At 46.3% G+C, this 71,139-nt stretch overlaps 3 protein-coding genes across 6 annotated transcripts; all 3 read right to left on the bottom strand.

Moving 5' to 3' along the window:
* Positions 1-16,634: 16,634 nt before the first annotated feature.
* Positions 16,635-20,341, bottom strand: HMGN2 (high mobility group nucleosomal binding domain 2). Its single transcript, XM_079696357.1, has 6 exons — positions 20,216-20,341; positions 19,164-19,208; positions 18,931-18,960; positions 18,515-18,565; positions 17,986-18,081; positions 16,635-17,491 (listed from the first exon to the last, which is right to left on the bottom strand). Exons 1-6 carry the CDS (start codon positions 20,228-20,230, stop codon positions 17,456-17,458), a joined length of 273 nt encoding a protein of 90 aa, XP_079552483.1. The 5' UTR covers positions 20,231-20,341; the 3' UTR covers positions 16,635-17,455.
* Positions 20,342-23,536: 3,195 nt separating this feature from the next.
* On the bottom strand, positions 23,537-49,820 carry DHDDS (dehydrodolichyl diphosphate synthase subunit; the record flags this gene model as incomplete). 4 transcript variants are annotated; one of them, XM_079696641.1, is made up of 8 exons in its annotated part: positions 23,537-23,867; positions 31,490-31,597; positions 34,148-34,262; positions 41,040-41,141; positions 41,991-42,107; positions 45,069-45,211; positions 47,593-47,709; positions 49,758-49,820. In XM_079696641.1, 8 exons carry the CDS (start codon positions 49,818-49,820, stop codon positions 23,628-23,630), a joined length of 1,005 nt encoding a protein of 334 aa, XP_079552767.1. In that variant the 3' UTR covers positions 23,537-23,627. The 4 variants fall into 4 exon arrangements, with proteins under 4 accessions (XP_079552767.1, XP_079552766.1, XP_079552768.1 ...); XM_079696640.1 differs by having other exon boundaries at positions 23,537-23,864; XM_079696642.1 differs by lacking the exon at positions 41,040-41,141 and having other exon boundaries at positions 23,537-23,864.
* A 5,588-nt stretch (positions 49,821-55,408) lies between these two features.
* On the bottom strand, positions 55,409-67,335 carry LIN28A (lin-28 homolog A; the record flags this gene model as incomplete). The annotated part of the gene is made up of 4 exons (XM_079697523.1): positions 55,409-55,625; positions 56,356-56,540; positions 66,657-66,841; positions 67,305-67,335. 4 exons carry the CDS (start codon positions 67,333-67,335, stop codon positions 55,409-55,411), a joined length of 618 nt encoding a protein of 205 aa, XP_079553649.1.
* Positions 67,336-71,139: the final 3,804 nt, after the last annotated feature.

Below are 71,139 nucleotides of genomic sequence, written 5' to 3'. Positions count from 1 at the left end.
GTCTTCACCTGCACACAGGACCTGTATCACATGACCCCTCACCCTCCAGCCTGTCTTCCATCCGTCACTCCACTCTGGCCCCTCCAGCAGTTTCTTCTTCTTTTTTTTTTTTTTTTTTTTGCGGTACGCGGGCCTCTCACTGCTGTGGCCTCTCCTGTTGCGGAGCACAGGCTCCGGACGCGCAGGCCCAGCGGCCATGGCTCACGGGCCCAGCCGCTCCGCGGCATGTGGGATCTTCCCGGACCGGGGCACAAACCCGCGTCCCCTGCATCGGCAGGCAGACTCTCAACCCCTGCGCCACCAAGGAAGCCCTCCAGCAGTTTCTTCTGCCTGACATGTCTTCTCCCCAGCCTCAGCCCCTCATCTGGCCCCTCCACACTCCCATACTGGCCTCAGGAGGCCACAGTCTGATTCTTTTTTTTTTTTTTTTGTATTAATCATGCTTTTTTATTCTATTTTAAAAATAATTTTTATTGGAGTATAGTTAACTTACAATGTTGTGTTAGTTTGAGGTGTACAGCAAAGTGAGTCAGTTATCCATATACATATCTCCTCTTTTTTAGATTCTTTTCCCATATAGGTCATTACAGAGTACTGAGTAGAGTTCCCTGTGCCATACAGTAGTAGGTCCTTATTAGTTATCTATTTTATATATAGTAGTGTGTATATGTCCATCACAATCTTTCAGTTTATCCCTCCCCCACCCACAGTCTGAGTCTTAAACCACATTCTTTTTCTGCAGGCCTCTTACAACAGTTTGCAATTGTGTGGCCATTGAGGGGCTTCTGGATTTAACATCAGATACCCCCATAGAATATGAGCGTTGTGAGGGATGGAACCTGGCTGTTTTATTTGCCATTGTATCCCTAGCACCTGGGACCAAGCCTAGCCTGCAGAAGGGGGCTTGATAAAATTTTTTAAATGATTTATTTTTATTGAGATATAATCAACATATAACCTTGTATTAGTTTTATTTGATTCAATATTTACATATATTGGCAAATCATTACCACAATACGTTTAGTTAACATCTATCAGCACACAGTTACAATGATTTTTTTTCCCTGCGATGGACTTTTACCATCTACCCTCTCGGTAACTTTCAAATATATAATACAGTATTGTTACCTATAGTCATTTACTGTACTAATAATTGTTGAAGGAACCAAATGAAAGTAGGTGTCATCTCGCCGAGATGGTGGGATGGAGAAGAGTTTGAAGGGGAGACCACGGAGGAGGTATGGCAGTGACTTGGGAAGGAGAGGGCACAGCCAGAGCACAGGCAAGGGGCAGAAGTCCTGAGAGAGGAAGTGACAGGTCTCAGTACCTGCTGGGCTCCAGTTGAGTGAAACCAGCCCTGAGCCTTTGTTTGATGTTGGGCCTGGGCCTGCCCCTTGGGCTCTGCAGACTCAGGTGCATGTGAATGTCTGTAATTCCAGGATTGGTGAGATAAGCTATGAACTATGCTGGTGAGGGCATCAGGGAAGGCTTCCTGGAGGAGGATGCCCTGGAGATGGACTTTGAAAGCTGAGGGAGACATGGCCAGGAGGAGGGGAGTGATTCAAAGGTCTCTAAGGTTCTGAGCCTGGCTGAATGGCTGAAGAGTGGGGCCACAGCCAGAGGCAAGGGACTTGGGCTTTAGATACACTGATCAGTGACCAGGATCTTGCAGGATGGCTAGGGACCCGTGAGGGGGCCCAGGGTGAGGGGCGGAGTACGGCATGCGTCTCAGGCTCACTCCTGCCTCTGCAGAGCCCTCACCCAGCCCTGCCATCCCACCACTGCACACCCTAGCCTAGGTTCCAGGCCACTGAGACCAGGCTGTCCTGGCCCCATGCCCCATCTCACTCCCTGCCTTCATGCAGCCTCTCCCCAGCCGAGCCTGCCCTCCTTTTCCACTCAGGAACCTCTTTTCCTCCCTTCGGCTCCCCCAGGAAGTCCTCTAGGATTTTCTGTGCTGCGTACTTGGCTCTGGACGCTCAGGCTCAGCGGCCATGGCTCACGGGCCCAGCCGCTCCGCGGCATGTGGGATCTTCCCAGACCGGGGCACAAACCCGTGTCCCCTGCATCGGCAGGCGGACTCTCAACCACTGCACCACCAGGGAAGCCCCCTGTGCTGGGTACTTTGACAGACCTCTCCTTTACCACCTTATGTTTTGTCGTGTACCCCATATTTTAAAGATGGGAAACTGAGGCTCACAGAGGCAAAGTGCCCACAGTCATGATCAGGGAATTAAATCTGGGTCTGCCGACTCAAGCCCACTCTCCTCACTGCACCCCAAAGGCCGAGCAGGCAGGCAGAGAGCCTGGGGGATCAAGGCTGCTTCTCTTAGCCGAAGCTCTCTTCTGGGTGCCCTGGGGTTGGTCATATTGTACTAACAGGAGAGATGCAATAGAGCACAGTGGTTAGAAGCATAGATCTAAGAGTGCTTGGGTTCAAGTCAGCTCTGCTGCCTCCTCCTATACCTCAATTTTCACTTCTGCAAAATGGGATGATAATAGTACTTACCTTATAGGGTTATTGTGCGATTAAATAATGCACATAGAAAACACTGTTACTGTTATTATATATATATCTCACATCTTTATCCATTCATCTTTCGAGGGACATTTAGGTTGTTGCCATGGTTTCCATGGTTGAAACCAGCCATGGTTTCTTGGCTATTGTGAATACTGCTGCTATGAGCATAGGGGTGCATGTATCTTTTTGAATTATAGTTTTGTCTGGATATATGTCCAGGAGTGGGATTGCTGGATCAATCCAGCAACTCTGGCAACTCTATTTTCATTTTTTTGAGGAACCTCCATACTGTTTTCCAAAGTGGCAGCACCAACTTACATTCCCACCAACAGTGTATGAGGGTTCCCTTTTCTTCGCACCCTCTCCAGGATTTGTTATTTGTAGATTTTTAATGATGGCCATTCTGACCAGTGGGAGGTGATACCTCACTGTAGTTTTGATTTGCATTTCTCTGATAATTAGTGATGTTGAGCATTTTTCTGAACATGTCCCTCATTGTCTCATCTCTGGCCTTGCTTATGATCTCAGACCTGAAGCTTGTCTCTTTTCAACATCTTATATTTGCCCTCACCCACCGTTTACTTGTTCGCATAACATTTATTGTTTCGGTCCTGTATACAGGACAGTAGAGGCCTGGTTGGATACATTATAATACATTAATACTGTATAATACTGGATATCCATGGTTGCACAGCAGTTTCAAAATTAACCTCAATGGACTCAGAATGCTTGAATTCAAATCCCAGCTCAACCATTCATTAGCTTTGTGACTTTGGGGAAATTATTTAACTTTTCTGTGCCTCAGCTTCCTCATCTATAAAATGGGCTAACTATAGTATCTGCCTGGTATAGTTATTGTAAATAATTTGCAATCTAGAATGGAAGCTCTGTAAGGGCAGGATTTTGGTCTGTTTTATTCATTGCTGTATCCTCAGTGCCTAGCCTAGTGCTGGTACAAAGAAGCTATTCAATAAATATCTGTTGAACAAATCTGTGGAATAATGAAGTAATGTATATAAAGGAGCACTGTCCAACTAAAATATAATAAAACCCACATACATAATTTTAAGATTTCTAGTAGCCATGTTTAAAAAGTCAAAAGAAACAGGTAGAATTAATTTTAATAATATATATTTGAACATAATACTGTATATCCAAAATATCATTGTAACATGAGATCAATATAAAAATTATCAATGAGATATTTTCCATTCTTTTTCTCCTACTAAGTCTTTGAAATCTGGTATTTTACACCTATAGCACATTTGAGCTATACAACAATATCTCAAGCAATGTAATAAAGTAAAACATAGTCCTACCAAAAAATAAAGTTGTATTTAGCAAACAAATATTTTTAAATTTAATTAAAATTAAATAAAAATTTAAACTTAGTTCCTCAGTAGCACCAGCCACATTTCAAGAGCTGAGTAGCCACATGTGGCTAGTGGCTATCAGGTTGGGACAGCAAAGATATAAAGTGCCCAGCACAAGCTAAGTTCTTAAGAAGTTCAGCCATTACTACTGGTGATCTGGAAGATGTCTGTGCTTTAGGTTGAGTGAAACCAGCCAGTCACTGACCACTGGGTACAACATGACTTCACTTGTGCAAACAAACAAAAAAAAACCCACCTCCAAGCTATTTATATATGTTAAATATGTAACCCAGATGTAAGCAGAAGCCTCCTTATGAGAGCTCCAATCCCAGTCCATGAGAGCAGCAGGAAAAAATGAAACGTACAACCACAGATACCTGCTGAGGAGGGTGGGCCCAGGACAATGGAAGGCCTTTGTCTTGGCTCCACGAGGAGCTGGGGAGCTGAACTGCTTGGGTAAGGGAAGGAGGAGAACTTGAATTTCCCGAGTCAGGGAAGGATGGGCAAGGGGCAAGATGGTGGGACGTATGGGGCAAAGGACCAGGCAGTGGGTATTTCTTATCGGCAGGGGTGGCTGAAAGGAATTTGAATCCATCACAGAGATGATGCTTAAAATTGGTTGCTGCATGGGGTACAATGTGAACCCTTCAAGGAACCCCCGGACCCTTTGTGAAGTCTAGTTGGCTGACTGACCAATGTCCTGGGTGCATGAGTTTCAGGGTAGAATCCAGAAAGGGGTTGAGCTTCTCACCTGGGTCAAAGAAAAGAGACGGCGAGGGTAGAACCAAGGGCTGGAGACGGAGGAGACTGGAGACTGGACGCATTTGGGCCCACCTCTTTCCCCCCATGCCTTTCTTGGGGCTCAAGGGGCCCACACCAACATGGTCGTGGCTGCCTCTGGGAGGACAGTGGGTTTGGGGAGGTGACGGGGATTTTCACGGTTCCTCTATGTTTCTAATCCTTGAATTGTTTCAAAGAATATTTTTATAGTGAGCAGGCAATACATTTATGTTTAGAAGACAAAGAAAACACTCCCCTCACACCTCTCTCCCAGCCCATTCAAGGAATACACAGGCTGTGTGGAAAATTTAGAACATATGGGCAGGCAGGTAAGAATAAGAAACAAAAGTCATTGTTGACTCCACTGCCCAGCAGTGTGACCACTGTGTCCTCAACTGCTAAAACTCTCTGGGGAAGCATCCAGCCTCTGGCTGGTCCCCTGCCACACAGGCCCTGTCAGGGCCCCACCATATCCCCCAGCTCCAGAGCAGCCAAAGGTCAGAGTACCCAAAAAGGTTCCTTTTGGGCCCAGGGACTGAGAGGGATCTGGGCCCCTGTGCTGGGAGTGGAAATGGGGCCCTTGCTTTGGCATGGCGCCTGCTGGGCTCAACTGGGGCTATGCCAGGAGCATGGGAGCAGTGCCCACCTGTGGCACCACGGACACTGCCTTCTCCCAGCACAGAGGTCAGGAGTTTGGACAACTTACTAACTGCTCTGGGCTTCAGTGTTCTTTTTTTTTTTTTTTTTTTTTTTTTTGCGGTACGCGGGTCTCTCACTGTTGTGGCCTCTCCCGTTGCGGAGCACAGGCTCCGGACGCACAGGCCCAGCGGCCATGGCTCATGGGCCCAGCCGCTCCGCGGCACGTGGGATCTTCCCGGACCAGGGCACGAACCCGCGTCCCTTGCATTGGCAGGGGGACTCTCAACCACTGCACCACCAGGGAAGCCCCAGTGTTCTTTTTTGTAAAATACTGTTGTGAGGGTTTGCGATAATGTATGTCGTACATTTAGCATAAAGTGATCTTAGTAAGAATAAAAACATTCCAGAAACTAGTCTTTGCTCAGCTAAACCTCCAGCCCTCGTAAAGGAACTGAGAGGGGGTAAAGTTTTTTTCTGTTAAACATAGTGGGTAAGAGATGGGGTCCCAAGGGCCAGTTTTGTCTGATAGCAGCAGGAGACAGAGTTACTGGAGACCCCGTGTGAGGTGGTGGCACCAGCAGGGAAGCTGGATACATTCAGAGGTTCAGTGGTAGAAAAATGGTAGGTGGTGGGGTGGGAGTTGGCAGCTTTAAGGGCTGGGGCATATCATGCGGACTAGACCAGTGAAGGCAGGTGTAGATTCTGGTCTTCACTCTGCCATCAGTGTGGCCCAGGGAGAGCTCCCAGGGACTCAGAATAGTGTGGAGGTTTCTAATGCAGCCTTCTGGCTCAGACCACCCAAGTTCAAGTCAGATTTAGTCATTTGCCAATTATGCAATTTTGGGCAAGTTACTTAACTTTCCTGTGGCTCAATTCTCCCATCCGTAAAATGGGAACAATGATGTTACTAGGTTGTAAGAATTAAATAATTCAAATAAAGAATTTGGAAGAGTATCAGGCTTATAGAGGCCTCAGTAAGGATGCAGAGTTGTTGCTATTTCCTGTATGTGTCATTAAGAGTGGAAGGCGATCCTTGGGGTTCTTTCTGATTCTTTCAAGCGTTTGACCCAGATTTCTTAGAAGGTGATTTAAGATCCGTCCCTCCTGTTCAGTTCTACCTGTAGCCCTGAAGAAGCTAAAGTTTTTGAATAACTGAGAAAAACATTCTCTACTCCCTGCATTTTTGTGGGAAAACGAAGAGGACGTTTCTGCTGTGGGCAGTCAATAATGCTTCAGCCTTCCCGTCTAGAGCTCAGTCCAGGCTGACAGTTTACATTCACATTTCCAAGCTCAACTCGCTCATTCACACTGCAGATTAAATGTTGTCTGAGCCAGTTTGCAGGACAGAGCCATGGTTTGGGATACAGGGGCTCTGGAGCCAGATGGGCCTGTGCTGGACTCCTGGCTGTGCCACTATAGCACGCATGACCTCCTAAGGCCTCAACTTCTCCGAGACCCAGTTTCTTCACCTGTAAAGTCGAGAAATTAATTCCCACTTCTCATTAATGTGAGGATAAAATGAAACAATATATGGAATCAGGGCTGTTTTCAGCTGCAAGTAACAGATTACCTGACAAAAATGAAGGCGTCTCATTATCTCACATAAGTATCTGGAGTTTAGTAGTTCTAAAATGAGCTCACCAGCTCAGTGCTGTCCCAGGCTGTCTGCTCTGTCATCCCCTGTGTATTGGCAACATTTGGCTTTATGGTCACAAACTAGTTGTTGCAACTCCAAGATTCACATTGTCATAGGCCACCACCCAAGCAGGGAGTAAGCAGGGGGAAGACAGCAACAAGTTTTTCTCCTTTAGAAACTTTCTTCCTCAAACTTTAGTGGACACGAGAATCACCTGAAGAGATTTTTATTTATTTATTATTTTTTGCGGTACGCAGGCCTCTCACTGTTGTGGCTTCTCCCGTTGTGGAGCACAGGCTCCGGACGCGCAGGCCCAGCGGCCATGGCTCACGGGCCTAGCCGCTCTGCGGCATGTGGGATCTTCCCGGACCAGGGCACAAACCCGTATCCCCTGCATCGGCAGGTGGACTCTCAACCACTGCGCCACCAGGGAAGCCCTGAAGAGATTTTTAAATCACAGAGTCCTGAGCCCCTTCTCCAGCAACCTGAGTCTGTGGGTCTGGGGTAGGACTCCAGACCTGCACTGCTCACAAGTTCACAGGTATTCTGAGGCACTGCCCCAGAGAGTGTTAATAGTGGCTTGGACTGGGGTTGTGTCTTACCCTGGCGTTAACCTTCTTCCTTGAGAAAGAAAAGGTTGAGGAAAGGATTAAAGTGCTGATCCTTTACTTGGGAGATGCAAGCCCGGTGACGAGGGTGAGGAAAAGGAAAGATGCAGAGCCATGAAATAGGATGCATTACACACTGGCTACTGCTTCCCAACAAGCTGCAGAGACACAGCAGGCCATTCAGAGGGTGTATCTGCTTGGCACAAGAGCCTTTCCTGAAGAGCTGAAAGGAGGAAACTTGGAGGCAGACAGGTGTTTACCAGCCCAGTTCCCTCTCCTTTCATCGCCTGTTTGCTATCTTTCAACTTCTGCCTCTGGGGAGCTAATGACTCCACAGTTCTGAACCAAATCAACCAGCCACTTGGCTGCCTTTTAGGAAGCCAGATCCCATGGCCCAGGAGTGGTCTTTCATCCAAGTCTGCAAGTGGAGGGCTGGCTTGGTGCAGGTGGGATCCAAATGAGAGCTGAAGAGGCAGCTGCGGAACCTCATAGAGTCTGCGTCCACTGTAGGTAGGATGATGCAAACTGGTTGGGTCCAAAACAGATTTTAAAAATTGAGCCAATAGAATTTATCAATGGATTGATCATGAATGGACTGATGGACTGGGAGAGAGAAATTAAGGTTTTGGTGGATGACTGTGCCACTTACTTAGATGGGGAAAGCTTGAGGGAAATATCGTTAGGAAAATTAATAAATTTTTGTTAGATTGGTGAAGTCTATTAAAGTGGTCTAAGTCTGGATCTGAGGGGAGAGGTTCTGTCTGGAGATAAGAATTTGAGTCACTGCCATGTAGATGGTACTTAAAATCAGAACACTGGTTGTGGACACCTAAGAAAAGAGGTTGGTTGAGAGGAAAAAGGAGATAAGGGAGAATTTTTGACTCTGGCAAGATGTACACCACTGTGGCCTGTTGGGCAAGTGGGGGAGAGGCAAAAGCCTCCTTACTGGAGTGGGTTGATGAGAGACTGCGGGGAGAGAAAGTGGTGATGGAGAGAAAGCGGTGATGGAGAAAACAAGACAACTTCCTTGAGTAGTTTTGCTGTAAAGGGGAGCAGAAAAATGGGGTGGTGGCTCAAGAGGGCCAAGGGAAGATGCTTTTGAGGTTTGGTGTATTTGTCCACAGGAATGATCCAGTAGAGAAATGGATAAGGCAAGAGAGAAAGGGGACACCTGCATGGGTTTAGTCTTAGAGGAGCTGAGAGGGATGGATCTGGATGACAAGTTGAAGGCTTGGACTTAGAGAGGTCTACCCCCATAAGAGGAGGGGATGCAGGTGGTAGGGGAGGAGGTGGGAAGATGAGGGGGCTCCTCTTGACTGCATCTTCCATGACTATGAAGCTTGAGAGGAAGTCACCGATGAGGATGGAGATGGGGTGTTGCAGAGGGGAGATGAGGTAAAGGTGTGGAACAGGTTATCTGACAGAGGAAAGGTGAATCTTTTAGGGAAATGTAACAGGGGGGTTTGGCAGTGTTTGGGGCCCATTTGAAATGTGGTCTTAACTGTGAAGTGAGTCCAACTGCACAGTAGTGGGTGTTTTCTGCAACGTTCAGCTGTCTGCATGCACATACTGGCTAAGTGCTGGGTGAGAGTGATGGAGGTGGGGGAAGGGAGCCGAGTGTGGCTTCAGTGCTGGACAATGCAACCTAAGTTGGGTGAGAAGGGAAATGAAGACATTAAGAGAGGAGGTGGCTGGTGGAGAAAAAGTGAAAAAAAGTCAATGAATTGGGAGTTTGGGTTGGAAGAGACTAAGTTTATTATATAAAAGCACCAATATAAAGTTACATTGAGCAAAAACACACACCTTTCTCAACAACAAAACCAAACAGCTAAAAAAAAAAAAAAAACTAAAAGAGAAAAAATATATACTACATAAGAACTATATACAAAAAACTTGAAATACATGTAAATATAACATAAAACAATATGATGAATGCTGCTGTAAAAGGAGTGAGGCATCAGTCACACATCTCCAGATTATATTAAGTGAATAAGCAAGGTGGAGAAATGTATGCTATCTTTATATAAGAAAGGGGGAATATAACATTATTTATGTTAGAGGGCATAAGGCAGAGAATGATAAAGGAACAGAAACTAGGCTTCTCTGAATACATCTTGTTTTGTAGATTAGACCTGGAACCATATAATTACTTTACATAAGCAAAATTAAACTAGGGAATTCCCTGGCAGTCCAGTGGTTAGGACTCCATGCTTCCACTGCAGGGGGCATGGGTTCAATCCCTAGTCAAGAAACTAAGATCCTGTAAGCCATACGGTGTAGGAAAAAAAAAAAAATTAAACTAAGAAATTCTTAAAGAATGGAAAAATTAAACAGGTTAATAATATAAATGTGTATCCAGTTAGGAGCAAGCCACACAGAGAGGAAGTATACTAAGTAAATTTAAAACCAATTGCAATATGAGACCCTGTTTGGATTCTCAAACAAATAAATTACTTTAAAAAAAAAGGGCTTCCCTGGTGGCACAGTGGTTGAGAATCCGCCTGCCAATGCAGGGGATACGGGTTTGATCCCTGGTCCAGGAAGATCCCACATGCCACGGAGCAACTAAACCCGTGCACCACTACTGAGAGTGTGCTCTAGAGCCCGAGCCACAACTACTGAGCCCACGTGCCACAACTACTGAAGCCCACGCACCTAGAGCCCACGCTCCACAATAAGAGAAGCCACTGCAATGAGAAGCCCACCCACTGCAACAGAGTAGCCCCTGCTCGCCGCAACAAAGACCCAACACAGCCAAAAATAAATAAATTTATTTTAAAAAAACACTTAGAAATTTGAGAACTTGAGTATTTCATAATATTAAGGAATTAATGTTTTTGATATGCTACTGGTATAGTGAGTATTTTAAAAAAGTCCATATCCTTTAAAGATATATACTGAAGTATTTATGGATGAAACATGATGTCACGTTATGGTAAGAGGAGTAAGCAGACAGTGGTATTAAATAAAAGACTGGCCACGAGTTGATAATTACTGAAGCTATGTGATAGGTACATGGGGGTTTGTTACATTTTCTACTTTTGCACATATTTAACATTTTCCATGACAAAAAAATGAAAAAAATTTTTCCCAAAGTTCACCATGATTTAGGCACTCACTGGAAATGAGTGATAATGGGGAGGGAGGTGGTCATCTGGGCTCACTTTCAGGATGATTGCTTGAGGGATGGAATGCTTTTACCAGATGTGGGACCAGCAGGGGAGGTCAGTTTGTGAACAAAATGAGTTCCATTTTGGTCACGCTGAATTTGGGGTCCTGTGGTATGTTTAGGTGGGACTGCACAGGAAGTTGGTGGAAATACTAAACTCAAGAGAGATGTGGGGGCTTCCCTGGTGGCACAGTGGTTAAGAATCCACCTGCCGGGACAGTTTTTCGAGGCGGGATATCGCTGTGTTCCCCTTTGCCTGGCAAAGCAGGAAAGCTATCCTTTTCTACTTCGCCCAAAACTCTGTCTCTTAGATTCAGTTTGACACAGTTGTACAGAGGCTGAGCTTTTGGCATCAGGACTCCTGCAGGTAAAGACAGTCCAGTTTTGAGGGCCATGGCTAGTGAGGGGCAGGGGTCGTTAAAGAAATACTGACTCCTATCTTGTTCCGTGCTTTACCCCACCTAAAAAGAAAAAAAAATCATCCCTCTGATAAATGCTTATTGAGGGCCTACTCTGGTCTGGGATGCAGGAGGTGGGGGGCTGGGGGGGTCAGGCAGGTCAACAAATGACGCATTCTTATGACAAAAAGATGCAGTCGGGGGTGGGGCTGGGGGAACTGTGGCACATGACAGGCAAGCCCCATCTAAAGGCATCCACTAGTACAAAACGTGTTAAACACGTCCCCTCTGTGTTTTAAACCCCAAGAGTGAATGACTTCTCCCTTTTGGGAGTTTACCATCTAGTGGGGAAAATCAGGTAAGCTACAGACAAATGAGGCGCTATGAGAATATACTGTTTCTAAGTATATATACATATATAGAGAGAGGAGAGGGAGGGGGGAGGGAGAAATGGGATGGGGGGAGGGAGAGGGAGACAGGGAGAGAGGAGAGGTGGGACGTGATGTCTAAATTGAGACCTGAAAGATGAGTAAGTCTGAAACAGGCACTGGGTGGTGAAGGTAACCAAGATTCCAAGATTGCAAGCAGCCCATGTAAAGGGGATTTTTAGCATCTGCCAGACTGCTTATCTTGCATTCCTTGCCTCATAGGGTACTTTGTTCCTGTCCTCTTTTCTTTATCATTGTGTTAGGTTAGGTGATAAACGGGGAGGGGGGGAAGTGGGGGGGTGATGCTTCCATCTGGGTTCCCACCTGTGCTATTTAGGCTGCCCAGGAGTGAGGAAAAAATGTATCTCTAAGGAGACTTTCCATAGGGAATCTGAAAAGGCTGCGGGCAATGAGAATAACATGGGATGTGGGGTTTAGGAGGTGGGTTTTGGACATGGGGATCTTATTGCTGACGCCATCTCTGAGCAAACGATGTTAATGACAGAATATAACGGCCCCTCCCTCCTTTGTCCCACAGCCCATAGAGCAGTGGTTTTCAAAGTGTGGCCCACAGACGTCCCGGGGTCTGCGAGAAGGAAAAAAAAAAAAAAAAAAAAAAGAATCCACCTGCCAATGCAGGGGACACGGGTTCGAGCCCTGGTCCGGGAAGATCCCACATGCTGTGGAGCAACTAAGCCCGTGTGCCACAACTACTGAAGCCCGCGCGCCTAGAGAGCCCGTGCTCTGCAACAAGAGAAGCCACCGCAATGAGAAGCCCGCACAATACCCAACGCAACCAAAAATTAAAATTAAAAATATATAAATTTGGGCTTCTTTGGTGGTGCAGTGGTTGAGAGTCCACCTGCCGATGCAGGGGATACGGGTTCGTGCCCCGGTCCGGGAAGATCCCACATGCCGCAGAGCGGCTGGGCCTGTGAGCCATGGCCGCTGGGCCTGCGTGTCCGGAGCCTGTGCTCCACAATGGGAGAGGCCACAACAGTGAGAGGCCCACGTACAATCAATCAATCAATCAATCAATCAATCAATTTATTTTTAAAAAAAAAGAGATGTGGGTGGAAGATGAAAATGTGAGTCACTGGATGACATCACTATGAGAAACTGTAGAAAAGGGGGTCTTCAAAGGGGTCTGAATGGTCATAAGGCAAAGACCAGGACAAACGGTGTCTTAGAAAATAGAAGGCCCAGAAAGAGGTCTAGAACAGTTTTTAAAAGGAGGGAATGCTTGGACCTCACACCATATACAAAAATTAACTCAAGATGGTTCAAAAATCTAAATTTAAGAGCTAAAATTACTTAAAACTCTTAGAAGACATAGCTGTAAATCTTTATGACCTTGGACTAGGCAATGGTGGATTTAGATATGACACCAAAGGACCAGCAACCAAAAATAAAATAGGCTAAGACTCCATGCTCCCAATGCAGGAGGCCCAGGTTCAATCTCTGGTCAGGGAACTAGATCCCACATGCTACAACTAAAGATCCCACATGTTGCAACTAAGACGCGATGCAACCAAATAAATAAATAAATATTTTTAAAATGGGCAAAAGATTTCTCCAAAAAAAAAAGAAAAAAAAGGAATTTCCTGGTGGTCTGGTGGTTAGGACTCCATGCTTCCACTGCAGGTTCAATCCCTGGTCAGGGAACTAGGATCCCACATGCCATGTGGCAAAAAACCCCCACAAATGGCCAATAAGCACCTGAAAAGATGCTCAACATCCTAGTCATTAGGGAAATGCAAATCAATACCACAATGAAATACCACTTCATACCCACCCGGATGCCTATAATAAAACAGGAAAGTACGTGTTGACGGGGATGTGGGGAAACTGGAACCCTCACACGTCGCTGGTAGGAATGTAAAATGGCACGGCCGCTTTGGAAAACTGCTGGTTCCTCAAAAAGTTAAGAGATACCATATGACCCGGCAATTCCACTCCTATGTATATACCCCAAAGAACTGGAAACATGTCCACAAAGAAATTTGTACACAATACTCACAGCAGTATTCGTAATAGCCGAAATGTGGAAACAACCTGAACGTCCAACTCATCAATGGATGAAATATGGTATATCATCCATACAATGGACATTTGGCAATAAAATGAAGTACATGCTACAACACGGATGAACGCTGGAAACATGCTAAGTGAAATCAGCCAGTTGCAAGACTACCTACTCTTAAGATTTCATTTAGATGCAATGTCTAGAATAGGCCAATCTAAAGACAATGTGGAGGGCTTCCCTCGTGGCGCAGTGGTTAAGAATCCGCCTGCCAAGGCAAGGGACACGGGTTCAAGCCCTGGTCTGGGAAGATCCCACATGCCGCAACTAAGTCCGTGTGCCACAACCGCTCAGCCTGCACTCTATAGAGCCCGTGCTCCGCAACAAGAGAAGCCACCAAAATGAGAAGCCTGCGCACCGCAGTGAAGAGTAGCCCCCGCTCACCGCAACTAGAGAAAGCCCGCACGCAGCAACGAAGACCCAATGCAGCCAAAAAAAAAAAATAAATAAAAAAATAAAGACAATGTGCATTAGTGGTTGCCTAGGGCTTGGGGGAGGGGGAATGGGGAATGACTGCCAATAGGTATGAGGTTTCTTTTTGGAGTGCTAACAATATTCTGGAATTATTGGTAATTGTTGCACAACCTTGTGAGTATTCCAAAACCCACTGAACTACAGGCTTTAAAATGGTGAATTTCATGGTGTGTGAATTATTTCTCAACTTAAAATAAAGGTGGGAGGCTTGTGCTCAGCAGTGTCAAATACTGCAGTCAAGCCACGCAAGGTAAGGCTTGGAGACATCACAGGATCTGAGTGTAGCAGTGACTGTCCACTCAACCCTTCTTCTGTCATCATCTATCCCTCCCCAATTTAATTTCAATAATCCTGGCTGAATCCGAAACAGATTCTGTGGTTCCATCCCCCTTGCCATGATTGGTTTAAGACTGGGCAGGTGACCTACTTCTGCCCAATTAGACACAAGCTACTAAGGCACTTCTGAGAAATAATTCATTATTCTTTTTTTGGCCACACCAAGCAGCATGTGGGATCTCAGTTCCCCGGCCAGGCATCACCAGGGAAGTCCTGCATAATTCACTCTTCTTAAGGAGAAAAAAAGAATCTCCTGCCTCTGGACACTGGTGTCAAGTTGAGGCCTGGAGCAGCTGACTTGGAGGCTGAGGTGGGTGGACAACATTCTGAGGGCAGCAGAGCAGCAAAGTTGGAAAGGACCACTCGGGTCCTTAGAACCACTCTACCTCAGGACTTCTCTTAGGGAATAAATCCTCCCCTCCTGCTTTAGCCATTTGATTTTTTTTTAATTTTAAGAGCCAAAGCAGCCTAATGCAGGTTACTGGCGACTCTTCCCAAATGGGCTTGGAGACAGGACTAAGGGGAAGAAAACCCATTTTTATATTATCTCTGATTATTTTTAGTTCAGGTCAGGACTGCCACTGATCAAACTATTATGGCTGTCTTAAATGTCCTCACCAGGTTTTCGCATTTGGTTTCTTGATTTTTAAGCCCAGGCACTCTCATGGTCCACAACCAGTCAAATCAGCAAATATTTTCTGCGAAGGAAAAAAAAGTTCAAGTTCACTCTCCTCATCCTAATTTCTAGGTAACACAAAAAGATGGTTACTACTGAGTATAACCCAAGCCAGTCACTTCATATCTGAGTGTGTTTCTTAGCTATCGAAAGGGGGTAATACCTACACAGGATTGACCCAAAGATTAAAGGAGAGCATCTGGCCAAACTTCTAGCATCGTCCATGGCTCAACACGCCTTGACAACCTGAACTCTTAACAAATACTGATGAGATAACCCCAACTGTGGCTTTCCTCAAATCCTGCAACTTCTGTGCAAGTAACAAGTTGCCATACCCCTATTCCTAACAGCTGTATCAGGCTCCACTCTGGAAGATGACACCATCCCTGAATAAAAATTAACAACCTACATCCTAGAACTATTTCAGCAATAATGGAAGCAAATGCCTGGAAACTGCCTAAGTGGGCAAACTTTACTTTATCCAAAAGGTGCCCCTTAAAAGTCGAACTCAGAAATTATTTTTGACTAAAGTTGGGGGTTTGAACCAGGACTTTGCTACTCATTAGATGTACTCATAACCGCTTCTCTTTAGACGTACACATAACCTTGAACAAGTCTCTTCATCTGAGCCGTTTCCTCATCTGTAAAAAGGGTGTTAAACACTTGCATTACACAAATGTCTTAAAACTGAAAATGGGAGATAATACACAGAAAACTTATCAATGAAGAGCTTAACTGATATGAAAGCTCTACCGTTTATGACTAAAGGGATAAACAAAGCAACGTTAAGTTTTTTTTTTTAAATAGCCTCCAATTTACTTTATCCCTCTCAAATAGAGGTGACACATGAAAACAAATTCAAATTGCAAGCATCAATTTATTACAAGTTCTATCTCCTAACAGATAACTTCTTGCTATTTCCCTAGAGCAAAAGGGTTCTCTGCAGGGTCTCCAGAATAAGGCACTCAGCAAAGTCCCCATTAACGTCTTTGCTTTTGGAGCTATAGCAGTTTACCAGCAAGGACAAGAATTTAATCAATTCACAGAAGATTTGCAGGTCTGCTCAACAGCAGGGTGCCATCTGCCTTACACATCTTACGGCCAACCATGTAGACAGACAGGCATTTTCTTCTCGCACAAGGACTATACAGCCGTATCTATTAACTTGCTAATTTTACAGAGATCTTAAATGTGAATGAAGTGGAAAGGCTCTTTTACTATCAGCTGCCAGGCCCAAACCTCAGATCTACCAAATACCTGCATTTAAAAATACACTTCAGGTAGTGCTACATAACCAAGTACAGAAACCACTTCTCTGCTCCCAGCCTCTTACCACCTGTCTACTCCTGGGATCTTTCCCAAGTCCACGTAGCACTGTGTTCTACAGATGGACCATAAGGACTGACTGTACATGGAACCTCTACACCTCACACCAGAATGCATCCTGTCCCAAGAGACTTGGAGAAACCAGGCTCCCCCACTCCTGGGAAAAGATTAGAGGCAGCATTCCAAGTCAAACTGTATCCAGCTTTATTAAAGATACTTTTCATAAACAATCATGGTATTTCAGGCAGGACATGGGCAGACAATCGTTAACAGTATACAACAACTTTCAAACTCCCTTTTGCAATGGACTACCAAAATCAGAAAGCCACTATAAAACCCCATTAAGTCTTCATGTGATGCTCTGAACAGGGAAAGTTTAGAGTGAGGGTTGACATTTCACATTTAGTATGTTGTTTAACAACTTTTCACAAGCCGACCCTGACTTTCAGGAAATGGAAATGAAAATGGCAAAAGTTATCAATCTGAAGATCCACAATCTAAAAAAGGAACCGCTGCTCTTTTGAGGGATGCCATCTCAATGGTGACAATGCAAAGTCCAGATTGCCTGACATACTGGTAACCAATTTTTGGGGGTCAGGTTCCAACAGGTCTCTGGGTTAAGGGAGTCAAGTCTATGCTGAAGGTGGAGAGGGAGAAGAGGACGTAAAAACTAATTTTCGTTTCTCCACACCACAAGGCATTTGTGCCAAGGTGGCTACTGTGTGTCAATATCAAGGAACCCCTCCTTCCTGGGAACCAAGAGGAAGTCTCTCAAAACCAGACGGGAAAGGTTTTTTTTTTCCCATGTCAATCCAGCTTCAGAGACAATCTATTAGTGACATGTGCTCTTCCCCCAAAAAACAACAATGAAGTGTTCTGTATGCTAACAACATAGCTTAAAAAAAAAAAAAAGTAAAACAAAATTCTGCATTTTTATAAAACTTGATAAAAAATAGTATTTCAAACTGTACAGTCACCAGAAGTACACAGTTATCAAAAATGCACACTTCACTTGGCATCTCCAGCACCTTCAGCTTTCTGTGCCTAAAAGAAAAACAGACAGATGAATACAATATGTAGATGTGGAAACTATCTTCATTCATATTTCATTTATAGCATTTCTTTGCTCCCAGGCCAAAGTTCAGGTTTTAGGTACTTTGACACTGAGACTCAGTACTTCTTTTGAAACTGACTTGGCAGGTAACTTTGCTAAGTCACCTCCCCTCTGGACCTTACTGTAAAATTGGGGAAGGGGGCACACCAGTATTACAAGATCTGAGGTTATTCCCAACATGAAAACCATGGTGTAGCATGAGTGCAACACCTAACGACAGGACAAGGCTCATACCACAGCTCTCTTTATTGGACGGCAGAGACTTCAAGAATCCAGATTAAACTCACAGAAAAAAAACACAAGCAAACTCCAGACTAAAAGGCACACCTGGAGTGATACAGATCTAAGAAAAAGGCCATAAAAGTTTTTGGGATCATTAACTGATTGAATGGGCAGACTTAACAAAAAGTGAAAATAGTTGTACCTGGTCTGTTTTGGCATCTCCGTTTTCTGCAGGGTTATTCCCATCCTTGCCAGCATCAGCTTTCCCCTTTTTCCCTTTGGGTACCTTCTCTCCCTTCTAAAATGGGGGGATGGGGGAAAAAAAGCTGTTTCTCCTCATTTCATATCATCGGGATACAAGTCTACAAAGCTCTGCACAAAGTAGGGTTGTTTATCAAATATAAGATACACACATAAACTATATACCCTCCCCCATTCATAAAAACAAGGCCAAACTGTGGTCTTCAATACATGGAATTCTTTATCTGAGTGTAAATAATAGAATAAGACAGCTTAAACACTTACACTTGTTTAATACCCAAGTGTACAATTTTCTGTAAATTGAAGACAGAGTTCTTGGTTAAGGACCAGTCCCATTAACTCTGTCAAATCTCAACTCTGTGTCAACAGATGAAGTTGTTATATAGCAGGTCTCCCTGTCAGCAACACGGGAAACTGTTCAGGCTTTTATGTAAATCCTAGATGCATGTTTGTCTCACCGTCCTACTCACCTTTGCAGGGGCCTTTTTAGGCTTGGGCTCTGGCTTTGGAGGAGCAGGTTTCTTTTATTTGGGGGAGAAAAGGGAAGCAGAGAACATTAGTACAATGGACCAAAGAAAACAACCCACAACCAAACCACAGCACCACTGGCATAGAAGTTTCTCCTACTTTGTAAAGTTTGTGGCGGGCTTTCCATTAGAACTTCATATCTTCAGAAACCCACTCAAGTAACACTCGGAAGTGTCCCACTTTGGCTACAGCCATCACAATTTCAGAACCAGCAAATTCCAAATGGGCAAGAGTCCATAGCAGAGTAAGTCATTCAATACCAGCCACTGCCCGTAATTCATGGGAAGCAAAGGGAACCGTTTTTCAATGCTTTTTAGTTTCAGGGAATAATATGAAAATTTAAAGCAGACACACTTACAGCAGATAACCTTGCAGATCTTCTCTGTGGCTATTTAAAAAAAAAATAAAGAAAATTACAAATAAGACAGTTGAACCACTTATACACAAAAAAGTTTTGCAGCTAAATTGTTCTAGACTATAGGAAGTAAAGAGAGCTTACTGAGGCAAATTCAGGACTATGAATATGGTTAATTACCACTAAAGGAGCCCAAGGCTTTGCGAGACTCCAAAAGCAGTGAGAATTAGACTTACTTCATCCTTCACCTTGGTTTTATCTCCTTTAGCATCCCCTTCAGCCTATAAAAAACAAGCAAAAGCTAAGAAAGTTGCAGCTTCTGAAGCAGTTCTTAATGATTCAGTAAACTTAACGAAGTCCTAAAGGGGGAGAAAAAAATCGAAGGGAATCTTGTACACAACTTTCCTAGGACATACAAATCCTCAGTTTGTAGCATCCCCAGCTCCTATGCAAATCCCCGAAGTACTCAGAAAGCTCTAGGAATGCTGTTATGTGTCAGCCTCACAGCCGGTCTGGCTCATAACGCGCAGGGACGGCGGGGCCCCGCGAAGCGCGCGCAAAGCTGGAGCGAGGCGCGCGGAGCGCAGCCCGCGCCGCCGCGCCAGGCAGAAGCAACAGCTGCACAAGGAGCAAACAAACCCCTCCGGAGGCGGGGCCCGAGCGCCGTTACCATGGCAGCCGTCGAGGGCGGGAGACGGGAGGAGCACGCAGCCGGGGGAACTCGTGGGCGGCAGCGGCGCGCACCGGGGCGAGTCTCGTGCGCGGGGGCCGTGGGCGGCGCGCGGTGGAGGTGGGGCCACACTGCGAAGTCCCGCCCCCAGGGAAGAGGGCCCCGCCCCCTCACGGCGGCGTTTTTTTGGCGGCAGCGCGTTCCCCCGCCCGCCAACCCCGAATGCCGCCTTCCCGCCCTTTCGGGTTTGAATTGCCCGCCCGCGGGGAAGGGGGGGGGGGGCTAGCGATGGGGGGAGGGGGCGCGGGGCGGGCACGTCGAGCCCAAGGGGAGCGGGATAAACAGCCGCCAACATGGCTCCTCCCGCCGCGGCCGCCGCTCCTCCAATATGGCCTCTGGCGCCCGCGGGCAGCCAAGCCGCGCAGGGTTAGCCCGGGGCCGCCTGACACCGCCTCGAGCTACCGCGCCGGGGGGCTGAGCCTGCTCCAGCTCGCCGCTGATTCGCGCTTCCCAAAGCCGGGGAAGCGGCGGCGGCTGCTGCATTGGTGGTGGTGGTGGCGGTGGTGGCGGTGGTGGCGGCGGCGGCGGCCCAGCGCCTGGGGCCCTCGCGCCACGTACCTTTCTCTTGGGCATGGTGGCGACGGCGGCGGGACGTAGGCGCTGGACACGGGGATGCAGTGGCGCGCGGCTTTGGCCAGTCCAAGGGTCGCTCTCGCCTCTTCTTCACACTGCTCGGGCTCCGGGGGGTTTATAAAGTTTTTATAGCGCTGGGAGCCCCGGACCGGTTAGAACCGGATTTCACCTCCCGCCGCCGCTCATTGGCCCAGCTGGGGTCACGTGGGCGGGGTTTAAACTCACCTCCTCTGGAGGGAGTGAGGAGGGGGGTATGGGGGGGGAGGGCGCGCGAGACGGCGGCGCGCCTAGGGGGTGGGGGCGCAGTGGGGGAGGCGCGCGTCGAGGGCAATAAATGAGGGAGGGTGGTGCGACTCGGCGGGCTTTGGGCTTCGGCTCCCGCCAAGAGCTGGCTTTTCCAAACTACCAAGTTCCTTCCACCTTATGCAACCGAGCTACCCACTTCTCCAAGCCATGCGACACTTAGGGCGCATCTCAACCGCTTTCCTTCCTGTTCCCGCTGGGGGCCCCAGAAGAAGGGTTTGCTAGGCCTGGCCGCACTGCCCTTCTCCGCCGGAGGCGGGAGGAAGCGCGCGGCTTGGAGGCACAGGCTGCAGTTCCCAGGGCCAAGGCTGACGCTGAAGTGGGGAAAGAGCGGGGAAGCCAGCTCGGCGCAGCCAGACGTGCATCCTTCCAGGCTGCCACTCGGAGGACGCCTCTCGGGCACATCACCTGGAAGGCGGTCCACTCGAGGTGGGGTGGGGGTTCCAGGGGGAGACTTTACACGCAGAGGTGCCTTTCGGGTGCAGTGGGGCAGGTAGGAGCTGTCCTTTCAGCACCCGTTGCTCAGCCGCCTCCCCAAACACCAACGAAGCCCCCCCAAAGCCTGTCGGGTGGCTGGCTCTCCTAGGTCCTTGTATTCCCGGACCTCAGAACCCCGCCACCGAATGACGGAGAGTGGCCGCCAAGAAGGCCTACTAGCACTCCCCTCCCTCTAAGCTTTACCCGCTTCGGAGACATGAAGCTCAGCTGCCCCCACCCGATGCAGCCACCAACCCTGGGCGCTGCAGACGCAACTGGCGAAATCCCTCCTTCCACACTGGCAGCCTGGCTGGCTTCCTTTCACTTGCGCGAGGGAAAAGGAGGGTGGAGGAAAGCGTCCGGGCATTAGGAAACAAGTAGAGGTACAGGTGTTGCGATGGAAAAAGGGCTCTTCCAGTGGCTCCCCCGCCCGCCCCCAAAGCTAGGGATCCTGGAGGTAGCCAAGTGCACCTGAGGGAGGTAGACAATTGCTGCAGCAAAACATAATCTTCTGTTGCACTGCTCGCAAACAAGTTTTACATCTAAGAATTTTAAAAATTCTATTTGACACCCGAGAGAACGCAACACGATAAATATCCTCAACTGGGGGGGTTGGCTCACAGGTGGGAGGACATTTAAAAAGGTCTCACCTAATTTCTTGAGACAAGGGTTGAGCTGGTTTGTACAAATCACACCGGCAGAAAGCAATCACTGCGAGTTCATATCAACTATTTGCAGCCCCTGTTCCTGAGCAGCAGCGATCCCTCCGCCTCTTCTCCTTTCCACCCCTTACACTGCCTCCTGAGGCAGCCACTCTTCACCCCTCCCCACTGTGTACATTTCCCAGAATACAGGACCTCAGGCCAAAGATACCAGCCCTATTAATCACCTCTGCTGTACCCCAATCATAGTAGGGAAAGTCAGATCCAGAAAGGAGACAGGACTCAACAACCATGCTCACAGGGCAGATTCCGTTTGCTGCCTCCAGCCCCTCATTCCCGCCTTAATTGTAGGGCTCTGCATTATAGCCACATAATTCATGCCTCCCTAATTAAGGCTGTCAACAGCCCCCTTGTAAAGCTGGAAAATGTACAGCACCTGCTCTCTGGGAACCCTGTGCCAGGGATTGGTAGTGGGGAGTGCCAGGTGTGTGTGGGGGACTTGCCAAAGGGCGCATTGATTGGCTTCTCAATCGCAGTGCCGGGCATTTATGTTTGATTCTGGGAGCAGGGATGATGGCCAAAGGGTCTCTTGTGCCAGGTATCCAGGCACAGAAAGGGGAGGAGACTGGAGTATAGGGAAGTCAGAGGTTTTAAAGAATATGCTCTTAGCACTGCTTGCAAGATCCTACCTCTCCCCTAGAGGGAGGTGCTGGGAAACAGTATGCAGAAAGTAAAACGGGAAGACTAAACAGAGTAGCCTTTGGTTGGTATTACCCGCTGGTGCTTGCTGCTCTGGGGCACCTGAAGCACAGAGCTGCTCAGACAGCTCTTCAAAGGCACTAATCCTCTCAGCAGCTCTGCAGCGAGGCCTGGCAGGGAGAGGTAAGGAAAAGGACACGGCCCTTGACTCGGCCCTCTTCTCCCTGCTGGGCAACCTTGGCCCTCACAAGCTGAGACTCTGCCATGCTGGGAATAAATCATCTCACGGTCTACTTAGAGGGACAGGTCAAAAGCTGAGAAAAGCCTCAAAGGCTGTAGAGGTGGGAAGCAGAGTCCGAGATGCTGAGGGCAGGAGGCAGTCAGTTGGGAGAAGTGCTTGTTTCTGTGCTCTTGGTCCTGATGTGATCCAGGGAAGGTGGCCTGTGCTGGATTAGATTCACCAGGGCCTATAGGTCTTCTGTTACCCTGTAGCCATGGAGGGGACCGGTCTCACTGGGGAGTGGAGGCTGGCCCCATGCCCTGCAAGAGGAGGAGAAAAGCTTGTGTGGGCTGAGTCGACAATAGGTAATTGGATTGTAATCACCCGCCTGGCTTCCGCGCACCACTGGGGTCGCTGCTTTCAGTGAGCAGTCAGCACTGTGTGGTGGGAGGGGGTAGAGATTCAATAGCAAATCCCAGGTGGAGAGCCAAGGGGGAGGAGCAGCAGATGGGCAAATTTTCTTTCTGTCTCTCCCTCCCCTTCCTTGCCTAAATAACGCTGGCTGCCTACTAGCTATTTACCAGCAGATCCAAGGTGGGTCCACATCTTTTGTGAAGACTAAGATGGATGGGTAAAGGGCTAAGGTTTTGGGGAGAACTCTTCCCCAAAATTCTTTGTGTTGAAGGATGTGCTGGTGGAAAAAGAAAGTGCACCTAGGAGTACAGGTAGAGGTGGCAAAGATGGAAGAGCTGGGGCCCTCTGCTCTCTGAATCTATTTGTGATCAGAGTTTGACCTGGATCAGAGTTTGGGTTTAGTGTACTTGTGAGAGACTCTCACCCTCAACCCTCGCCAGGGGCACTGTCCCAGGCAGCCCAAAGATATCTATGGCCAGCAAACCTGGCCTCTGGGGCTCCCTTGCCAAGCAAAGGAAACACAATTCATCATCAGGAGGGAGGTACCTTTCACCAAGAAAAGAAAGAGGAGTGGGGCCCTGGAGGCAGAGGGCAGGGCAAAGTGGCAGGAGGCCAGCCTCACTCAGGCTGATGCAGTGCCCAGACGTGCCAGCCAGTCAGCCCGCTTGAGTTCCAAGGCCTGCAGGAAGCCTTGGACCCGCTCTTCTCGTCTGGCTGAGAGTTTGTGCAAGCGTGTCCGTCGGAGCTGGGCGTCCCCACTGGCCTGGAGCCCCTCTTGCAGCAGCTGTTCTGTCACTGCAGCCTGGTCCCTCTCCAGCTGCTGCCTCTTCCGATCCTCTGCATACATGTCTCGGGCCTTCTGCTAGAGAAAAGTGGGGATTGGGGTGGGGAGATCATTTTTAGGCGTGGGTGGAATTGGGATGGAGGAGGTAAGGGTGGGGCACAGGACGGGCCAAGTTAAGTGGAACAGTGGGAAGTCTGTAGCAGATTTGGAAAGGTTTGGGAGTAGGTGTGCAATGGGTGGTGCCCATGTTGTATAGGCAGGGCAGTAGCAGTTCTGGATCCATCTTGGTTTGTTTTGGGTGGGAGTTTCTATATTTCTTGAAATTCTTCTCAAGTTTGCACTTGGAAGGGAACAAGGCAAATGTGGGTGTGACTTCTGGTTCCCTCACCACCTAGCTTTATGGCTTTGGGCAAATCCTCTGCTAACCTCACTTCTTCATCTGTAAAGCGGGGCGTTGTGCCTACCTTGAAGAGTGGTTTTAAGGATTAGAGATAAAATATGCAAAACCCCTCCAGCATATTAGCAGGCTCTCAAACAAACAGCAATTTTACAAGTTATTACTCTGATGCAAGGAAGGTTCTATTCCTGCCTGGGGCGCATCAGTGGGTCATTTCTTTGGTTTCCCAGGTCACTCTAAGGGTGCCATCCTCCCAACTCCCTAAAGTTATCTTTCAGAGTCTGGATCCAGAACTGCCTCTCATATGGAGACCAGGCTGACTCGCCCAGCAAATGACCCTCCTGTGAACATTATGAGAAGCAGTTTCAGCTTTCTTAAGCCACTTACTTCATCCTGCCTCTAGAATAGGCATTAGTGTCCATAGTCCACATTTTCTGTTAGAAAAATGAACCCTTGAAGGCTCAGTGGAGCCCTCAGGCTCCTGGAACCAGTTCTGACACCAGGTAAGTGATTATATTCCTTGGCAGCACTTCTCATACCCTGTGTGTATCTTCAGACAAACCATAAACTCCTAGAGGACAGAGACTATGGCTTTTCCTTTCTGGCACTTGGGGCACCCTGTACATGTGAAATGCTCAGTACACTGACTGTATGATCCCAGGAGGACAAGGAGGATGCTCCTGGCACAGAAGGAGAAAACCCTTCTGGAGCAGAACCAAGGCCTTGCTGTGCCTCACTGATGCTCTCTGCTCCTGCCACTCTAACAGGCTGCAGAACCTTAGCACCAGAGTCCCTCCTGCCAAACCTATTCCATGTGTGAGAAACTCCCATTTTGCTGCCGATTTGGTATCCTATACCCTTTGTGACCCTTACCACATTCTACCTTGTACTGTGGTATCTGGGTACCTGTCTGTGTCCTACTCAGCCTGTGAACACCTGGATTGCTTTGTTTTAATCCTTTAAGGAATATCTTACATGTACACAAGCACTTCATCTGCTGTCTCACTTGACCCTCCCAAAAGAGTTACGGAGGTACTTTCTATCTGCTGGAGACAGACATGGAGGTTCAGAGTAGGGAAGTGATTTGCTAGGGTCTCTCAGCAATAAAGACTTACTGCATGAATAAAGATGACAAATGAAAAATCTGGAAAATCCCCCCTCCAGGCTGTTGAATGATCCAAGGCATTCAAGGGTACTCTTCTGCTATGATAATGAACTCCCATGTGGAGCCATGAAGACTAAAACAAGCTTAAAAAGTTGCTGCTAAGGGTCTTCATCTTGTTAGAAGGGCTTCTTCCTGGCCTTAGTGAGGAGGAACCCTGGGTCCTACATACAAGACTTTATTGGGGGTACGGAAATGCACAGGATGTAGTCACTGCGATCCATGTGCTTACAGGCTGAGGAGGACACAGAGATGTACCCAAATACCATAATACAAGGTGGGATGTGGTAAGGATCATCATGGAGATAAGAGAAAGGGCCATGCAGTTCAGAGGAAAGAAACTGTGGTTGATGAAGGTCAAGGGGGCAGTGAAATCTCATGGTCAGGCAGAATCTGAGCTGAGCTTTAACCAATGGGGAAGATTCAGATAAAGGTAGAGTGTATGGGGGGAGGAGAATATCAGGCGGGGGAATAATGGGCAAAGACTCAGGAAATCAAAGAGCGTGATCAGGCCAGTGTGAGTCTGCCTGGAATACTGGGGTTTCAGAAGTTTCTGTCCAGAGGACTCCCTCACCTCTCCAAGCCTATTTCTTCACCTGCAAAATGGGGACGACAGTGTCCATATCACTGGGTGGTTTGAGGGAACATGAGATAATGAATGCCCAATCTGGTGCCTGGCTATTAACAGTTAGCCCTTCTTCTGTCACCACTGCTTGTGGCTAGGACTAAGTAGGCTAAGTCCTGGCTGAACAGGAAGGATGAGGGCACCGAGCCACAGAAGGAGGAAATGCGGAGCTGGTTAAAATTGCTCCATGAGGCTCAGGCTTTTTCCAAATGGCAGCCCTAGACTGAGTGCTGAGCAGGGAGGCTGAAGCCAAGCAGACCCTGGCCCCTAATTTGCCAGGAATCAGCGATTCACTGTTAGGATGACAGAGTCAGGGGAGCTCGTAAAGACCATCAGCTCTAGCCTTCTCATTGCACAGACAAGGACACCAAGGCTGAGGTGGGGAGGGGCTTGGCCTAGGTCACACAGTGGGTTGAAGTTCCCTTGGTTTCTCCACTAAGATAACTTTTTTTTTTTTTTTTGCGATACGCGGGCCTCTCACTGTTGTGGCCTCTCCCATTGCGGAGCACAGGCTCTGGATGTGCAGGCTCAGCGGCCATGGCTCACGGGCCCAGCCACTCCACGGCATGTGGGATCTTCCCGGACCGGGGCACGAACCCGCATCCCCTGCATCGGCAGGTGGACTCTCAACCACTGCACCACCAGGGAAGCCCTAAGATAACTTCTTGAAAGATCATTGGAAAATGTGTTTCGTGCCTCTGGATAAGCTGTACTTTCTAGGGGTGGAGTGGGGAACCAGTGGCCTGCATCTGGGCACCTCTGTGCAACCTCCACATGGTCTGGATCTACCGCCCTATCTCAAAGGTGTTGTAAGTTCTTCTCAGGTACTCAGCCTCTGAAAATCTAGGCTAGTGGAAGTCCTAATAGTCAATTTCTCTCTCCCTGACCATACTGTCTACTCTCCCTGTATAATGACCAATCAGGGGAGAGGGCGTTAATAATTACCTTAGACACTTCTTATGCAGACCTTATGGTGTAAGGGCTCCAAGGAGCTCGTTTTGAGAAATGGGGCCCTAACCTATTAATATAAATCTCTCCTGGGCATTAAGCCTCTCTGCTCTTGTTCCCTCCTCAGCAGAATTAGGGAACAAGATGTAATAGCCCCTCCAGTATATAAACCCTCAAGTCCTCTGACCTCACTGGGGCATGGAGAGGATGCAGGTCTTGGGTTTCAAAACATTCATTAGCTAATGACAAGTCTTCCCATAAGTCCCCATTTGCCACAATCAACATGCCCAGGTCAGTAGCATGGGGGGTGCATTTCTGAGGGCTGTTAGAGACAGTACCTCTTGCTGGAAACATGATGTTTTGACGAGCACCCAGAGTCTCCCTGCTAAGGGAACTGTACTGGTGATGGGATGAGCGGGGTGCTAAGTGTCTGTGGTTTTTCTGGAGACAGATGAAGTCTGAAGAGCCCAGACACACACATTGTGAACGATATTGGCCACCAGTCTCTGAAAATGAACTCTGTTCCAGCGCTTTTAGTGTATTAGCTTACTGAAGACTTATCACAAATCTGTGAGGCAGGTATGATTATTATCATTACTCCTCTCATTTTACAGATGAGAAAAGTGATTCTCTGAAGGGTTAAGTAATTGCCCAGTCAGTCACACAGCTAGAAGGCAGCGCCATGACTCAAAGTCAGAAATGTCTGAGACAATAGCTGAAGTTTTTAACTTCTCTTGAGAAGAAGATAGTGACTACCTAAAGAGCACTAGAAATAAAATGGTTGATTGTTCCACCCTGGCGTTTAACCTCTGACAAATGCATCAAAGGAAGTTTAGTGGGAATATGTATATTCTCCCTCTATATCATTACAGATTAAGTAGACCGAACACTTATTCCTCATCTCTGTCAAAGATCCCCCCATGGACCTACCATCCATGCAGCTTGTGGCCTCATATTCTGAGGATCAGTGGCTCTGTACTGCTGCCCACCCCTTCCTTGCCCTCATTTTCTATCTGTCCTACTGTGTCATAGTCGAGATTTCTTCCATTTGCCAGCCCCCATTCTCTAAGACTGATGGGTGACCACCTGGAAACTGCCACGGTCCCTTCAGATACCAAGGTCTAGCCTCCAACAATTTGTAGCTGAGTCCCTGTTTCCATTAGCATCCATCAGCTGCCCTCATCCCAGTGAGCTACTATAGATCAAGAACCCAACTCCCTGCCCTGGCTTCCTGCAGGGAATGGGGACATACTGGGCTGGGCTTAGAGACAGAGCAGCTCAGAATTTAACAATGGGAATTTGGGAGATGGGTCAAGAACACAGATGTGGAGGCAGAATACCAAAGGGTATGGGAACAAGGAACTGTGAAGAGTCCAATTTGGTGATGATACAGGATACATACAAGGGAGATATTAGAAAGATCAGCTCTCTGGTCTGAGGCCAAACTGGTCAGGATGTTGTCAGTCTGGATTGTACGCTTAGTGCTTCTGCTGAGGTGCTAAGATTTCTAGAAACAGAGTTTGAGGGCTCCTGGGTAGAGGGAATCTGGCCAAAACCTCTATGAGGTCTGCTGAAAAAAGGTTCAGGGCAGTCAATATCTGTTATTACTTTGGTTTCCTCACTCTAAAAATGGGGGCAATTAATAATAGTATCTACCTTATAGAACTACATAGAATGTAAGTAAAAGGATGCCTGACACGTAAGAACTCAATAAATGTTTGAAATTATGGTTCTTAGGTACCAAATGAAACTCTTAATGGCTGTCCTCAAACACGTTCCACCCCATCCTAGGAAACAGCAGAGCCATCTACCCAGCTGCCCAGGCCAAAACCTAAATGTTTTGGTTCCTAATAACATTAACATTTGTACTCATTTGTTTTATCCTACAAGATGCATAAGAGAGTTTCACAGTTACATCATCAACATTACCACTAATAAACCTCCTAAGTAATGTTTAAGTTAGCTTTCCAGTTTGTATTATCCTTAGAATATATCCCACTAAAAATGTATAGTCAGAGAACTATGTTCAGGTAACTGGAATTAATCCCTTTCTCTGGGGGTTATATTATCAACTTAGTTTCATTTGTTTCTGTTATAACTTTTGTTTTTCCTCCATCTCAGTCCACTCAGCCCTCCCCTTCTCTACAGCTGCAACCCCACCTTGAGGCACATTCTCCCACCTGGACTACTGTAGGAGTTTGGTCTCTGACTCCTGCCCTCTGAAAATCCTGAGTGATTTTTACAAAATGTAAATCAGATCCTGTCACTCCCCTGATCAAAAGTCTTCAGATGTGTCATCATGGCCTACAAGGCCCTCAGTGATCAGAGGCCTGACTCCTACCCAGCCTCATCCCACATCCTTCTCCCTCATGTGTGCTGGCCTCTTTCTTTGTTCTTCCAAGACCTAAACTTTATAACTTTAGTATCCTTGCCCTTGCTGCTCCCTCTGCAGAGAATAATTCTTTCCCCCTGGATTTTTACCCATCTGGCTATCTCTCATCTCTAATATAATGGCTTAAAAAAGACCTCCTTAGAGAGGCCTTCCTTGACTGCTTTATTCAGCACCTCCTGCTCTCTTCATTACTTTCTAGCATATCACCCTATTTTCTTCATTGCCTTATTACAATCTGAAATTATTGTATATACTTGTTTACTTATTATCTGTCTCCTCAAGTAAAAATATAAGCTCCATGAAGGCAGGGATCTTGTCTGGCCAACTAACTGCTTGACTCTCTTGTGCCTAATACTAACATAGTGCCTGACTCAGACTAGGTACTCAGTAATAAGACATTTATGAAATGAGTGAAACTTGAGGTAATTCCTCCGATAGCCATGTGGGAAAGTATCTGAGAAACCTGAAATTACTAAAAGACTTCTGAGCAGCCAACTTAGAGACAAGAATATCCATACACAAAAGCTCGTGCACCAAGATCCTCTGGGCTTCATGCAAGGCCAGTTTACTCTCACTTTACAGACATAACTCTAACAAGCTTGGTTGCCTGGTTTCCTTGCCTGTAGCTGATTTAAAACTGGAAATAGGAAGAGAAGGGAAGAAGGGATGCTGTCAAAATTAGCCATTGACCATATACAAGAAATCCCAAAGCCAAGTATTTTGGGACAATCTAGCTTACAGAAAGAGTCCCACCCTTCAAGGCCATCCTGCACAGTGAAGTCCTTCAAGATGGCAGTTACTAACAAAATTATCGTTATCAGCATCATTAGAATGTGATTATTCTAATCATCATCATTACTAACAAGTGTCTGGTATACAGAAGGTGTTAATGAATTATGCACAAGACCTGTTTCAGAAAGTTTTCTATCAAAATAGGATTAAAAAAAGTTTTAGTTCTTAAAGGGAGACTTGGTCATGTGGAAAAATCTGATATTCATTCCTCTCTGACAGTGGATAATTGAGACTTTGCTGTTTTTCCTTTTACTTGAACTCAACTTCGTTTTTCAATTTCCTCATAGTCTGAGACTAAATGATCAAGCACATGACCAAACCTTCATGATTTGATTGACTTATTCCAGGAGTTCTGGACTTGGGATTCATGGAAAGATTTTAGGAGTTATGTGAACCCCCAGAAGCAGTTTATGTGTTAAAGGGATTAATGTAATTCTATGCAAAGTGCCATGTGTTAGAGTGATCTTTGCAATTTTTCTAGGGAGATGGTCTATGGCTTTCGTTAGCTTCTCCAAGGAGTCTGCGATGCCAAGAGGACCGAAAAGCCCTGACTTATATCATTATTTCCTCCTGGCCATTATCTCTCCAGACTCAAGAAGCAGCACCAGCTTTGGGTTTAAAATTCTGTGACCCTGGGACAGTTACCCTGCCCCTCTGTTGCCATATCTGAAAAACGAGGATGCCAAGCCTGCTGGATTGCTGGAAGGGTTAAATAAGAAAACTTACATGAAAACACCAAAGTGCCTTAGTAGACCCTCAATACGTTAGCTGCCACCACCACACACACTGCCATTATTATTAAGAGTCCTAATCAGACGTAGGTGACTCTGCCTCCTAATGAAACCTGTTTCAAGATCTGGTGATCAAAACTGAAAGCAGAACTTCAAGTCTTGGTAGAACACACTTTCATACAACAGAAGGACAGTGTTATTTCATTTTTAATCCCTCTGGAAGCATCTTGGATTTTGTATACTTCCACTTCTACAATCTTTTATTAGGCTAATTCCTTCAGGGAGTAATGGCCAATCTCTCTGAGAAGCCTTTTCTGGGTTTCCACAGTAAAGAGATTAAAGATTTATAACTTGAATCTCAGTTCCGTCTTTTATTGGTTATGTGTCCTTAGCTAAATAATTTTGATTTACTCATTTGCACAAATGGGGCTAATAATACCTACCTCATTGGGTTCTTGGGAACATTGAATGAGATAGTGCATATAAACTGTTCACAGTGCCTGACACATAGTAAATACTCAGTAAGTGGTAGCTACTCATCATTATCATTAACATGATTATTAGCAAGTGCCTGACATATATAGCCGTGGGTGGTCAATCAACGCTAACCTTTTCTTCCAGTCCATCCAGTCAGGCCAGCCCTGAACTCTTACCTGAAGCATGCTATGGTTCATCTGGAACTGCAGGATGGCCTCACAGAGGTTCCAAAATGTGTATTCTGGCCACAGAACAGGCTGGAACACCAAGCAGGAGTGGGAGGTCTGGGAAAGGTGGGGAAGGAAGAGAGTATGGTTTAATAACATGTTACTGGAACACATCCTTGGTCAGGCTCCAAAGAAAGAGCAGGCTGATCACACCCAGAGATGAGGTTGGACAGGCATCCTGAGCTGCAGCTGCTGCTGCCAGCCCGGATTCACTCACTAATAGGGGGACGGGTCATCTGAGGCAGTAAAATCACCTGCCTGTAGCAAGGCAGAACTAAAGCGAGACTAGATCAACATTTCCACCAGGATTTTTCTAAGCCAATTTTAGGACTATGAAATAACATCTAGATTATGTTACTGGCTCTTGGCCCTTAGAGGTCATCTGGGAGACACAGTGTCTGATAAAAGTTAGCAATGAACAAATGGTAGCTGCCATTGTTATTTTTAAGTAGCAGAGTATGGGACAATGGTTAAGAGCATGGGCTCTGGGGCCTGACTGCCTGGCTTTGAATTCTGGCTCCACCGTTTACCATCTATTTGACCTCAGGTAAGTTGCTTAACTTCTCGGGGCCTCAGTGTCCTCAACTGTAAAACTGGGTAATGAGAATAACTAGTTTTTAAGGTACTGTGAAAATTTAACAAGATAACATACATAAAGCAGAGCACAGAGCTGGGTGAACTTTTAACAATAATCACTGATATAAGACTCCCTTTTGGAACATTCTTGACAGCCACTGCTTGACACCTTTAGTGGTGAGGAATTCAGTGCCTCAAGGGGGATAACTTTAGCTGTCAGATAGCTCATTAAGTTAAACCAATGTCACCTACCAAGGTCTCAGGTCGTTTCTCTGGAACAACTTTATTTCTTCTTCAAACTGACATTCTTTCAAATATTTGAAGGCTAGCTTAGAACTGCCTGTTATCTGTTCCCAAGGTTGTAATGACTTGTTCAGTTTGTCTTTTCCAACAAACTGTAAGTTTTAAGATAGTAGGGCTTGGGCTTCCCTGGTGGCGCAGTGGTTAAGAATCCGCCTGCCAATGCAGGAGACACAGGTTCGGGCCCTGGTCCGGAAAGATCCCACATGCCTCGGAGCAACCAAGCCCATGTGCCACAACTACCGAGCCTGCGCTCTAGAGCCTTCTAGCCACAGCTACTGAAGCCCGCGCGCCTAGAGCCCGTGTTCCGCAACAAGAGAAGCCACCACAATGAGAAGCCCACGCACTGCAACAAAGAGTATCCCCGGCTCGCGGCAACTAGAGAAAGCCCACGCACAGCAACGAAGACCCAACGCAGCCATAAATAAGTAAGTAAGTAAGTAAATAAATAAATAAATAAATAAGTGATAGTAGGGATTATTTCTAACTTGGTTACTGCCATATTTCCAGCACAAAGGAGGAACTCAATATTTTTTTCCCAAGAGAATAAACTATCACCATTCTTCTCTTTTCCAGACCATTATTCTTCACTCATTCCTTATAGCAGCGGTCCCCAACCTTTTCGGTGCCAGGGACCGGTTTCATGGAAGACAATTTTTCCATGGACAGGGTGGGGTGGGGGGATGGATGGATGGTTCAGGCAGGAATGCGAGCGATGGGAAGCGGCAGATGAAGCTTCGCTTGCTCGCCCGCTGCTCACCTCCTGCTGTGCAGCCCGGTTCCTAACAGGCCGCAGGCTGGTGGTAGTGGTCCGTGGCCCAGGGGTTGGGGACCCCTGCCTTATAGGACATGAGCTTTAGACTCCTTGCCATCCAGGTTGGCCTCTTCTGCTAAGTCCTCTAGTTTACCAGTGCAATCTCTTAAAACCCAGTGCCCAGAAGTAAACCCTCCAGACATAATCTGACCAGCAGAATGGGCCATAAAACCATAAGCTGCACATTATACTGCTTTCAATATAGCCAAAGACTAAAAGTATCTTCAGTAGCTAAATCTTCTTAGTTCACTCTTAAGACTATGGTCCATTAAAATTTCCAGAACTTTACCATGTGAATTGCTTCCAAGCCGAGTTTCTCCCTTCAGCCTCTCCTTGAACAAGATTTCCCTCAGCCAAGTGCTACCCAGGGGCCAACTTAACAGATGATGGAGATTTTCAAGCAAAGACAAACTTATTTGGATATGGGCTTTTAGAGAACTACCTACACTGGGATAACTGAGCTGATAGGCAATGGCAGGCCCTGAAGAAAGAGTTTGCATACAGTTTATATCTCCTGTGGCCTGTGCTTGTGTAGATGCAGCCCTTTATTCTAAAGGTGAGAAATTAGTAAATGCAAGGCGAGGTTCTAGCCCAGAGGTGCTGGGTGACATGGCAGGTTACCAGGGCAGGAGCTTATGCTCAGAGACCTAAGGCAGAAGTCCAGTTCCTTGAAGAGAGGTACGAGTAAAGCTTTCACCACAGCTGGATAGCCTTGATTTTTCCCCTGGGCACTTTAGACAGCAAGAACTACACAGGCTCACAAAGCCAGGGACAGATGAGGAAGGGATAGCAAAAGTTACCCAGGCACAGCCTGGAGACATTTCTCTGGATTTCAGCTGACCCTCCAATCTGTTTTGTGGGTGCAGTCACAGTTTTCAGTTTCGACACAAACAGAACAATGGTTGGAAATGACCTACCTGCCAGAGGAGGAAGTCGCTGAGCCTCACTTCCCCAGAAGTCCGTATCAAGATGTCAGGATGAGGAGAGTGGTTGGTATAAAGGCACTTATCCAGCAGAGACTCAGAGACATCGCTAAGGTGAGTGGGGAAGAGACAAAGATAAGTCCACATCTCTTTTTGGATTATTCTCATGGTGAACTTTCTTACATAAAGCTTCCCAGTTTATAGAACACCATCAAATACATTAGCCAATACTACCTGGTATGTAGAAGGCCCTCAGCAAATGCTTGATAAATTAATGAATGGTTTCAATCCTCACAACTACATTAGGTACTTCTATCCTCACTTTATAGATAAGGAAACTGAGGCTCAGAGATGAAAAATTTGCCCAAAGCCATTTAGTTGCAGCCTAAAACCAGATGCACCCACCAGAATGTGTGTTGTCCTTCACTTAAAACATCTTGTTTTTAAAATGGATACACCCTATGACTCTGCAATTTGATGAAATACTATGCAACTGTTTTGTTTTTTTTTAAAATAAGTTTATTTATTTATTTTTGGCTGCACTGGGTCTTCGTTGCTGCGCACGGGCTTTTCTCTAGTTGTGGTGCGCGGGCCTCTCATTGCGGTGGCTTCTCTTGTTGCGGAGCACAGGCTCTAGGCACGCGGGCTTCAGCAGTTGTGGCACGCGGGCTTCAGTAGTTGTGGCACATGGGCTCAGTAGTTGTGGCACATGGGCTTAGTTGCTCCGCGGCATGTGGGATCTTCCCAGCCCAAGGCTCGAACCCGTGTCCCCTGTGTTGGCAGGCGGATTCCTAACCACTGCACCACCAGGGAAGCCCCCTATGCAACTGTTTTTAATAAAGATAAATCTAAATGCATGGACTTGGAAAGATGTCTAAGATGTAATATTAAATGAAAAAAAGCACGTTTCAGAAAAAATACAGTGTGGAAAATACACACACACACTCACTCACACATGTGAATACATGTATGTATAAACAAAGAACAAAATCTAGAAAGGCATACACCATTCTATTAATGGTGATTACCTCTGGAAGGTTGGATAAGAAGGAAATACTATCTCTTTTTACTTTATATACATCTGTTATTGTTTGAATTTATTATAGAGAACATTTTTAAAACCTTAAATTTGGGCTTCCCTGGTGGCGCAGTGGTTGGGAGTCCACCTGCCGATGCAGGGGACACGGGTTCGCACTACCTACACTGGGATAACTGAGCTGATAGGCAATGGCAGGCCCTGAAGAAAGAGTTTGCATACAGTTTATATCTCCTGTGGCCTGTGCTTGTGTAGATGCAGCCCTTTATTCTAAAGGTGAGAAATTAGTAAATGCAAGGCGAGGTTCTAGCCCAGAGGTGCTGGGTGACATGGCAGGTTACCAGGGCAGGAGCTTATGCTCAGAGACCTAAGGCAGAAGTCCAGTTCCTTGAAGAGAGGTACAAGTAAAGCTTTCACCACAGCTGGATAGCCAGTGAGAGGCTGCAGCAGTGAGAGGCCTGCGTACCGCAAAAAAAAAAAAAAAAAAAACCTTAAATTTAAGTCATATGGACCATGAAACACTGCAAAAAATCCACTTTACTTAGGATTTGAAAAAACAGCAAAATGATGAGCCCTCTTGTGTTTGATAAGAGCTACTTTCCCAAGCAGACACTCAGAAAGGAGACGGAATGAAGGAAGAATGGGGACTGGCAGCACTTATCTTTTTTTTTTTTTTTTTTTTTTTAAGATGTTGGGGGTAGTAGTTTTTATTAATTAATTTATTTATTTTTGCTGTGTTGCATCTTCCTTTCTGTGTGAGGGCTTTCTCTAGTTGTGGCAAGCGGGGGCCACTCTTCATCGCGGTGCACGGGCCTCTCACTATCGCGGCCTCTTGTTGCGGAGCACAGGCTCCAGACGCGCAGGCTCAGTAGTCGTGGCTCACGGGCCTAGTTGCTCCGCGGCATGTGGGATCCTCCCAGACCAGGGCTCGAACCCGTGTCCCCTGCATTAGCAGGCAGATTCTCAACCACTGCGCCACCAGGGAAGCCCCTGGCAGCACTTATCTTAAGTTAAACTCTCCTGTCCATGGAAAGAGGGTATTTGCAAGACTGGTGTGTGGTGGTTCCAAGAATACTGTTTACCTATCCTGCCAAGTACCTAGAGGCAGGATTCAGAATCCCCAGGTGGTAACAGCTGCATCTTAGGAAGGGTCTAGAAGACAAAATTTCTGGGTGGGAACATTTTTCTGGGAGCATAGTCCAAAAAAAGCAGAGATCTGGGCTGAGTGTTCAGAATAAGGATCTACACTTACTAGCTGTGTGCTTTTGGGTAAGTTACTCCATCTCTCAGTCATCTTTTTGCAAACCACAGAGGGAGCTTTATTTTCTGTACCATCATATGGTAAATAATATTCACTTATGACTGGGCAATAGGAAGGGCTCTGGTTCAGATTTCCCTGATAATTTCCCTGAGTCTTGTCTTGACAGCATGATCTTAATTCTTTAATTAAGAATGTGAAACCTGGGAGTTCCCTGGTGGTCTAGTGGTTAGGATTTGGCACTTTCACTGCCATGGCCTGGGTTCAATCCCTGGTCGGGGAATTGAGATCCTATAGGGCACATGGAGCAGCCCCCCACCCCCAAAAAAGTGAAACCCTGTGCAATCAACAATTTCTCAGCTCTCTTATTTTTGAAATGGCACATTTGTCCTATCTACTTATAGGTTATTGTGAGAGTCAAATCAAATGAAATAAGAGATTTGAGTGTACCTTGGGAACTATAAAGCACTATATAAATAAGAGGAATAAAGGTTATTTCCAGACCCACTACCTTGCTGTGGGACTTTGGATCCCCACATAACCCCTCTGAATTTCAAATGTGTCTACAATTTTTTTTTTTGGCCACGCCGCGCAGCATCGGAATGACATGCAGATCTCAATTCCCCAACCAGGGATCGAACCCTCAGCCCCTGCAGTGGAAGTGCGGAGTCTTAACCACTGGAGCACCAGGGAAGCCCATCAATGAAACTTTTTAAACCTTGGTTAACTGGTCTTATAAAATAAGACAAATAATAGTCACTACCTTATATGAAAATTAGATGAGAATATGCATGATAAACTTCTACTAGTCTCATGCCTGCCTCATAATAAGATCTGATGACTATTGTTTATTTTTAGTGTGTGTATATATATATATATTATTATTATTATTATTATTATTTTTGTGTGTGTGTGTGTGGTACGTGGGCCTCTCACTGTTGTGGCCTCTCCTGTTGCGGAGCACAGGCTCCGGATGCGCAGGCTCAGTGGCCATGGCTCATGGGCCCAGCCGCTCTGCAGCATGTGGGATCTTCCTGGATCGGGGCACGAACCCATGTCCCCTGCATCGGCAGGCTGACTCTCAACCACTGCGCCACAAGGGAAGCCCCTAATTTTTATTTTTATACTGTGTTTTTGTTCATTTCAACCTTCTTATAAGGCAGTCAGTATGCCATAGTGAAAGAGAACACAGGCTCTGGAGCCAGGTTGGAAATCCTGGTCAACTGTGCGAACTTGGACAAGTTATTTAACCTCACAGCAAGGTTCAATTTATAAAAACAGTATCTACCTCAAAGGGTCTAAGGATTAAATGAAATAATGTACGTGGAATACTTAGCAAGTGCTGGGCACAGAGTAAATGCTTAGTAAACATTAGCAATTATTATTAACACTATTGTTTTAAGAGGAAGACAGAGGCCTACAGATGGTCAAGACCTGCTCAAGAGAGTTTATTAACTATCATTTATGCTAAACCTAATTCCTTCTTCTATAATTTGAGATTCAAAAAACAATCTATTAAAATGACTGCTAGAAAAAAATATATTACCCTGGAGGAAAGGAAAATGAGGAGTTGGATGGTCGTGATGAGAGAATAGAAAAATTCCAGTTATGGGAAGGGTAGAGCCTGACTGTAATTAACTCATTGACTCTCTGTTATAAATATGGATTTGTCTAAAGCTGAATAATGTAAAGAGCACTGCCTCAGGCCCTGATCAGCCCAGTCTGAGTTGAACATCAAGCTTCCTGAGCTGATGGGTTGAGACATCAGCCTCCTTACCCTAGTAACCCACCCAGCCCACGCCATGTCTGCATGACTAACCCACACAGGCAAGTTACTAAACCACGCAGGGCAGAGAAAACGGATATGAGAAAACTAGCTGGGCAAGAAGCAGGGGGTCAGTGGCTACTGCAATGTGGTATCAGTATAAATCACGCTGCACTAGGAGGCAAGATCAGAGTTCTAGTTCCAGGCATGAATGCATATTAAATCTGCTTCCTAAATAGCTTTTTTTCTTTTTAGCATAAACATTTGTCCCTTATTTTTAATATGTTATTTAATTTATACAAAAAATTACATAAAACATTAATCGTAAAGCACTAAGAATAAAATGAACTATGAAATCATTCCCCAAGCCAAGAATCAGAAAATTATCAATAACTTTCATCTACTTATATATCCCTCACCTACTTATATCTCATCTTCCTGCCCAGCCCCCATACTGCCAACTTAACCAGTATCTTAATGTTTCTTCCCCAATGGCTAATTTTCAATCCACGTATTAATTGACCTCTCTACAGCATTTGACACTGTTGCTCCCACCAATGCACACCCGCCACCCCACCTGTACTAACAAACACCCTCTTTTCTTGGCTTCTGTAATACTGGCAGCCCTTTTGTTTCTACCTTTCTGGTTGTTGATTCTCTTTTTTCCTTAAGGCTCATTTCCCTCTACCCAGCCAGTAAAACTTACGAGTTTCTCAAAACTCCATCCTAGGCCCTCTCTTCTCACTCTATACTCTCCTTAGACTCCTCATGCTCTCTCTTTGCTTCAGGTACCATACTGCTATCTCCAGTCCCCACTTCTCTCTACTGTCAACCTGATATCTGTGTTCAACATCTGTAATATATCCCAAACCAAACTCCTGACTTTCTTCCTCAAACTGCAGCCTCTCAGGGTTCTCAGCACAGAGAAGGGCACCACTATCCACTGTTTTATAAGTCAAAAACCCTGGAGTCACCCATAACACATCCTTATCCCAGAGTCAATCCATCAAGTCCTCTCGATTTTTTTTCTCTCTCAGTAATTTTTTTTTTGAATTTTATTTATTTTTTAATACAGCAGGTTCTTTTTTTTTTTTTTTGGTTTTTTGTTTTGGTTTTTTTTTTTTGCGGTACGTGGGCCTCTCACTGTTGTGGCCTCTCCCGTTGCGGAGCACAGGCTCCGGACACGCAGGCTCAGTGGCCATGGCTCACGGGCCCAGCCACTCCGCAGCATGTGGGATCTTCCCTGACCGGGGCACGAACCTGCGTCCCCTGCATCAGCAGGCGGACTCTCAACCACTACGCCACCAGGGAAGCCCCAGCAGGTTCTTATTAGTTATATATTTTATACATATTAGTGTATATATGTCAATCCCAATCTCCCAATTCATCCCACCACCCCCCCCCCCGCAAGTCCTCTCTATTTGATCTGCTTCATAGCTCTTAATGCAGTCTGTTTGGTCTATTCCACCATCACCACCATAATCCAAGCTCCCTTCCAAGTACTCTCTACTTGAATTATTCCAACAGTATTTGTGCAACCAACAAGCTCCTCATAATACTGCCTCTTTCCCCAGTTACTGCTTATCCTCTCACCCACTTCTTACGTCACTTATCATTTCCTTTGGGGAGCCTTCCCTACCAGGTCCATTCCTCTTATTATAAATTCTTGTTGAACCATGCACCAATGCCTTTATCATGCTTACCATCATTATAAATTTATGCTAATTTGTATAATGTTGATAATGTTTGTTTCCCTTACCAGAGATCCACAAAAGCAGGAAATACGTGTTTTTTATTTTTACCACTGTATCCCCTATATACAGCAATGTGTCTGGCCTTTAGTTGGCACTTAAAAAATATTTGTTACACGAATAAATGATTGAATGAATAAACTATGTGGCACAGAAAGATCACTCGGCTGTTGGAGAGGAGAGGGATTCATAAAATAGCCTTAAAAACTGTCTCCTTTTCTTCTTATCTAATTTCATTCTCACTGAGAAACTTCTTCATTTTTAATTTAGTTTCCCAGGAAAATCGAATTACACCCAAGAAGGGAGTCAGAAAAACTCCTGGGTCCCACAATCCCATATATAATAAAGGTAAGGACAAAAACTCTGGAATCAGACAGTTTTTGATAGGAGTCCCAGCTCTGGCACTTACTAGCAGAATGACCTTGGGACAGTCATTTCAATGTGAGCTCAGTTTTCTCATCTATAAAATGGAGAAAAGACTCAAATCTCTTAAACATGAGAATATTAACTTAATCAAATAAACACAGCATAACACATTGCCTGGCTTGTTTTTTGCTACTATTATTTTACTACTGCTGTTGTTAGTTTACTAATATTATTACCAAAGGTTACACTAATAATAACAGACAGATGGCTTCTAAAGTCTCTCCCAGCTCTAATAATTCTACCGTGTTGCTAATGATGAACAACTTTCTTTTTGAAAAATACCTGGATCTTGCATGAAACTGTGACATGAGAGGGCTAAAGGCCAATACCCCCAACAAGCTACATTCCTGAAAAATCATTCTTAGAAAAACTCTGCCAAAGGGCCAGCAGGGCATCGTGTTTTATTGAATGCCACAGTGTTGCTACAAGCCATGCCATTTTTTCTGGAGCTTCTTGGTTTGTGGTGAACACAGAAATTCTGAAGCAGGCTATAATAAGTCATTCCAAAGCTCTAAGTGCGGGGGACCACCCCTCTCAAATCTTTCCACATACATTCCCAATTTGACTTCTGGCTCAAGTACATGACTTAGGAGGGATTTTATGGTTCGGTGCATGCCTGTTTTCCCTATCACGCTGAACAACTGTGATACCTGGGATCCAGCAGGCCTTGTTCCACTCCCCAGGCCATCTCTCTCACAGCATTGCTGATCTCATGACGGGATGTGTAAGCAAAACAGACGTTCAGGAAACACCTGAGAAGGGAAGAACAGAATAATTTACCAAAGGGGAACAGGGACTAAGGAGTGGAGTCACTTATTATAGAGCAGCCCTTCTGTGGTAGAACAAACACACACCAAATGTTAACCATGGATACCTCTGAAAAGCGAGATTATTAATTTTTTGAGTTTTCCAAGTTTTCTTGGGAAAAAAACATTAGTTTTGTAATAAGAAAAATACTAACTGTCCCTTATTATTCTCCTAATCTTCTTCCCTTCTGCTAACACCCAGCTTTCAGAGGATGTGAATTCACTGTGATATTAGAACAAGCAAAGAAGAATAGGAAGGAAGTCTGATGTGAAACAAATCCACTGCCAAATATGCATTATATTCCAAAGCCACACATAATGAAGTCTGGATTATTAAACTCTGTTCCCCTCTGCATCTGCATGCCCTTCCAAGGTCATCCCCTCTATTGGTTAAAGCAGTGGGACAGAAAGAGAATTTCTTGAAGGATCTGTCTTCAGAGACTGGGATAAGGCCTGCTACATTCCCACCCCATTCCCTGTCAATTAAACACACACACACACACACATATATATATTTATATATATATATAAAAATACATATGTACATGGGGGGCAAGGCACATGAAGGAGGAAGATAAGAAACTGTATGTGTGAGTATACACCCATATAACAAGGTGCTGCAGAACCATCTCTGGTCTGCCCTGCAGATGGAGGAAGAAGTCTCAAGCATCCAAAACCAACCCCTCGTTACCTCTTGTACCAAATGCAGACCAAGGAAGGGCCAGGACGTCTCCCTAAAGTTAGCAGGGAGTCATAGATTAACACAGGTCCCTAAGGGGAAATCTGAAAACTTACTTGTTGTAGTTCTTGGTGGCCTGCACAGCCTGTGCGATCAGCTCCTGGAGATCCAAGGGCAACAAATGCAGATCACCCAGGACCCGGATACATACCCCATGCTTCTGCAGTTTCTCCCTGATCAGGGGGGAAAGGAGGCAGGTTTGGGAGGTGGGACAGAGCACCTGCTGAGCTGGAGAAAGCGAAGTGCTTAGCTGATACTCAACTACCAGTTTTTGAGCGCCTTCCTGTGTGTCAGGCACTGATCTACAAGTATTATTTCACTGAATGCCCTCAACAACTCTGAAGGGAGTTTACTACATTCCCTGTTCTACAGCAGGAAACTGAGGCTCAGATAGAATAGTTAGATAGGGATTGCCCAAGGTCATACAGCCATCAAGTGCTGTGTCGGGACCGAATCCCAGGTTTGCCTGATTTGAGAACCCAAACCTCTTTACCACACATTACACCGCCTTGTGTGTCCTTGTTGACAAGTTGCATTTCATGTATTCTGTGCTGTTTGTCCCATTTTGATGGGTGAATAAACTCCTCAACAGCAGGAGTTGTATTATTGGTTACTTTTGTAACATCTAACATTAATTATATGTTTACTAAGTGCCAGACATTGGTCTAAGTGTTTTACATGCATTCCATCCTTACATCAACCTTTGACACAGACACCATTATCATTCCCCTTTTACAGACGAAGAAACTGAGGCACAGGGAGGTTAAGTAATTTGTTCAAGATCAGACATATATATATGGAGGCAGTGTAATGTTGTGATTAAAAAGACAGGCTCTGGAACCAGACTCCCTAAGTTCGATTTCTGGCTTTCTACTCACCAGCTGTCTGATCTTGAACAAATTACTTTGTTCAAATGTTACTTTGAATAAGAATACCTAGATTCAGGAATTCCATGGTTCCTCCGTGGTTCTACTGCAGGGGACACGGGTTTCATCCCTGGTCAGGGAACTAAGATCTCACATGCTGTGTGGTGCAGCCAAAAAAAAATAATAATACCTAGATTCAAGCCCTAGTGCCTAGTGCCACCGATTACTATCTGACCTTGCATAACCACCCGTCATACTGTGAAAGTGCTTATTCTCAGACATCAGGCACATGACCTGAGGAAGGAGGTGTAAAAGCCCTGGCAAGGAGCCAGGAGATCTGGGCTCCCAGCCTGGCTCTGCCACTAGCTAGCTGCGTGATCATGGGCAAACCTTCTCTTCTCTTCACCAGGATTAGTTTCCCAACTGATGAAACTGAACTAGGCCAGTGGTTTTCCAAACTTCTTTTAGCCAAACAAGTCTTTCTTCAAATCAAATCTTAAACAGAAGCCCAATATATAAAATAGATAAATGCAAACAAGCACTGTATACCCCATTCCCTCTGGGTCCTTGCATGTCCACTCCTCACAACTATGGGGGTCTGTGGAACACTGTTGGAAAACCACCACTAAGGTTTCTTCTTGCTCTGTCTAGGACTTAATAACCTAAGACCATCTTCTCTACTCGTGACTGACTAGAACAATCTCAGGAGCACCTCTACTGCCATGCATTTTCATCTTTTAAGAAGTGTTAAGACTGCTTCTTGTCTCTACAGCAGACAACAGCTCAGCTCTAGAGTCAGAAAGACCCTGTGTGTTTTGGCTCTGCCTGTCTGATAGCTGCGTGACCCAGGATACACCCCCAAACTTCTCTGGTTTTTACTTTCCTCCTCTCTACAACTGGGATAATAATATCTTTCTCACAGGATAATGTGAATTTTATTTTATTTTATTTTATTTTTTTTTTTGCGGTATGCGGGCCTCTCACTGTTGTGGCCTCTCCCTTTGCAGAGCACAGGCCACAGACGCGCAGGCTCAGCGGCCATGGCTCACGGGCCCAGCCGCTCCACGGCATGTGGGATCTTCCCGGACCGGGGAACGAACCCATGTCCCCTGCATCGGCAGGCAGACTCTCAACCACTGCGCCACCAGGGAAGCCCAGATAATGTGAATTTTAAATGAGAGTACATGTTAGGCTCAGGGCCTGACACATAGTATAAGCACTTAAAAAAGGGAAGATTAGTGTGAAGTACAGAAGAATTTGAAGAATCTGAACACCTGGAATGTGTCCCCATTACCTCTGTCCCCAGCCCCTTGGGTGTGAATTCTGAGCCACATGGGAAGGAGTAATGTCTGTGGCCCAGAGACTAATATGGACAGAGAGAAGCCTGGCTATGCTCCCTGCACCCTGACCCACACAGGGATGGAAATGACAGAACTGTCCTAGGCCCAGCTCCACTAGACCTCTAAGCTCTCTGTTCTCTCATCTTCCTGGTCCTGATATGGGGAGGAGCTGGGCAGAGAATGGTTGTAATGAAGACTTTGGGGCAGTCCTGGCTGAAGAGGGTTCCACGCTTTGAAACAAATAATCTCCACCAAACTTCCACTTTGCCCCCATTCTGGCTTTGCTCCCTAAGTTAAGCTTAAACTTAGTGATAGCAAGAATAGTACTGACTCATCCCCATAAAGGCCTTTTATGCATCATCCTGTCCCGTCCAAGGGTATATGCAGGGAAGTACAGTAACTTTTTAGGGATGACTGCACAGCAGAAAATGGCTTTTTCAAAGTCTCTCTCACTCTACTTCCCTGTGGTTCACTGGTCCTGGGATAGAAATTTGAACTAAGGTGGACCAATTAAGGGTTTTAATTCATTCTGAGCAGCTCTCTTATAGCAGACAAAGTTAGTCTGTGGAGCAAAGGAAATAAATGTCTGAGGAGGTTCTACCTAATGGATTTCAATTCCTGGCTTCGGTTTTGCCTGAGGTTGGCTATCCTTATCCTTGAATTCTGTGAAATACCTCTATATCCTCAAATAAATGTCCCCTTTAAAAAAAGAAAGAAAGAAAGAAAGGAAAGGAAGGAAGGAAGGAAGGAAGGAAGGAAGAAAGAAAGAAAGTAAGAAAGAAAAACTAGCTTGCCATATTTGCCACTGAAGGGGTCTAACAGTAGAAGGGTTTAGAGTTCCTTAACTAGCCTCAGAAAAGACAGTTGAGGGTTAGGTAAGGCTGGAGGTGGTATAAGAACACAGGCTCCCCCTCTGACAGCATCTTACTTTTCTTCCATCAAGCGGCTGAACTTCTGCCGGGCCAGATCCATTAGCCCATCTACCTCACTCTTGGAGCGTTTGAAGTTCTCAATGCTGAAGGCGTAGACCGTCACCTCTAGGACGCCCAGGTTCAAACACCAACGCAGAGTCTGAGAGGGGAGAAGGCAAGGAGCTAGGGTACAAGGAAAGAGCAGGAAGGGAAACAGGAGGTGCCTCAGCCCCAACTCAGTGAGAGACAGACTTTTCTCCTCCCCAAACTGGGTAAAGCTAGGATAATACCAATGCTTCTCTCAGAATAATGAACCAAATAAGCAGAAAGCCACCACCTGAGAGACTGAAAAATGTGAACTTAATGAGTACTATTATGCTGATGCTATTGTGGTTTCCTGGAAAGAGCTCTTCACTGAGAGGGTAAAGATCTAGGCTCTAGTCTCTCACTCCATCAAGCACTTGCTGTGTGACTGCAGGCATATCATTTAACCTCTCAGGGCCTAAGTCTCCTTATCTGTAAAATAGGATCACAATCCATCCCTCACAAGGTGGCTAAAGATACATAAAAACACAAGGTATTATTACTCACAGCATAACATCATTAATCCAATAGACTGAGAGGCTGATGAGTTATAAGAATAAAAGCAACAGTTGCACAGCTGTGTACCATTTAAGTCTGCAAAGGGTTTTCACATACATTATTTCATTTGATTCTTCAAGCTACCCCTTGAGAAAGGAATTATTGTTTTCATGCCTACTTTAGAGATGATCAAATTGAGGCTCAGAAAGTTGAAGACGAGTCAAAAGTCCACAGCTCTACCGTATGAATCCATTATATGAGGTTCTAGAACAGCAAAAACTCATCTAGAGTGACAGAAATCAGAAAATGAGGGGGAAGGGGAGGAGAAGAGGAGGGAGGACAGGGTGTGCCTGGGAAGGGGCACAAAGGAACTTGCTAGAGAGATGGAAATGTTCTGTATCTTGACAGGGGTGTGGATTAGACAGATGAATGCAACTGTCAAAACCCCAAATCTGTGCATTTCCCTGTATGAACTTATACCTCAACGAAAAAAGAAGTGAAACTCAAATTTAAACTCAGTCCTTTGGTACTGCTCTAACCCAGTGCCACTAAAGGTGGAGAACAAACTGGAGATGAGAATAACAGTGTTGAGATGGGGAGCCTGGAGGTTAAAGGTAAGGGACAGAAGACATTCAAACAGAACTGAAGAAATAAAGCTGAAGAGCTACCTTTCTAATCCCTTATCAGACATACAAACCCATTCACTGTCACCTCAGGAAAATTACCAGAGCAAACCTGACACTTGAATAGGCTTGGGCCCTGAAGATCTTACCAGGCAGCGAACTTGGTGGGTACACCTGGGTCGGAACCCACCACTGACCTCAGTTAATATAGGCTAATAACAACAGCTTCAATTTTTTGAGCACATCCTTTATGTCAGGTCTTGTGCCACATGCTTTTCATTGTGCCATCTTGTTTAATCCTCATGTAATCTCCCCATTTTACAGATGAAGGAACGGAGGCAAAGGGAAGCTATGTAACTTGCAGCAGGTCACAGAGCCAGGAAGTGGCAGAGCAGGAGTGCCAATGAGTTCTGAGTGACTACAGAGCTTAAGCTCCTAAGCACTAGGCAAAAACTGCCTCTTAGTCACAAAAGAGAAACTGAGATCAACAAACCTGAAGACCTCAGTGTTGGAGAGAACCCCACAACCACTCATTCAAGGCAAAAAATATCACTGCCCTGGCTTCAGGACGTGTTCTTGTGCCAGGAAGCTGGAATCCGTGGGCTAGAGTTTCACAAAGATCGACATATTCCATCGTTATTGTTAAATTTACTGTTTCCCAATTTGCAGTGGGCATTAAAACCATAAAATGTTGATGATGTTTGGTTGGAGTGATGTCCTGGTTTGTCTGGCACTTTTCCTAGTTTAAGCACTTAAAGGCCTGTGTCCTGAGAAACACCTCAACCTCAGGATGGGTAGTCACCCTCTACCTTTGCTCTGGAAATGTCACTTCTAAGAATTTATTCTAAACTAGTACCATTTATAATGTCCAATAATAGTGGAGCAGCTAAACAAACTATGTCAGATCCTCAGGAAAAATGTTCCACAGCCATTAAAACATATAGGTAGAAAGCTATAGATCAACCTAGAAAAATACTTGCCAAAATGTCAAGAAAAAAATAAGGTTATCAAAGCTATAGATGTAATTTTATAAATGTTAAGTCATGTTGAACATATTACAAGGATTGGGATGAGGCACAGAAAAACATAAATTGTTGATTAAAGTGGTAAGAGGAGACAATTTTGTTCTTATTTCTAATATTTTGCAATGATTCACTGGATGACTTGATTTTCTGTTAATGTTGATATGAGATCTATGGCTAGCAAGCAAGCAATAAAACAGACAAACAGCTATGAAAAAACACTCTCAAACCACAGCAAACTCAGGGCCTGGTTTTCTAGCTATAATCCAATTCTCCACAGACCATTCACCTTGGGTTCTGCAATGTGTACCCACCTCAGCCAGTTTGTTGAAGCCCTGTGAGTGGCCCTCTTGCCTCTCCACTTGGCACTTCTTGGCATAGCGACGGTTCCCATCCATTATAAATGCAATATGTTTGGGCATTGGGCCTGCCTGTGTAGTAAGAAGACAAATGAACACATCACATACTCCTCAGAGATAAAGGGAGACAATATTCCAAGCTGACAGGCTTGAGCTATATGATAGAAGCCCTGAGGAAGGGAACTGGGTATTCTGTACTTTTAGCTCAATACATAAGCATGAAGCACTTTTATTCATTTTTATTTATGTTTATTGAGCCCTTACTACATGCCAAGTACTATGCTGAGCTTTTCACATTTCATCTTAATTTTTTATCATACAAACATACGAAGTAAATAGTGTTATCTTCATTTTATAGGTGAAAAAACTGAGGCTCAGAGAGGTCAAGTGACTTGCATAAGTCACACAGCCAAGAAGAGACAAAGTGGGGATTCAAACTTAGGTCTATGTGCTTTCAGAGTTCATCTCCTAACCATATGCCTTTAACCACCACCTTGGTTTCATTAGCCTTCAACTGGAAGGCACAGGAAGGATATTGATGGGTATGGCCAAATGTAAAGGGCATCCTCCACATAAAAGAGGCATACACTTCTCAGTTTTATCCGAGTCCTGTCACACAGGAATGGGGGCCTCATATTGTTGGATCTTCTTATTTTACAAGAGAAGCCAATCAAGATTTTTATAAAAATTTAAATGTCAGGAGCCATTTGAAAACAAACAAAAAAGACATTTTGGGGGCAAACAAAGCTTCTTACCTGGCCTAGAGCAGACTTTTGTTGTCTATCATAGCAAAAATTCACTCCTTGGGCTATTTTTCCTCACTGGAGGGCCTCTTCATAGACCACTTCCCCTGCATCTCCCAAAATTTTCTACTTTTGTCCCCCATATATAGCCATAAAAAAAAAATTCCGGTAAAGTCATGCAGCTTGTTCTTCCCAACATGTGACCGCAGTGGTTCCTTGAGGAGATGCTTTTATATTTCCTGGACTGCCTGAGATCACCTGGCATTTGTGTGTGAGTGTCTGTGTGGGTACAAGGCTTACTTACTCATAAATTCACTGCTACTTGCTGCTTGACAGCCTGTGGCTGAAAAATAAAACCAAGCTGACTGGCTGCAATATCAAACCCTTCATATGAGGAGGATATAACATTGCTGTGATTCCTAGAGAAAAAGCTGAGGGAAGATCTAGGGAGTGGAGTGTAGGAAACAGAGTGATTGTAGTCTTCAAATGGTTGAAAGACAGCCCCAATAATAGTAATTAAAAACTGCTAAACACCGTGCTGAGTGTTTTCTATGTAGTTTCATTTAATCCTCAAAATCACCATATAAAGTCACATGGTTAATAAATGATAGAATAGGACTTTCATTCATGTTTGCCTCCAGAGCCCCCTTAACCATTATGCTCTACTGTCACATCAAAGAAAGATTAGTTATTTTATCTAAACCCAGAGGTCAGGGACTTCCCTGGTGGCGCAGTGGTTAAGAATCTGCCTGCCAATGCAAGGGACACGGGTTCGATCCCTGGTCCGGGAAGATCCCACATGCCGCAGAGCGACTAAACCCATGGGCCACAACTACTGAGCCTGAGCTCTAGGGCCCGCAAGCTACAACTACTGAGCCCGCATGCCACAGCTACTGAGGCCAGCGTGCCTAGAGCCTGTGTTCCACAACAAAGAGAAGCCAGCACAGTGAGAAGCTCATGCACTACAACGAAGAGTAGCCCCCGCTCACCGCAACTAGAGAAAGCCCGCACACAACAACGAAGACCCAACGCAGCCAAAAATAAATTAACAAAACAAAACCAAAAAAAGCCCAGAGGACAGTACTAGGAATAATAGATCAAAGTTCTAGGGAAACAAATTTCAGGAAGATCTAACAGTCTATGCTGCCCAATGATATTGGGAGGTCTCAGGTTTCCTGAAAATGTGAGAGTTAGGACAATAATCTGCCAGAAATATAGACCTGGAACTTACCTGCAATTCTAAGGCTCTTTGATACCATTGCTAAATTCTACTACAAATCCATAAACACCATGGGTTACCCAGTTTTTATAACAGGTTTTGATATAAGATTACCCCATGAACCAAAAGGCCAACTGGTGCTTTGGGCCACTGCTCACCTTTATGATGTTGGCACAGAACCGCTCCCAAAACGACAGCTCTCCTTCCTTGATCCATGACATAGTTCTTGCCTCAGCAGAAGAAGCACAGAACAATTATACACCAACCAGGTAACCTTGTATAAACAAGACAGAGAATTAGAAGTCACCACACCTGCAAACAACTATGGCTGACTTGCAGGGATTCACCAAAACGGTAGAGATCAGCCAGCATCAGAATCCAAAAACACTGGCCCTGGACTTCCCTGGTGGTCCAGTGGCTAAGACTCTGCGCTCCCAATGCATGGGGCCCGGGTTTGATCTCTGGTTAGGGAACTAGATCCCACATGCCACAACTAAGAGTTCGCATGCTGCAACTTAAGATCCCGTGTGCCGCAACTAAGACCCGGCACAGCCAAAAAAAAAAAAAAAAAAGACACTGTCCTAAGCCTCTAGTCTTTCACCACCCAGAATTTATAAGCCAATAGGACCTTTGGGGCAGAGGCCTTTCCTTGGTTCTATGGGCTTGGTGGACCTTGCTCCCATCTCCTTTTTTCTCAGAGTCTGCACTGCCTTTTTCTGAACATGTAAGTCTGCTTCCTGTCACATCATAGTGCCTACATCCTGATTCTTCCCCTTCTTCCTTCTCCATCTTCCACCAGGCTGTTTCCCACTCTCGGGGCTCCGGGTCACTAACCCCTTCAGTTGTTGTACCCGTTACCTCCTACCCCGGAGATTTCCCAACTATTTACTCCCTCACTTGTATCTTCCACTGACCCCTTTGTCTCTCCCACAGCTGCCTCCCGCTCAGTCATCTCTCTCCTCTTCTCTAATCCACCCCCTGAATCCAGCACCTTGACAGTCTCCGCCAGCACCTTTCAACCGCTCGAGGGGACCGACACTTCCTCACGACGTGGCGCTGGAAGAACACGTCATCGTTGGGCGCTGGGACACGCTTCTGCCGTCACCTAATGGGCGGGGCCCTGGCCTGCGCCTGCGCGCTCGGAGGAGGAACGGAGATGAGCGAGAGTTCTCGGCTGTTCGCACTTCTGGGGCGGGGCGGGGCGGGGTGGGGTGAAGGGGATAACCGCGCGGGCTACGCGGCTCCGGGCCACGTGCGAGGGACCCGGCTGGGGAAGGCGGGGTTCAGACCACCTGGGAGATCCGAGAAGTCTGTAGACAGTCAGGCGGGCTAGGTTGCGGGGCAAGAATTAGGGGAGCCCCACCTCAGAAATGCTGGGACTTCTTAGCCACTGGTGGCAGTTTGGACTGTTGAGAAAAGGGCTAAGGCAGCGTCCTGCTAACTGGAAGGCCGCAGCACTGGCTTTAGAGCTCTGGTACAAGTGCTTTTTGTTTGGGTTTTTTTTTTTGGTACAAGTCTTTAAAATCCTGTTTTTATACTGTTTTGTCTTATTTAGTGAATTTAATCGTTTGCGAAGTTCCTAGCCGTAGTTAGCCTCACAGGGCACTTAATATCAGTCCATTTTGTGCTGATTTAAGGCACTCAAGATTTTAGGATTTGCATTCTCAGGACCTACCCAAAGAACTCAAAAAAGGGTTAGGCCAGAAACAACTCTAAGAATGACTTCTAAAGTTTAAGAAAGGCCATCAACTAACCCTGACAGAAAAATCAAGGGCATTCATTCTGTACCAAACCTTTAAAGAAAAGGGTTGCAGGAATTTGAGGCACTAACTCACAAAAGATATTGGGAGTTTAGTTTTCTCAAAATTAGAGAAGGGAAAAGAAAAAAAAAAACTTTACCATTTTCAGAGAACCTTCTTGTAGTTTCTTACTTTGGGTTGCAGTGTCAAGGAAACAAGGCAAGGAAGAGATACTGTAGTCATGACTCCCGATTCATTACTTTTGTCTTCCACTCTTTCTGATGAAAGGGTTATTTTTAACAGAGTGAAATGATCAAAGAATGCCCTCCAGAGATGAGTAACCCACCCATGAATAGTCTCTTAAGCTTTTCCATCCTTCCTGCTTTGCATGTAGGTTAGTAAGTTTCTGCCTAGCTGATTACTTCCATTTTGCAGGAAAACCATTTACTGAAGTCCAGTAGTAGCTTGCTACTTTTAACATCTTCCAATGTCAGCTTTGACTTTTGGTAGGAAGTCCCTAGAGGGATATATGAAACTTCTTATCCTTGTTCTGTTAACGTTTCCATGCACTTTGTGTGATAGTTGGTATGCCTCCAATCAAGTCTTTCTTTTCTAAACCGTCCTTCCCTTAGGGGGAGCTAGATGTTTAAATTTAAAAATACAGTGTTCATCAGGCGGCTAGTGAACTTGTTAACATGTGTTTATAGCTGGTCAGTGTATCTCCTCTGGCCTCAATTTCTCCAGTTTCCCGTGTATTTCCATCCCTGGGTTGCTGCAGGGGGTTAATTAATTAAGATTTGTAAAGGGCTTTGAGGAGCAAGGGACAAAGTATTATTAGGGTCTCATGCCCCAAGCCATGGCCCCATCCTTTCATCCCAGTCAGTGGCACAGGCAACCCCATTCTTATGCATGCCAAGCCCTTAATCCCCTCTTGAATGTGGCAGCTTCCAAGGAAAGGACAAGAGGCCTTAACTAGAAACAAAAATCCACTGTAGGGCCTCCCTGGTGGCGCAGTGGTTGAGAGTCCGCCTGCCGATGCAGGGGATACGGGTTCGTGCCCCGGTCTGGGAGGATCCCATATGCCGCGGAGCGGCTGGGCCCGTGAGCCATGGCTGCTGAGCCTGTGCATCCGGAGCCTGTGCTCCGCAACGGGAGAGGCCACAACAGTGAGAGGCCCGCGTACCACAAAAAAAAAAAAAAAAAAAAAAAAAAAAAAAAAAAAAATCCACTGTAATGAGGTGCTAAAAAGACTGAACTTTCAAGATTCACTCCTAACAAAATGGCTGAACAGAAAACTTAATGGTTCTTCTCGTGACTTCTGAGTCCCAATCCAAGAAAGTGGAAATAATGGTAGGAAGAAAGCACCTTAAATATCAACCAAGGAGATGACAGTTTTGGTACCAATAAGTCTTTATTCATTGTATTTTCCCAAGGAAAAGAAGGGGAAGGGAAAAGGGTCAGCATGTGTGTTACAAAATGATAGCAAATGGGAAAGGAAGTACCTGGTACAGCAAAATCAACCAACAAATAAACACTGCCCAGATGGGGTCGCCAAAGCCCAAGGGGGCTCAGTCTCCTGCAGTTCAGTAATGAGGGGAAGGGATGAAGAACAGGTACATGCTTTTCTACCCTCCCTCCCTCCCCATAAATTCAAGATTTCACACAAAGCTTTGGTTTCTAGCAGTAAACATGGAGTTACATTCGTCCGTCTCCTATTAAACAATTTTGTGGCCACTTTGACATAAGTTTCTTGCACCTGCATAAAAGTTCCTGAGTGACTTGGCTATACATTCATCTTTCCCTTCATGGTCTCCCAACCCCACCTTCTACATGGAAGGCCCCCTCGTTGCTCCTCTCTACCCTAGGATTAGAGATTAAAGTAGGTTTTAATCCATCCAAAGACAGCAGTCTGTTTGGCATGAATCAAATCAAGGAATGGTCATGACTCAGGAGACTGAGAACAAGGGATGGTGAGTTCTTAGCTTCTTCAGGATTTTTGCACAAACTGTTTAATCACAGACACCCCACAAATTAAACGTATAGGTGTATGGACTATTTTGGGGGAGGGCACGAAGGGGGAAAGAAGAAGGGGTAGGAATACAGTTTTTAGGACAGAAAATCTTGTTCGAAATAGGCAGGGGAAGGGGAACACAAAAGAAAGTGTAGTTCAAGACCTCCCACTTCAGGAAGAGGGGCCCCCAAGTTTATGTTTCAGATCTTTTTGGCTGGTGCAGACCTTTTGTCAAAGATGCTTTGGCTATTTTTCTCAATATAAAAAGAAGTTTGTAAACAATAAAACCCCAAAAGAACATGGAGAAGACCAACACATTATATTTACACAAACTAGGCCACCTAGCAATCACCAAATCAGCTACTTGTGAAGTCCTACAAAGTCCAGACAAATACAATAACTAGAGGGGGGCAGCAGTTGGGGGAGACAAGAACCCAGGATCAGACACACATCACCCAATGCGTTCTATTGCATTTGCCCCGTTACAACACAGTGAGGTAGGTTTGCAGTGATCTCACAGCATGTAAACGAAACCCCCTTTTCTCCTTTAGCTACCATGACACTAATTACTGCTGCAGCAGGGCAGGACACTGGCTCTGGAAACCACAAAGAAGCCATCACTGATGATGGTCTCTCTGGAAACCAAGGAGGAAAAGTCCAGAATTGTTAAAGATTAAGGATCTTGTCCTTGCTTCATATATCCATCCCTGGGCAGCTCAAGATGGGTACAGAGGCATCATTCTTAAAACCTGTCCTTACCAACTCACAGTTTTTACAAAAACACATACAATACACCCTGTTGTGTATGTTAGGCCTAGCCCAATCCACTGAAGGATGGACCTGGTATGTAAAGCGAGTCCTATTCCCTGGGATTAGAGGTCTGGAACAGGAATCCTTTATCACGCATACAGATGACCTCTGCCTAATCTTGGCTTCCCCTCTCTGCACCTTTTACCTGGCCCAGCCTCTCCTAACCTCTCTGTACCACCTTTTCCTGTTCAGACCAATTTCCAATCTTTCAGTAGAAGGAGACCAAGTCATGAGGCAACCCAGTTAAAACCTAGTCTCCCATGAAACATTGAAGATGGAGGGGTTTCAAGAGGACACTGTGGCAGAAAAGCCAGCTCTAATTGGCAAAAATGAGGTAGTTCAATAGGCTATACGCTCCAAATAGTTGTTCTCTCTGGTGATAGAGCAACAAAAAGTATTCCTGCTGTGCAGACCCGGAGCTGCTGCCGACTTATCCCTGAGATTGCTCACGTACCTGAGAACACAGTGCAGGAATGAGGGCCTTAGATTAAAATACACAAAAATACAAAACCAGAATATTTATATTATGAAAAAAAAAGTTAAAATGCACAAGATACGTCATTCGCACACAGCTAGTGCAGTTGGCATCCTGAAGAAAGTGGGACCCAAGGTACAGTCATCCAAGGGAGCAAATAAATAAAATTGTATTGGCCCAGAATGGGGTGGGAGTGAGCTTAGAAGCAGCAGGTCTGCAGCTGTTCCCTCAACCCCCCTTTTGCCTATCATCACAACCCACTGCTTGGGACAGTTCTCTCAGCACTCTCTCCCAGGAGGAGGTTGTGAGCAGACAAGATGTGGAAAACCCTGCCTTACCCCTGAGATATTTCCTCCCACAGAATGTAGTGGCTTGTGGGTTGGGTCCATCAATCTGGTCTCATGCTTAATCTTTTCACTCTGGCACGGGAAATATTATTCCATATCCTTCTTGAAGAGTAAAACAACTTCCCTATGCAGGCCACTTTCAAAAGCTGGAGATTCTGGGGGTGGAGACTCAGATAAAGCATGCAGGAAGGGTTACCCCCCAAAGCCCTCATGTGCATTTGGATAGAGCATGATTGGAGTTTCTTTGCCTCACCCCTTCCCCCCACCAAGAGGGAAGAGGGGGTGACGCTTTGGCTCCCGGCCTGAGATATATGGCAGTGCCATCTGCCCCCTACCCACCCTGTCCCCACTTTCTCCACTCTGCCGATTGATGCCTCTTCCTCAAAACTTTCTGATCACAAACGGATTAGCCCCCACCCACTGTGGCTCAATTCTGGGCCTCTGGGAGCATGGCAGGGCTATGGATCTCTTCTTCCTCCTCCCGAAAGTAGGCTGGCTTTCCCTGTGAGCTGGGAGCTTGCTGGGCCTTCAGTGGACACGAGGCTACCATATGGTTGATGCTCTGGCAGAAGTGGCACTTCTTGGGCTGGGGTGGCAGTTTGCATTCCTTGGCATGATGGTCTAGACCTCCACAGTTGTAGCACCTAGCACCAAGCAAGATGGTAAAGTTGAGAGAAAGGAGTGAGAAGAGACCACAAGCCTTCCTCTGAGAGAGGACACCTGGGCTCTGGTTCAAGTTGTTACTATACCCACTTGCCTTCCTAGAGACCAATTTCCCCACTTACAAAAGGAGGAACATGACTAGATGACTCTGAGTCCTTTCCAGATACGTAATTGTCTAGATGATATCTTCAGATTCGTGTCAACTTGAAAATACCAAAAACAGAAATCCTGTACCCCAATTGGGAACTACCATACCCTTAAAAAGAGTACCTGTCATTCATTAAAAATATAGAAGAAATTAAAGGAGCCAGACTATGTGATCTGTTTGAGCACAGAACTAAGATGGAAGAAACCAGCCATTTGGAGACGTGAAGAAGCAACAGGTACAGATACACCATCTTGTACTGACCACATCCACTTTCACATCCATGGTCTCTTTTAGTTCTAAAATAATCATGTGAGGTTAGTATCGTGATCCCCGTTTAGCAATCGAGGCTAGTGCTAACAGAACATAATTACTTGTCAAGTAGAAGAGCTAGGTCATGAAGTACCCTCCTCACACACTGCCCTCTCTTCACCTCCCACATCCAGGGGCCGCAGGCTTCCTTTTACCTTTGGCAATCTGGTCCAAGAAAGGGGCAAAATTAGGAGAGTTTTCCTCATCCTCCGCATGTCCCTCCCAACCCACACAAGCTGCCTTGCAATCCATACCTGTCTCCCTTTGATCTGCGTTTCTGCATGTTCTTCCCTTTGGGCCGCCTCTCACTCCCAATACAGAACACCCCACCAGGGCCGGTGACTCGGATAGATTCCAGGCCCTTGGCAGACTTCTTAAAGGTGAACTCTACGGCCTCACCCTCCTTCAGGCTCCGGAAGCCCTCCATGTGCAGCTTACTCTGGGGGAGGGAAGCATGGTAGATTTTAATGTTAGTCTCCATGATGACACCAAAACCAAAAAACCCTGCATGCACATGTTCCTCTAAGGTTGGAAGAACACTTCCATTTTATCGGTAAAGAAACTGTGACTCAAAGAGTCATCACGATTAAGAACAAAATATCTACGTCACATTAGGAACAATCATTAGGAAAACAGATGCCATAGCATTTTTTGCAGCTATTCTCAAAGTTCTAAGAAAAATAAAACAAGAAAAATTCTTAAACATAGCATTTATAAGAAATCAACCAATGTAAAATTGTAAAATATAAAGTAACAGGCCTGGGGCTTCCCTGGTGGCGAAGCGGTTAAGAACCTGCCTGCCAATGCAGGGGACATGGGTTCGAGCCCTGGTCCGGTAAGATCCCACATGCCGCAGAGCAACTAAGCCCGTGCGCCACAACTACTGAGCCTGTGCTCTAGAGCCGGTGAGTCACAACTATTGAGCCCGCTTGCATAGAACCCATGCTCCACAACATGAGAAGCCACCGCAGTGAGAAGCCCGAGCATCACAAGGAAGAGTAGCCCTGCTCGCTGCAACTAGAGAAAGCCCGTGTGCAGCAGTGAAGACCCAAATGCAGCCAAAATTAAACATAAATAATTAAATAAACATAAATAAAAATAAAAAACAAATAAAGTAACAGGCCTATACACTTAAAAAATGTCAGTCATGAAAGACAAACCCCAGAGAAGTAAAGAAACTGAATGCAACACGTGACTCTGGATTGGATCTTAGAACAGGAAAAAATATTAGACAAAAAAAAGAAAAAAAAATTAGAACTGACAAAATTTGCATATGGAATGTAGATAAATGTTTCAATGTTAAGTTCCCTAATTTTGATCGCTGTACTGAGAGTAGGTTAAGAGAATGGCCCTATTTTAGAAAAAACACACTGAAATATTTAAAGATGCTTGATATCTGTCTATCTGTACAAAGAAAAAGAATAATAAAGCAAACGGGACAAAATATTAAGGACTGATAAATCTGGGCAAAGGTTATATGGGAGTTTTTAGTACTATTCTTGCAACCTTTTCCCAAGTTTGAAATTATATCAAAACAATGTTTCTGAAAGTTGAAGGGAAAAGACAGATGACCCAAGCAGACAGATAAGTGGATTAGAAGGGAAAGTCTACTGGGAGATCCAAGATTAAGTGGAGAAATCAACAGGTGAGGAAAACAATTCCATAAATACTATTGAGAAAACAGTTATCCATTTGAAAATGAAGCCAGAAATCTACACTTTGCATCATACGTATTCAAAACATATTTCGGAAGAATTAAATATCTCAGTGTTAAGAGGAAAAAACTTTGAGACAGTTTTTTAAAAAATCAAGACAGATAACTAAACTGATAAAACTACAAAAAGCTACTATAAGTCACTAAGAAAAAAGAATCACAGAACAGAATATAAGCAGGTAATTTGCAGGAGGACTTAGCATGACACCTATGTTCAGTATCTCACTTGTTCAAAAAAACAACAGAAAACAAAAATACCATGAAGCCATTAAAAAGAATGTAAAGTTGGAAAGTCCCTGTTTTGTTCACTGCTGCATTTTGACACCTAAATAATGCCTAGAACATTTTGGATGAATGAACAAGGAGGTAGGTTTTAATTATTTAACTTGGGAAGATGAGCAAATTGTTAAAGGAAAGGACTTCGAATAATGTGTGGAATGATCTCACTAAAACACTGCATGTTTGAACCAAAAAAAAAGGAGTTATTCACACAGCTAGTTGAGTGGCAAAACCAGGGTCAGAAGAACCCAGGGTTTCCGATTTGAAGCTCACAGCCCATTTCACCTTGCCACTTACTGCGTCAACAACACATTAGTGGAGCGACAGCCTCTCCCAGACCCTGCCCAGAACAGGCTTCATTATAGATAGCTTCCACAACATCCAAAGAGCACGGTCATATATGTCAACAAGGTGCAGTCCTCATTGAAAATGCGGTTCAGAAGCAAAAGGGATCATCATGCACCCAGTCCCGGCTTGAGGCATGTTATGCTGCTGGTGGTAGTGACGGGGCAGGGTGACTATTTCAAACTGGGACTTAGGTGAAACATGCTCTTTTGCCAGATGCGATCCCCAATTCCTCAGTCATTTACATTTTTGTTTTAATTTAGATGGTACTGCTTAAGACAAAACTTCCATTGAGGTCATTGGTTAAGAGCATAGGCTCAGGTGCCAGACACAACCTGGTTCATGAAATGCTGTTTCTACCAATTTCCAGCATCATGTGTGACCTTGGTCAGTCACTCACCTCTGGGCCTCAGAGAACAGGATAAAAACCTACCTTAGGGTGTTTTTTGGTTTTTTTTTTTTTGGTTGCACTGGGTCCTAGTTGTGGCAGGCGGGCTCCTCAGTTGTGGCCCACCAGCTTCCCTGTTGCAGCACCGCGTGGGCTCTCCAGTCGCAGCAGGTGGGCCCCCTTAGCTGCGGCTCCAGGTTTCCTTAGCTGTGGCATGCGAACTCTCAGTTGCAGCATGCATGTGGGATCTAGTTCTGAGACCAGGGATCAAAGCTGGTCCCACTGCGCTGGGAGTGCGGAGTCCCATCCACTGCACCACCAGGGAAGTCCCTACCTAAGATTTTAATGAAGATTACGCGGGTAGGGAAACATCAAGAATATGTGCTCAATAAATATCAATGAAATATTCCAAAGTTTGGGGATCCTTTCTTCTTATTCCCACAGGAACAGCCAGAATTGTGATGACTCCCCCCACCAATCTTGATGTGGAGCATTAAAGCAGAAAATAAAAACATTTCAGAAAGGTGAAATCTCTTTCCCCCTCCCTGTTGTATAACAACCACACTGAATTTGATGTTAAATCTGACTTGTCTCTTATTGAGCTGGGACAAGCCAGTGAGTCAGGAGGTGCTGGAGGAGCCAGACCAAGAGCATTCTTGACCCAGGCAAACCCAGCTTTTCCCATTTGCCTAGTGGGCTCTTAGGCTGGAACACTCCCAGTCCTCGCTGTGATTCAGCAGATAGATAAGTGACTAAGAGCCAGGGTTTAGAGTCTGACAGCCTGTCCCCGCTTTCTGTGCTACCCTACAAAATGGAGTAAATAATAATTTTATGGTGGTGCTGTGAGGGTTTATGCATGAAAAGTAGTTAACACATAGCCTGCCACACATAAATCCTGAGTGGCAATTATCATCAACCTCTTCAGCTTGGATGAGGGTGGGGTAACAGTGAGAAAGAAGTGTTAAGAGACTGGGAATTTTAACTCTAGTTTTTATCACTAACTGGCAGTGGAAACTCAGAAAAACATCTCCTCTCTGAGCTCCAGTTTACTGAGGACAGCACTCTCCTCCATCCACACCTCCTAGGCTTACTATGAGAACCAGAGGATAGTACAAATGGGGACATATGAAATTGACCAGCCCTCTCAGCTCACCCACTCCATCACTGGAGGAATTTGAGGTCTGCTTAAGACTTTAAAAGGGTGAAGAAAAAACAAAAACAAAAAAACCCCAACCCTGCAGGCACCTCACCATAACCGGTCAAGATTTAGACTGGTGGTCTCCAGGGGTGGCTCCCGGGGATGGGGGTGGGGGCCTACCCCGCCCCTTTCTAAAACACATAGTTTGAATTCCTCTCTTATCAGGTAGGTAATCGGCGTGCAGCCCCACGGAGCCTGCCTCACAGGGCCTGCATCGGAAAGGAGCCTGAAATTCTTGCTATCACCCCACCCCACCCCCAGCCACACACAAAGCGGGGCCCGGGCCCCGCCCCTCTCTCCATCCCCTCCAAAAAGAAAAGACCTGGGGGGGAGGGGCAAGGCTTGAGCTCCCCCAATAGAGCCCAGCTCCGGGGAAACAAAGAGTTGACACTGGCTGGTTCTGGTGGTCAGATTCCTGGAGTTCCAGAGGCTGCAGATTCCCCCCTGACTCCCCCCCCACCCCACATTCACCGCATTCATCAGTTCCTTCCTTCCTCTTCACATAGGGGTTATGGTCACGGTGAGAGAAACGGATACAGAGACACCTTTCTTCCCCAGTCAAGCTTGCTGGTCTGCCAAAGTCACCGCCGCCAACAGCCATCTTTCCTTCTGACCTGCCCTCCCACCTTTCCAGGGCTTTCAGTCAAACCTTTTACTCAGGGACCTAATTAGGGTTATTTATTCAGATAAATTATATTAAAGGTGGGAGGGAGGCAGGCCTCCCATCTTCCTTTCCCAATTTGTTTGAGGTAGGAGGGTGGGCAGTCTATAGTGGGGAGAAAGGAAGACGGCATTTAATCAGACAGAAAACAGTTACAGGAGGCATTTCTCTTTTTTTTGGATGGCAGGGAAGGACTTGGGCCAGTTACAGTACTTAGTCCTGCTCCCCTAATACCTCACCACTGCCCACTCTAAGCTTCCCCCACATCAAGTATTAGGCCTTTATAACTTAGGGATAGAAGGGACCTTAGGGGTCACTCAGGGCACGTGGAGTAAAAAGCTCACAGGAACCCGAGTTTCCCTCAACTTGCTCTATGAAATTTGGATAAATAAGTTCTGGTTTCTATAATCATCTGTAAAAGCAGGGGATCAGACTTGATCAAAGCTTGGGTTTCTGGCTTTTCTGCAATACCCAGGGCCATCCCAGCTCAAGACTACCTAGTGCATGTTTATACCCTCAGTTCTAGGTGCCTAGCAGTGCACAAACATTTGTAGAAGAAACTAAGTTCTCTACTATCTAAAATGACTAATATTTCATTTTATTACTAATACTTACTATAGGCTAAGCAGTGTTTTAAGCACTTTACATGTTGTAACACATGTGACCCTCACACCAAGCCTGTGACGTAGACCTTATCATGCCCCCTTACAGGTGAGGTCACAGAGGCAGAGGGGTGAAGCACCTTGCCCAAATTTATAATGTGAGAGCCCCGAGCAGACTGCAACTAGCCTGACTCTATATCCAGCACTATGCAATACAATGCAAGATGCACAGCCGTTTAAAAACTTTCTAACAGCCACGATGAAAAAGTAAAAAGCAGCAGGTGAAAGTAACTTTAATGACTTGGTCCCAAGGCGTCCTCGCAGTTCAACCCAAGCGTCATTCCTGAAGGTAGGGTTTGGCAGGAGCTAGGAAACCAATGGGTTCTATTAGAAGCAATTTATTTATTTTATTTATTTATATATATATATTTTTTGCGGTACGCGGGCCTCTCACTGTTGTGGCCTCTCCCGCTGCGGAGCACAGGCTCAGCGGCCATGGCTCACGGGCCCAGCCGCTCCGCGGTATGTGGGATCTTCCCGGACCGGGGCACGAACCCGTGTCCCCTGCATCGGCAGGCGGACTCTCAACCACTGCGCCACCAGGGAAGCCCAGAAGCAGTTTATTTTGATGATGTGTGTGTCAGGAAGGGTGGGGAAAAGAGATCCGTCCAGAACCAAAGGCTGCGAGCATACAACCCCACACACATCACCTCTGCTCAGACACACCGCCAGGACCACCGGCTCCAGCCTGGAGCTCTCCACCAGATGGCGCTGCTCATCAGCCAGGCTGCACAAAGGCAGCCAGGGGGAGACGGGAGCAGAAGAGAGGAAGGAGCCGCGCGGTTCTCAACTCTGCACACAAGTGTTCACCTAGGTTGATGTTCCCAGCTCCTTAGGGTGGGCGTCTTCTCCTTGGTCCTTAGGAAAATGGAGTCGCAAGGAGACTGAACTCTGATGAGGACCCAAGCCAGGGTAGGTCCCCACCCCCCCACCACCTACCCATGGAGTGAAGAAAGGGTCCAGGAGTTTTAAACCAGTAACCCAGCTGTTGCTCTGCTCTGTTGACAAAAGCCATTTACTCTCCTTTCCAGTCTGAATTAAGTAACTCCAAGCTGCCTCTGTACTAAGTGTGTACTATTCTTGAAAGTTTTCTCCTCCTCCCCCCCACCTCCTTTGACCTCCCAGATTTAACACTGATAGTAACTGCTATTCTTGCCTGCAGGAAGAAAGGAGGGGTGATTTGCCTAGGGCTGTTTCTCAAAAAAAAAAAAAAAAAGCACCAGCAAATTCCAATAGGTAGTTTGATTAGGAATGTTCCAGAAACAACCTTGCCCTGGAGAAAATCACTGAAAACCACTTGTATGGCAAGCTTGTGGTGTCACCAACCACAAGCTTTGCTCATGATGGTGGCACAGCCTTTACTTGGGACGCTGTCTAGAAAGCATGTCTCTTCAGAAAGAGGACCCAAGAAGATCCCATAATGCTCAAACCAACTCATGTGCTTCTCTGCCAACTTCCTGAAAAAATCCACTCATTTAAAAAATAGTTTCCTATTAAGATGGAAATGAAATAACTAATGAATGACCCATCAAACCCCTGCCTCCAATATCCTGTCTGGAGCTCAACTGCGATCCATCGACATTCTCTCTACAAGCTTTCATGGTGTTTCAGGCCCTAGTCCAGAAAGAGAGAGCAACTATCAGTTAACATTCCCTCCCTACCTCCAGCCTTTTGTGGCTGGAGGAAGACTTCTGCTGACAAGGACCCCCAACTGTTAGTGTACTCCTGATTCCTCAGGGGACCCATATTCATTTCTTCAGCCCAAGTGCTTACTAGAAAATTAACCAGACTGCTAGTCTCTCTCTTCAAAGAGTTTACAGGTTAGAGGAGGGGTTAAGACAAGTACATCAAAAAATGAAACATAAGGTGGGTAATCAGAGGCACTAGTAAGGTTATAAACCAGGTGGGAAAGATCCCTTTACATTCTCCCTGCCCCCATACCCAAGAGCCCTACTCTAGATGGGCCTGAGGTTGCTCTCACTACCCCCCCACTCATCCTTTTCAGAAAAAGCAGGCCACGTGGCTTCAGCAATTTCTCGGTATTGGAAATTTCTTCTCCTAACCCAAACTTGGTCCCTCGGTCAAATTTGGGCTCTTCTTTTGCCTCCAAGCCTTGTAATACAGCATTTTAGCCAGAAAGCCATTTTAAACAGACTTGGGTTCCAAAGAGCTGTGGGAGAAAGCAGGGGACCTTTTCCTCATTTTCAAATTTCTACAAATCTAAGGGGTTTGGGAGTTGAGCCACAGGAAAACAGGAGGTAAGCCAAAACTCTTAAAATGGCCATAGAGAACTGAGAATCCTTGGTGAACCTCAGGAAACCAGGAGACAGTAGTTAGCTCTTTCTTGTTCCACCTTGCGATGTATAACTGTTTTTCAACTGGGGGTGAGTTTGCCTCCCAGGGGGCATTTGGCAATGTCTGGAGACATTTTTGGTTGTCGCAACTGAGGGATGCCCAGAATGAGACATTATCCTGCTCAAAACACGTCAATAGTGCTGAGGTTGAGAAACCTTGATTTAAGGGCTGGCCACCTGCCATTATTATGATTCTTAAATTCCCCCAAATTCAGGGACAGGAAGAGAGTTCTAGCATAAGACCTGTGGTTGAGTAAAAGGGTTGTTACAGAAGTCTCTTTGCTTTATGGGTTTTATTTACTCATTTTTAAAAAAAGCTAAAGGTAGGTTTTCTTTCCCACTCATCCACCCCTGTGGGGCACTGCGTGTTTGACAGGGAGTGTAAAAATAGTGAACAGTGTGTTGGGAACCAAATAGGCCCAACCTTGGAAGGGAAAAGAAAATGTTTAATTGCTCCCCCCTCCTCTTTCCTTAGGAAAGGGGCTCCCTGACCCCCTCCCTTAGCAGATGTTATCTTAGGACAATTATCCTGCTCACCACCCACCCTGCAATTCTAGGGTACCCACCACCAGCAGCCAAAGGAGAGGGTTTCTTGTTAAAGAGAAATGTCTTACTCTCTCTCCTCTTCGGGAACACGCCCCTCCCGCAGGAGGATTTTTAAGGATTGTCCTGCATCTACCTAATTCCTCTATATTAGATCCCCAGGGAGAGATTTCAAATTTCTCAAGTGCAGGACCGGAATCACTAGTCTGACTGCTATGGTCGGGTTTGAGGATCAACCTAAGCCCCAGCAGTGCACAATCAAAAGACAGAGCTACCAGGTAAGGCTCAGGGAACTTCCACCATTGTCCTCTGTGACTGTTAGTAGGGGGTGTTAGGGAGACAAATTCTTGATTCCTTATCCCAGCTCAACTCCTCCTGATAACTTATTCAACTGTGGAATGTCCCTGGACATTCCAAGACCCTAAAGTACAGTTATCTCCCAGCAAACCCATCTGAAATAACGTGGTATGGGCTCCACTCCCCAAACCAGAAGGTCCCTGCTTTCCTTTATGCCCTCCAATATTTCCCAACTGCTTTCGATCCTAAGGGTAAGTGGGCTGAGGCACAGATCCATTTGCTCAGGAAAACCTTCCTTGGGAGTTGGATATCACCAAAGAACCTCAGAGGGGATACATTCCCCTCAGTCCTTCCCTATTCAACAGCCTTTGGAAGGGAGGCAAGAAAACGTTGGGTTTGACTCTTTTATTCCAAGCCTTCCAAAGTTGGGGAAGCTGTCCAGTCATCTCCAGACCAGGAGAGATTTTAATCTCTTTGTGATCAGATAAATGGAAGAGTGGGGGAGCTGGCCACCCCGCTGAGGAGGGCCATTCAAAGCTGGTTCCTGTAATAAAGTGATTTAATAGATCTAAAGAGGCCAATTCCCTTCTTTCTCCCACAGTTACTTCCTGTGGGTTATCATTCACATATGTAAATGAGACAGGGAAGGGGGCAAAGCCACCAGCCAGAATTAGTTGTCTGATGGGGAGGGGGTAAAGTTGGGGGTGGAGGAACTGGGTGAAGCAAGGGGGTAGCCAAGCATTCTGCTGCCGACCCTTCTGGAAAGATGTTCTAGTAGCCCAGTGACCCCAACATTAACTGGTGGGCCCCCGTCTCCCCATATCCTCTATCTCCCCTGTTCCCCCCATTCTGTGTCCTCGCTGAGGGCCATGCTCAGAGACTTCCCTGCTGCCTCCAACTACTCCACCCAGCATCTCCACCCCTCCCCCTCCAGAATACCATCCCTCAGGCTCCAACCCTTAATCCCCACATCCTCCTTTCCCCTCCCCCACTGCTCCTAAAGCCAACCTCTCCGAAGTAACCCCTCCATGCCCGGCCTGGGTGTCAACCTACCGTGCCTGGGATTAGCAATTTCTTCTCAGGTCCAGCCCCAAACCTCCAAAGGTGGAGGGAACACAAGCAACAACTTCCTTTACGTGGTTGTTATGTGTGGCTTGTGCCCAGGACCACAGAAATGCTTCTAAGATATTCAGGAAGGGGTGGCCAGGGAGGAGGGAAACCTGAAGTCTCTGGTTCCTTGTTTGAGGCTGGGAATGTTAGGACAGCAATCAATGGCTGTCTGGGGCCATAAATGCCAAGCTGAGGAGAATAGGTCCAGAGGCTAGCCTCCCTCCACCCTCTGCCCTGCGACACTGAATTTCACCCCCACTGTGCTGCCTTGCTTTAACTGAGAACTTGGGGTTGCAACCTAACTCTCTCCGAGCCTGGCCCAGTAATCTAAGGCCTGGGCTCCTTGGGTTTTCTTTCCTGATAGGAAATGAACAGTAAAAGCCCAGAGAGTGAACCGTGTGCCTGAGACTGTGTTCTTGAGGAACTTTCAAGCCCCCAGAGAGATCCTTCAAGGATCTGCCAAACCCACCCAGGCCCCAGAGCTTGAGTTTTGGGTGACCACCTGGGTGAGGAGACCCCGCTGACTTCTCAGCTTTACGCCGTAGGGTCCCGAAGTGGTTTCCCTCCCTCTCTCCAGGCCGGGAGCTCCATTCACACCATAGTGAAAGGCGCGGGCGCTCAGGGCTCTGCTCTGACCGGGCATGTGCTTCCCTGGCCGGCCTGCTCGCCCTCCCCCCACTGGCAAGCACAATACAACCTTAGTTCTGCCACATGGGGTCATCTCCCTGCCCCCTGCCCCCTGCCCAGGGGAAAGAGGTAACAGACACGTGGTAAACCAGAGGGGTTCCCGGAGGGGGGTAGGGGTGCTGATACTCGGCTCTGCCCCCAGCTCTCGTCCCGCTGGAGTTAAAGGGGACTCAGGACTGGGGTGCCACGGCACAGATGGGAGCGCACAATGAGGGCCCTTGATCTCTCTCAACCCAACAGCCGAGGCCGTCCGCCCACCCTTGGATCCGCGCGCCAACATCCCCTTCCCGCGGCAAAGTTACCGGGATCGGTCTCACCTGGTGCACAAAGACATCCACCGGGGGGTCGAGTGCGACCCCGGCGCGGGCAGTCATGGACAGGAAGCCGAATCCCATGCGCACGTTGAACCACTTACAGATGCCGGCTCCGTGCAGCAGCTGCGGCTCCTCGGCCGCCCGGGCCGCGTCCTCCTGCGCCTCCTCCGGCGCCTTGGCGCCGCCACCTGGAGATTGGGAGGGCGCTCAGCTGGGGGGCCACGGAATTGGAGGACCCCACCAGAGACCCGGCTAGGAGACCCGAGTGTGCAGCCCGCGGGTGGACACCCAGGGCGCTGCAGACCAAGCTGCCGGCGAGAGAATACCTGTCCCGGCTGCCTCCCGCGCTCCCCAAGCTTAAACTGAGGCCAGTGGTGCCCCAAAAGTTTTGCTCATCTTCCCACAACACGTTGCCCGGGGACAGACGGCCAGACAGGCCCCTCCTCTTCTCTGCCCCCCGCCCCCGTAGCTTCAGCTTGCACGCCACTGGGACACCAGGGTTCCTTGCTCCAGAGATCGCCCCCTGAAACAGGAGGCCGCAGACTTAGGGTCCTTCGGCTAGCCTGGGGGACACTTCCCCCACCTCCCTTTTATGTGGCTTCTGGGCGCCCCTGCAGCCTAAGTTGTCCCCAGTAAGTCCCGAGGTCGAACCTGCGAACTGCTGGTTTGACACAGAGCCCATGGTAGTCGGCTGAGCCCGCGGCCCCGGGCCCCAGGTCGGCCGGCTGCTGGCCCCAGAGAAGTCCGGAGGCAAAGGGGTGGCTCGGAGAAGAGGCTGCTACATCTTCCCCAGCACAATAGCGGTGGGAGGGCCCACGGCTTTTCAAAGGCTCCCAAATTCTAAAAGACAATGACCCAACCCCCCGCGGGCAGCCCCCCTCCCCTCCCCTCCCTCTCCTCTCCCCTCCCTTTCCCTCCGGCTCCAGCTCCGGCCCCCACCCCCCACCCCCGCCCCATCGGTCTCTGACACCTCTGGGGTGTCCCTTCTCAGAACCTTGAGGTTTGACACCCCCCGCCCCCCCCCCCGCATCTGGAGATTGGGGCTGTCAGCCCTAGAAGTCTTGAGTACCCGGGAATTGGGATTCTGCACTTTAAGGACCCAGTGGGGGTCCCCAAAGCAGCATACAGGTGGGGGGCCTGTGTGTGGGGGGATAGTTTTAAAGCCACGTGACTGCTCCCACACACACTCACACACCACCCCCACCCCCCTTGCACATAATTATACATTCCAGAGAGTTGGGGGAGGGAGGTGTGAGCCTGGCAGCGCTGGCCAATCAGAGACACAAACCACCTGTCAAGGGAGAAATGGATGAGCCCTCCCCCTCCCCCAGCCCTTGAGCGCCCCTCCCCCTCCCTTCCCCTTCAGGTCTCAGAGCTGACCCGGCAGCTCAGCGCTGACCCGCTCTCACCCCCACCCCCGTGTGCTTAGATAGACCTGGAGTTCAGGACACTAGGAAGCCTAGGATGGGGAAGCAGGCGGGAGGTTGGAGACCCAACAGGGCTGATCTCCACTCCTGACCTAGGTGCAGCCTCTCAAAGTCTGTCTCTGACTAACTGAATGTCTCTGCCTCCCTGCGTTTCCGACTGAGTTTTTCTGGATCTCTCAAAGCGCTCCTAAATTGATTCTGTGTAAAGAATCCTTCCTTGTTTCCTGTGTCTAAAACTGACCCCACGTGGAGTTCCCTGAGAGAACAGGAGGGACCCAAAGAGGCTTGAAGGGTGTTCCTCTCTCCACCAGCTGCCCTCATCCTGCCCCCATTCCCATCCCATCCCTATCCGTTGCTGGGATCCCGACACTCTCAGGCTCCCAGACCCTCCTCGTTTGAGCCCCATCCTGAAGTGCGCTCTCTTCCCCATCGTGAGGTTGGTAGGGGAACTGGAGTAGGGGCTCTCCTCATTTGAAGAGTTAGCCTCCCCTTCTAGAAGATAAAGAGGGTTGGCCAGGGGGGTGGCTAGTGCCCTGGTCGGAGATGGACAATGGCCCGGGGATCAGTGCACGGCCCTGGCCCTGCCCCTTCACTTCCGGTGCTCAGTTCAAACTGGACAATGCCAGCTCCGGCCAGTTCCCCTCCCCCACTGCTACAACCCATTTAAAGGGACAGAGCCTGCTTTCGGGGGCATCCGCTCGCTCGGAATTCAGTCGTCTCCACTAAGTGTGCAGGAAGCTCTCGTGTTTCTCACCCTGCGCCCGCGCGCGCGCACGTGTGTGTGGGTGTGTGCGCACGCGCGCGCACGTGTATACTTGAGAAACAGAGAACGGGGATGAGTGGGGGTAGGGAACGGGAAGATGGGGAGGAGAGCAAGGGGCTGCGAAGAGATTATTTCTCTCTCTTTCCTGCCAGGAGTGCTCTCCAAGAGACTAAAACTTCAGTATGAGATGGGGGATAGGACTTTGGGATAAAAAGGACAACAGTGGCCCTTTGCTACTCAGCCTAAAAAAATATAAATCATTAAAAAATATCACTAACAATGCCACACTCCCATATGAGGACCCTGATTTAGATCTTCCAAGAGTTGTGCGAGTACATCAGCCAAAGCCATTTTTTATATATATGATACTCCTCACCCAAGTCTTATCTCCTCCCGTTACTAGCCCCCTTAAAATATACTCTCTCTCTGTACCCCTGTTCCTAAGATTCAGGAGCAGGTGACTGAGGTCTCGCTGAAGAAAAGAGGGACTAAGGGAATTTAGCGCTCTGCTTTCCCTTGGTCTGCTCTCAAGTCAGACTTGTTCCCGGCAGGGTCGACCAGCTTCTCTGTCCAGGGTCCTGAAGGCGCCCGGAGCTCTGTCCACAGTGCTGAATAGAGACCCGCTCTCCTGTCTCCCAGCTCCCAGCTTTGAGAATGCCTTCTTGAGTTCTCACCTCCAAGTCCTTCCCAGAAAACCTGGTTCTTCTCAACTCCCCAGTGACCCTGACACATTTGAGACGAAGGAACAGACTTTTCTGAACGCTAAAGAGAGGGCATTTCCAGACGTTCATGATTCTGTGAGAGCAGTGCAAGTATCTCAAGCTCCCCTTCAGAAAAATGGGTATAACTGTGAAAGTAGCCAGAGAGTGAGGAAAGAGGAAATAATATTTTTGATTCAAATAATATGAGACTAGAAGAGAGACTAATCTTTTTTTTTCAAATTATTTCTCTAATTATTAGCACTTTTCATGGGAACACAGACGTTGGAATCAGATTGTCCATGTTTGAATATCTATTTATAGCTCTGACACCTGGGGCAACTTCTTTATCTTTTTTATGCCTCAGTTTCCTCCTCTGCCCAATGGGGATAATGAGGATTTAACTCTCAGAGTTATTATGAGGATAAAGTTAGATCATCTAGGTAAAGCTTTTAAAATTGTGTCTGACATATAGTTAGTTCTTAACAATGAAAATTATTACTATTATTATAGCTATTGTGCACCTGCTTCTGTGATCTAGAACTTGCTGGACCATTTGCTCCCTGAGGATTTGGACCATTCATGTGTTATTTCTTTCTGCATCTTCTCTCACATCCTTACCAGTATTTAGCACAGTGGCTGGCCCACAGAAGACACCCAAGAAGAGTTTCCTGAATAGGTTTTTTTAAATTTATTTTTTACTGAAGTATAGTTGAATTACAATGTTGTGTTAACTACTGCTGTACAGCAAAGTGACTCAGTTATACATATACATACATTCTTTTTCATATTCTTTTCCATTATGGTTTATCACAGGCTATTGAATATAGTTCCCTGTTCTATACAGTAGGACCTTGTTGTATATGCATTCTATATATACCAGTCTGAATAGGTTTTGATTGAAATAATGAATGTTGTTACAACAGTCATAATACTTATTCTTTTAGGCTGCCTCTCTCAAGTCTAAGCAATACGAACCCAGGAAGGCTCAGGACTCTATAAAGTTGCACATGTGGAGGCAGAGGATGATTTAGGAAGGGACACATGGCTCCCAACATAACTGATTCCTCATCCACATTGGGTTGTTTCCATGTGGGAATTGGAGGCTCCTGACTAAACTTTCTCCCTTTCTTGGGTCCCCATCTCAGTGAAAACTTATTAGGTAGCTACTATGATCCAGTCATTGTGCTAGCTCACACATTTGGTGGAGGAATCAGATACATAATATGCACTAAGTAGTGTAATGACCAAAAATGTACCCCCAAAAGTAAAGAAGAAACATTTCCTGCCATCCAAGAAGTTACAGTCTAGTTAGGGGGACAAGACATGATATAGCTAAGTATTGCAAATTTCTTGTGTATTGGTTTCTGGGAATAATATTATCTAGGTAAAAGGAAGAAAAGGGAGCTCTTCAGAAAAGACAAAGTTGTCTAGTATCAACACAAAGAACATCTCCCCTTTATAGTACTTTGCTAAGTTTCTCTTGTGTAGGCTCATATCTCTATAAAAGGAAGAGTTGAAAGAGGTCTTAGTAATAATAATAACTCATCAACATTAAAAAATATATGTATTTATTGAGCACTTCCTCTATGGCAGGC

Source organism: Hyperoodon ampullatus, assembly GCF_949752795.1.
Source record: "Hyperoodon ampullatus genome assembly, chromosome: 2".
Taxonomy (NCBI): Eukaryota; Metazoa; Chordata; class Mammalia; order Artiodactyla; family Ziphiidae; genus Hyperoodon; species Hyperoodon ampullatus.
This window is presented reverse-complemented; position numbering and strand designations above follow the sequence as displayed.

Bases quoted from the DNA above. Each gene is read 5' to 3' on its own strand.
- HMGN2 (XM_079696357.1), bottom strand. The intron at 18,961-19,163 runs GTAAGTCTAATT...TTTTTTAAATAG, and splicing joins AAACCAAGGTGAAGGATGAA to CCACAGAGAAGATCTGCAAG. The intron at 18,566-18,930 runs GTAAGTGTGTCT...CCCAAATAAAAG, and splicing joins GATCTGCAAGGTTATCTGCT to AAACCTGCTCCTCCAAAGCC.